Here is a 72089-nt window from a genome sequence, read left to right on the forward strand (position 1 = left end):
AACCATCACCATGTTGATATGACATTTAGCTTTCCCCGAATGTAGCACTGTGTATTGTGTCATCTGTACAATAACTTGAGAAGGGTGTCATGCTGTAAAAATTTCTCATGGTAATTCTTCCTAGCAAGCCATACTTGCTCAGTATTTTTCTGACTATTATGTTTGTAAAGGCCTGTAGAGTCTGAGATGTAGCTGTTGAGGTTTTTGAACTTTCTCTGAGCACTGCATGATTTGACCTTGCAGTTAATCTACTGGGATGTTCACTCATGCAAAAAAGGCAAGTCTTGAATGCTTTCCACGTGTGAATAATCTTTTGCACCGTGAACTTTCCAAATTGTTTGCAAATTTCCTTTCCTCCTCCTGATCGTAACGCATCACAATCTTCCACATGAGCAAACCCCCAACACTTGCTTATAACTCAAAGTGCATTTGATTATCAGCACCTGAGCCTCTTAATTCCTATACAAAATTAAAAAGTGGGTTACCTGTGTTCCTGGCTAAACCAACACAAAACACAAACACACAAAGTACAACGAATTTGCATTTCCATGTCGCACAACTTTAATAGAATATTTTAACTAACTGTACAAATTGAAAAGAAATATTACGCAAGTAACAAATTGTGAATAAGAACCAGTTAAGGCCATTGCTAGCACACGGTCCAATGCAGTAGATCTGAAGATGTCAACCGTGGCTCTGAGATCTGTCTAACAAGATCAACAATCTTTTTTTAAAAAGAGAGAGAGGGGTGGATAATATTTTGCTGTCAAGTCCTTTGATGATCAGTCATCAGGCACAAGCGCCCAAAACAAATGGCCAAAATCCCAGTGAAGTATATAAAATACATTGGCACCTTCTCCCATTTGTTTTCCCACTTTCTACCGATTCAATAAGTAGACAATAACAAATACTTATATATTCTGAAACAACTTTAAATGCTGAATTAGATTACACTGTGTTAACGACAATTGGCAAACAATTTAACGAACCAGAACAGCGTCTTTCATTTTGGCTTCTTGGCAACAGAATTTACATTTTATCCACACTTTGTGTCCCAACACTGACTCTAAATGACACTTGTTTAGCGTAAGATACATACCAGAAGTGCCATCTTATAAAACAGCGACAAAAAGCCTAGGGGTGGGCCACTGCTTAAATTTGTCATTTGTGAGGAGAATATTCAGACTGGATGTGAGGCCTGGGCTGGGGGAAATTCAAGATTCGTTCAAGTTTTGTCTTTCATGTCAAACATTGTAATTGTTAAAACAAGAGCAAGGAGCATTTCAGGGGTGACTGAAGAAAATGGAAATATATAACCACATGCTTGTCTCGTGATTGTAGTTACTGTGCTCAGTGTAAATGCTTGTTTACTCCACTACATCCGAACAGAAGAGAGCACTATCAATGCAGAACATGAATCTTCAGTCTGAACATGTTTTTAAAAAACAAAAAAAACAAAAAAAATAAACGACAACAAAACAAACAAAAAAAATTGGCAGTATTCACGTTTTGTTAACCTGCTATGCTCAAATAAGCTTTCAGCCTATAACTGCAGATGGGCCTTAAAGCGTTCCCCAAAATGCACCGTATCATATAGCTGCATGACACCAGAATAAATAGTCCAATGACATGACAATGAACATTTCAAAAAAGTAAATATGTCTCTTAAAAAACACTAAACAAATGATAACAACCCCAGTGAAAGATTAAGTCAAACTTGTTCAGCAGTTTCCTGGTAAACTCACATCGTGTTGGTGTTTAAAAAACCCTGAGTAACTGACCGATTTCCATGAAAACTAAAGTTTGGGATCCAATCCTTTTTTTTGCTTATTTTTAAACTCTTTCATCTAATAATGCTCTGAGTTTGGCAGTAGTAACCTACTCCACATTATTAAAGACAACTGTTCCTATATGATGCCATGGCAATTTACATAGAGTCAAGTCACTTCTTGCTTTGGGCTGAAATGAAGCCAAATAAACGGGGCGAGATGGGCGCAAGACAAAAGAAAAAGAAGTCATGCACATAGTAAAAAACGCAGTTTGGTTTGCGTTCTATTGCGTTCAGGTAAGAGTTTGTAAAAAGGCGGAGCCTGTACAAGTAGTAGGACTTGCTGATTGGTTAACAACTGATTTGATGGACAGCAGGTCTCCACCTCCCCTGATCACCAAGGTTACTGCTGTTTGCACTCAGCCGGCTGGGGCTGTTCTTTCTGCAAGGAACAAAGACGAAAAAGAAAACAAAATGAAACGAGACAGGCAATGAAACTGCTCAACATCAGCTAGCTAGAAAGCAACTGCTCAAGAAAGAAAGCACCTTGTTTGGTACAGCAAAGGGAGGATTGTTAGAAACCTGAAATGGGTCTAAAGCAAGAAATGTAAATAGATGGAAACCAACATGACTAAGAACAGAAGCAATCTACCCAATATGTAAACTGGGGGTCCTAAAGAGGTGGGAATGTTAACATAAATGAAAGAGGTAAAGAAGAAAAGGAAAGCAAGAATAAACCAAAGCCACTGGACGAGCGAGTGTGATGTATGTGGGACGCCATCCTAATTTCTCCCTTACCTAGAAATGCATGGGGTGAGAATGTTTGATTATGCCTGTAAGGGAGAGGGGGTAATCCAGGGGAGGGAGAGACAACAGTATGATGAAGTTAAAACATTACATTAAAAAATAAATGACAAAAAAGCACAGTGAAACATTGCTATTAATGAGCACCATGAAGCAAAAAACAATGGGTGATGAGGTGGTATCCGGGAATGGGAAAAAAGATAAAATAAAATTTAAAGACAAATTTATAAAAATAACACTACTAACAACCGACTTATTACATGTTTTCAGGACACATTGTTTATGTGTTTATGTGATAGTCCATCTTAACTACACCATCTGTTATCACGTGATTTTTAAATTTTTTTTTAAATCCGATAGCCTGAAAGAAATGAGATGTAACCTGTATGAACAGGTCACACAATCAGTAGTTTTCCAACACAGGACATTATACAACTGCACTGCAGTGAACAGATGACTCAAGAGAAAGTAATGGTCTCCTAAAACAGCTACTTGAAATATTGAGATCTTGAGGCTCTGGTGATAAAATATATAACCAGTGTCTCCTAGATAACCAGAGCTTCCCCAAAGCAGTCTAACAACATTGAGATTGTTAGGGCTTGAAATTGAAGCCAAATCCTGACAGTTAGGTTTGTGCAGCCTGTGCATTTACAAGAGAAAATTAGAAACCAAAGTCAAGGAACTGTCATATTGTTTTTAAGGCAACTGTTTACATAACAGGACATTGACACTCTGCTAAAGTAACTCTCAGCAGGACTGCAACACAGCTACAGATGGAAAAAGGATCCAAAGAACTCTGCTTTCTTCACTTAGTAAAAATGCTAAAAACATAATCAGAATAGCTTTGCTATTGTGTGCACTACAAATTGGAGGCACAAAATTAGAGGTTCCTTTAATCCTGCAGGAGTTTGCGGACCCTCATTAAGAACAGAGTAAACGACACTCCTCTACATGAACATAACAGTGATCAAACTGGTGCAAATCCCACACATAAGCTTGTTTCTACCACTGACAAAACATTTTACCATCCATATGCCAAACTTATGGGATATATCAAAACTTTGATTTACTAAATTAAACTTTTGAGGACCTAACGGTTCAAATTGTGATAATTTACAATGATAGGGAAGGAAGCGTAGGGTGTAAACAGACCTTGGGATCAAAGTCTCCCTCATCATCGTCGTCATCACCATCCTCATCTTGTTCCTTAGACACAAACAGAAAAATGACACTTAAACATGCAAGAAATACTTAAGAAAATTTCACATTTATAGTAACTAGTATAATTTAAATGTTTTGAGGTGGTACACTTTAATCCCTGTGTGAAAGTCAGGGGCATTTCTTAAGATTTCAAGTGTTTGTCAGTGAACAAATAATTACCTCCTCTTCTCCCTCCTCCAGCTCCTCCTCTTCAAACTACAAAAACAAAGAAGGGGAAAAAACCCAAAGCCATCAAAGTCAGTCTGCAAATATCCAACTTGTGGCTTCAGTTTTTTATATGGTCGTGTCTGAAAGTGCATGCGTCTGAGGCAAAAACTCACGCTCTCGTCATCTTCCAGGGCCTCTCCGGTGAAATACAGCACTGCTCTGGGAACTATTCTTTCACGGAAGAAATGACCAATCTCAAAGTCTGTGGCTAGGGTGAACTCAGAGTCTTCATCCTATAAAACAAGAATAGAATAGAGCGTTATCACACAAATCTGACAGATTGAACAGAATGTAATACCTAAGAAATGGTGCAATAATGCCTTTATGAAGAACATTTCAGCAACATTATACTCACCATTTCTCCATCTGGTGGAGCTGCAAAGAAAAAAAAATATATTAACACACTGAATCAAAGCGATGACAGAAAGGATTTAAACGGGACGAGAGGGTAAAAATAAGATTCATTAAAACAAAGGCCAATATCAGTGGAAAGATTTATGGGATTAGCTGAATTTCACATAAGGTATGAAAACCCAGTAGGTTATCAATGACATCACAAAGCGAGGTTATCATACACAGGAAGTGACAGCCCATGAACAAACACTTGTGCTCCACCACGCTGACTAAAAGTGACATCATCTGAGCCTTCCTGTTCTTTGAACAATTCTGTATTAGAGGAAACTGAGACGTTACACTTATGAGGCTGTGCCCACACTGGTCAGTGTTATGTACATCTGAGGGGTCAAGTTTTATGGTACATTATTATTTGCAAATTTTGTACATGTCAGGTCAATATTATCATGTTTACATGACAGAGGATTTTTACAAGTTTAACAGCAGAACGCCAACAGTCTTACACTTTAAAATTTACAACTAGCAGTGCTAGTCTTGGAAGGAAAATAGAAATTTATCCAGAGATTTTTAGTGAAGCATGCGATTTAAGCGCAACAGTATTTTTTATAAGACTATGCATGTAGGGCTGCAATGAATCATCAAGTAATTTGATTAAATTTGACACAAATTATTTCCTCCGATGTTTTGGTTAATGCACAGCTCTGTAGCGCGCCAATGTGTTAAACGTAAATGGGAGCTTTTTACCCATATGTACAACTAAAAACAAACCTGCAATACAAACTTATTAAGGAGCAGCGTGTGAATAAAAAGACTTTTACAACAATAAGTCAAACAACCTCCAGTTTTTAACAAAAATACCAATAACACAACATCAGCAGTGATGATGACATTGACCCAGTTTAACGGAATCTCTTTACACAATGCAAAGAGCAAAGAGGCAGAGCCGTTACAGAGACGGTGAGCTCAGGGTGAGCAAAAGAAAATGTGTTTCTAGCGTCCAAAACAGCAGCGGCGTTTCTGTGATCACCATTAAAAGCAGTACTAGGAAAAAAAGCTAGCAGGAGTCCTTCATCAAAGCACCTGATCAACAAACTCTGATGTGAAGAAAGGCAAACTTTGTAGCTGTTTCATCCACCACCATCTGTTTAACACAGCGAGAATCCACAGTAAGCCTCCAGGAGTTGTATTAAAATACGCAGATGAATTATTTTATATGACCTGGACTTAGGGACGTTCGATATAACAATATATATTGGAGGACGATATAAAAACGGCTATCGTTTGTTTCGTGGTGTCGTAAAATAAACTGTTTACGGCAAGATTTTTTCATCGTTTTGATGGTCAGTGTAGTGGCTATATTAATTTCTTAAAGTTCTCTCTTTCTCTTGTATTTAATATAACCACACTACGGACGGACAAGCGCCTGTTTTTATGCGTTGTCGTTAGCAACAATGATGGTAAAACCATCGCGTGGCTCCGCCGTCCGCTTGTTTGTTTTCCACAGAAACCTTTCACAATGAAGCTCAAGATCCTGTTGAGGCTTTTCAAAATAAACTGAATCACGTGAAAGAGTACGCAGAGAGTTTACGGAGAAGAAGCAAAAAAGAGCTAAAAAATAAACCTTAGACTCAAACTTTGAAAGAAAACGGCGGCCGTTACAACTTATGTCTAAAAATGCATAGTTTCATGCATCGGTTAAAACACTCAACTCCAGGTAAAGGACGCCCAGCTGGGAAAACTTCACACAAGTCGAGCTGCCCGAGATTCACAGGATTTACAGAAAATATTACATTTTTGTGATTTATATCGTTGTCAGGACGATAAATGTCTTATATCGGGATATGAGATTTTGGTCATATTTATATATTTTTTGTATTTATTTTTCTTTAAAAAATAAAATTTCTGTATAGCATGTATACAATCAAAGGGTTTAGTTGTTCTTATTGACCTGTGTTTTATATCTTTATTATAATATGTATTATTGCTCATTAATGAGACAAAAGTACTTCTTATCCAATTACTCAATAAATTACTTGATTACTAAAACAATTAATAGCTGCATCACTATATGCATGACACTTAGCATAGTTCAGGTCTGCTTATAAAGAAGTCCCACACGCACGCGCACTCGCGCACACACAAAAAAGACAGTGTAACTACTGAGAATAAGCTTCCTCCTAGGGCAGATGGAGATATCAAGCTTTATATTATGCTGAAAAACGAAATGTATAGTCAAAAGCCAACGTTTTCTCTGGCAACTATTTACCAATAAAAATTTTCAACAAATCAAAATCTTGATATGTCAATGGGGTGCACAGCAGGTAAGTCACATGCAGCATTTCTGCATGTTCACATGAGCTTTGAATGATAGCCTATCTACTAATGGCCATTCTGGCCAAAGAGCTGCACACCCAAGCACACTTGACAAGGAGGTATTTATATCCACTAGTCATACACCAAGACTATGACCGAACCAGTAGGGCAAACATTGGTGCAGCCAATGAGTAATCAGGTCACCTCCTCAAAGTCAGAATAAGTCCGGGCATGTCAGACAGGTAAGACGACACAGTCATTGCAGGTGTATCCTGCCCTAAATTAATGATCTTTTGAATAAGAATGATTAATTTCAAGATTTGCCTAACTGACACTTTATTATTCACCTGAAGTTTATTCAACTGAAACTGACCTGCCTCGTTTTTAGGCAACTGTTTCAATAAGGTTGCCTAATATTAGAATGGTTTGATTTGTTCATTTAAATTAAATTAACACCAAATTAATTTAAACTCAGCAAGCTAAATGCCTTAAAAAAGAACCTATGGTACTTGGAATACAGTTAATATTGTTTGAAGAACCCAGAGTGCCAGCTCTGTTAAAATTAGTTTAAATAATAACATACAATAAACTACATGATGTCATTAAAAGGTGGTGGTTACCTTAAACCTAAATTTTTTAACTACCTCTTTATCAGTCATTAAAGTCACTGTTTAGCATCACAGTAACAAGCCTTTCAAGCTGGAAAATAATGGTAAAACCAAAGTTGATAAAAGTCCCAAAGCTGACTAATGAACAAAGTTCAGCTTCAGCAGCAACAGCTACACTGACTGATACACCTACTCATGGCACTGTCTGAACAATTTAAAAAAGTGAGTCTGCTGCCACCTGCTGTTCACTTTAGTTAAATACATGATTAACAGCTCATATTATATGCTTACGTATTTTTAAACTACCTGCATGTAAACAGATGCTACCAGCCCATTAAGTGCAACATAAGCAATTTTCTGAGTGGAGGTTTGGCAGATCTGTACACAGTTCTCAACTTGTGTTTTTTTTTTGTTTTTTTTAAAGAGAGAAGTATCTTTGGGAGTTCCTGAGAAATCCCAAACATTATGCGTGTCTGTGTGCTCTCACCTTTAACAGGATTAAAGAAGTTGAAGAAGGAGTCATTGGGGACCTGTTTGGTAACAGTGCGGACAGTGCCACGCCCTTTATGCTTCTGCTTCTTCTTAATGGTTTTCACTGTCACGTCCTTCCCCTTGTGCCAATCTATCTGACAGCTAGAGAGAGGAAGTATAAAAAAGTGAGAGGCGGCAAAAAGCAAATATACAAGAAAAAGGCAGAAGTTGGAAGACCTGCAAAGAAGAGGTTGATATGTGGGCTGCAGAATCAACAGATTTATATAGAAAATACAAAAATAAATACTGCACAAACCACAGATCTATTTCTGAGTTAAAACTTAACATCACATGTTTACCACAGTTTGACAAGCATATGTATTAAGCTCTGGTTCTCACCCCTCACAGTCAATGATCTCTGGTCCTTCAAATGAGAAAGGATCTGAGGGATCAGGCTCTGACTTCATCTTGTAGACCTTAGTGAGAACTGCATTGTTGAAGTAACCATTGGGCTCAAAGTGGAACCCTAATGTAAAACTCTAAGAAGGAACAAAAGGATAATTTAACACACCGACTTAAATCTTGCCCAAGTAACTAATGATAATCGACCATAATTACAGTCACTGGCAGACACTGACCATTGGCTCTCCTGGCTCAGAAAACTTGACTTGAATATCTTTCAGGTGTTTTAGGATGGGCTCATCGTGCTCCTGTCACGAGATTAACAGACAAGTCAAGTACTATTCATAAAGTGAGTGAAAAGGGAGAAGAGGATCATCAGTCACTGAAATGTACCTGTAGCATGTCACTAAGCATGTCCACACTCTTGAATATAGTGAGCCAAAACTCAGGGATGCCTTTTGGGTCTTCTTCTGGTGTGGCTTCCTCTTTCTTTGCATCCTCAATAGCAGCTTTTTCCTTTACTTCCTCCTGTAAGGAGTGGACAGAGCGATAATCAACACTCACTGTTCACAAAAATCTATATTTAGTCGCACTAAGATCATGATTTATTACCAAATTATCAGACAATTCACACTGCAGCAAGATTACATTAAAATGTGGTATCAGGTTCTAAAGGAAAATCAAATTTGTACTTACAGCTAGCTCCTCCTCTTCGTCTCTGTCACTCTGCCACTCACACTCCTCGTCTGTGGGTTCCACTGTTCCTGTGACGATATCTCGTCTCTGTGATAGACATTATGGTGAAGTTAAACATTTTTAACAGAATTGTCAATATGTTGATGAAATATAACTATGCAGGCAAACGTTCATTTGGCAAGCGTGGATTATTTTCAGCTCGCAGACTGACACCAACACCATTTGAGAGAGAGACTGACACACACTCACACGACATGCACACAGGACAGGTGCAGCAGGATTACAGCTGCCAGTCTCCAGTGTGATTAAGAATGGCAGACTTCTTGTCCCTATCTCTGGAAATAGCCTTGACTGACAAAGGACAGTCGACTACTTGCTGCAGCAGTTTTCAATTTAGCACAATGGATGCAGCCTTGCTGACCTCTGATTAGGCCAGAGACATACTTAAACACCCATTCGTGTAGGAAACATCACAAGTGATCCTTACAGATTTGTTGAGCTTTATATTTAAAGCTAGCATGTACTCTGTTTGCATTAACACATAAAGAGTAAAGGAAAATATCTGCCTAGTGTTACGTAAAATAACTTTAAGGAAATGTGTTATTAAAAACAAAATCTGTTGTACCTTGTCAAACAGTGGCTGATAGAGAGCGGCATACTTCCTCTCAAGCTCATGAACCTCCTCATAGAATTTAGCCTCTATGTTAGCACATTGCACCTGTAGTCTTTTCAAGGCATGCACTCGCCTCTTCACTGCTTTGGGAAGCATGCTATCAGGGAAGAGAAACATAACAAAGGGTCATTAGAAAATGATGAAGGAAAATGTCTTACAAGAAAAAATGTAATCCTACACATTTGTTGAGAGTCTACAACAAACTAAATCATGTTTTTGTTTTTAGGAGATTAAACAGTGATTTTATTTATATGTACAGCATAAAAAAAAAAAAAACTATCAGCTGTAGGAAATCACTCAATAGTGTCAGTTATCAAATTCATCTGCTGACTGGAGCAAGCCAACAATCCAAACACTGGTTTTGTTGTACATGTGAAAGGTTTTGTTTTATGCCATGCATAACAGCAGACTAGTTCACTGTACTGAATAATTTCATGATTTTACATTAGTGATTCTGCATTTTTGAGCATGCTGTCCAAATGGAAATTTAAGTAATTTGCAAACTTTTGGCTCCTTAGTGTCAGAATCCCTGTAAAAATTATGATTATGATTGCTTCTCCATTTTCATACAGCTGTTATACCTACATAAGTTTTAAATCCTATCAAATGCCAAGAAAAATGTCAATGAGATATGTTCTGTGCCACACAAAGGTCAATGCAAGGGGGAAATAAATCTTCAAGAATTATTTAGTTACAATTAGCCTTAATATGTTTAAAAAGTTGCAATTCTCTTGAATTGACATCTACAACGCTCAATGATGTGAACAATAAATTGTAATCATGAGTGTTTTCATTTTTAGCATATCTAAAAATGTAATCGAATCACAGTTCAGCTGCACTGACCTTTCCAAGAAGTGGAAGCTGACAGGTCTGTCCACCTGCCCACTTGGATTTTGCATCCCTTGATCCCCTTTACCTGCCAAACCAGCATACAACATTAGTAGAGATGTTCATCTCAAACTGTGATAACAAAAATGTGTATTAAATGTAATTACATGTAATATTAATTTAATATTTAGCCAATTGCAACCTTGTTGTACACAATATAAGGTAAACCAATCAATAAAACAACAGCCAACAAATACTGTGAAATAATGGACTAGCTAACATCTCTAGCCCTTGTCTTGGAATAAAGCAGTTACTAGCAATATAAAACCATGTTTGATATGGTTTTATAGTAACAGCTTAAAAAAGTCCACAAACAGCTAGAGATATTAGCCAAAACCTTAAGCCTGTTAAGAGAAATGTTATAGTCAATGGTAATAAAGGCAGTGCAGAGGTCAAACAATGACAACAATGCCCTACATTAGATCCCATTAGAAGATCATTTTAGATCTTCAAAGGGGAAATCTCAGTGGAGTGCTGATTTGGAAAAAGCTCATGAAAAGGACATTTGTAATGTGCATAATGAGGATCTGAATTCATTATTTCACAACTTTTTCTAACAATTTGCCAACAAATTGCATATTTGAAATAATAATTGCTGGAAGAACTGGCATTAAGAGGTTTTTTTTTAATGTAATTGGTAATGGAAAAACTTACTAAGCATACATACCTTTAACAACCAACAGGTACAGAGTCAAATCAAGTAAACAAATCTCATCAGATGCATTACTTTAACGTGGCCAGTGGAAAAAAAAGAAAAATTATTTTTTACCTTTATTGGCTTCCATGACCAAGTGTCAGCTCCTCCCTCTGTTTAGAAGTATATGAGATTATCATTAGCAATTACAGTGAGTAAGTAACTTATGGAAGTAACACCAAAGTGAATGATTAATACTGTCAATTGTATCTCATCAGTGAGTCCTTGTAAATTAGAGAAGCTACTGAACTGCCAAAAATAACCTGCGCGGAAGGCTCATAATTAAAACCAATGCAGAAGAGTGACAGGCAGACCAGCTGAGCTAACTTTCACCGATCTACAGCAACAGCAGTGTTGAGCAAGCGCAGGCCGATGACGCATTGACATGCTAACAGCAGCTGGGCTAAGCTATGTCAACCAAAGTTAGCATCTCTCCATTTTCAACAAGTGTAAAATGACCAGCGCTGGTTATGGCCGTCAGGGAACCACTGGGAAACATCTAATGAAAGTGGACGCTAACATCACCTCACGTACAAACACATAGGTGTAATCACTTAGTATGGGCGTGCCAAAGATCTGACAGCAGCTAACCGGGTTAGCCAGCTAGGTAGCAAGAAACTACAAGCCAACGTGCTAAGAACAATGCTTGGGCGAGGACAAAGTGTAAGGGTTACTATTTTAGACTGTCGCCAGTTGGCTCAAGACAATCAGAATGGGGAGGCAGAGCAGCAGTGCTGTACAATTCCATTTATCTCGACGGATAACGGTACAACAGCTAGCCACTACCGACCGCATTGACAAGCTAATACCAGCTAGCTTCGGCTAGCTCGCGCGTGAATTAAAAACACCAGAGTCAGACAAAAGTACCGTGAAGACAGTTTACCGGCGGTCCGCCGGGCTCATTAGATAACTCCGGCTGCAAAAGTAATACTCCAACATGGAAACATATGCTAAAATTAATGACAAATCTTTGCTTACTGACTGTTTCAGCAGTCTTACCTCTATATGAGCGGAATCTCGCCAGGCGCGTCGCTCACGCGTATTCGCTTCAATCCGCACGTCCGAGCGACACACATGCTCCAGCTTCTTGGATTCTGATTGGACAGCCGGCGAGAGCGAGCTTGGTGCTACATTTAAGCACTGCGTTGCGAAAATGTCATTTTTGGTAACACCGATCACTTATCTACCTTCACTTGTGCTTCAGTCATCCAGGGTTTCTTAAACAAAGAAGTGTTTTCATGATTAATATGTAATCTAATTCTAGGAACCCCTATCAGGGTTTGATAAAAACACAAACAAACAAACAAACAAGCATTTCTTGAGAGTACATCTTGTGTACGTGCAACACAAACGCACACAAGATAATCATTTCATACCAAAAGACTTGTTTTCTTGTCAGAACAGTGTCATCATCTTCTGTGCACATTTGTATGTATGGGGAAGTTAAGCATGCTCACAGGATCATTACTTTTAAAAATGCAAATGTGCTTGCATGCACAAGTTCTTATCTTGCACCCAGAAGATAACAGCTTGTGGAACAATGAATATAAGATTTGCATGAAAACTCCTATACATAGTGTCCAGCCTGCAGATGTTTCATTAGACAAGATAAATGCTCTCTTGATAAATGCTTTCTGATATGATCATAATGTCTCACAAGAGCCAATTAAAAACCCCACATTGGTGTCTGTCCTGGCCTGAGTTTTATTTGATGGATATTTGGAACCATTTCAGCCTTTATTTACACATCACATGGCATAATGCAACCACAGTTTTGAAAATCTAAGGTGGCTTGTAGTTTTAGAAATCTATGTTTTAAATAGTCCAGCATGTTTATGATTGTATATTTCAAAGCTGCATTTAAAAATCATGTGATTTCAGAGGACAGGTATAACTCAGGTTACCAGTTTTGCTGAGTACTTTCGGATGTAATTAATAATAACTACATTTTAGGGCACTTTAAGTCTTACAGTATTAAATGTAGGACTTTGCAATAGGAGAAATGCAAATGTTTTGGCACAAGAGACAAGCAAATTCAATTAAATTCTAGTGAGTGTTCTGAGTGATTGGCCAGATCACGTGTAGACCACAAGAGGGCTTCATATACTCATTTTGTCAGAGACAGTGACTCTTTTGGTAATACCCACAGAAAGAGACTCTAATGTTGTATAAATATATTAATAAGCCACTAAAAGATTATTAATGATGAGTGTTTTCCATTCCAAATAACATTTGTGAAACACTCATTGTTTTCATTATAGTCAGGAAAACATCTGGAAGAATTAAAATGTTAGATTTTGTGGGGAAAAAAAAAAAGGACAAGTAAAACTAATAATAATGAAATAAACACATGTTATAGTGTTTTTTTGGGTTGATAAATAAACAATTTTCCACAAACTGCAGACAATTTTTTTGTTTCCTAGCCAGCTTTATTCAGGCATTGGAAAATCTCATTAAATACTTTTTTTTTTTAAATCTAGCAAGATACAATTTTTTTTATATACCCTTGATTTCTCCCTTCTAACAGAGGGAGTCCACAGATTGGACTGAGTGGTTTTTTTGGGGGGAATGTTATAGAGAGGTTGAAATGTGACAGCAATAAGCACACTTCTTCTTATGCAGAAGTAAAAACCCATTGTCACCAAAGCATCTCTAGTATTTGGCTGTGGCTGATCTCCTTGAATCCTCACCATTGTTCACGTTGACCTGTGGGATAGCAGATAGCCGCTTGCCTTCTGGTAGTGTCATCCTTTTAATCTCGATCATCTTCCCCATCTTTGCTGCCATGTGGCCATGCTTATGCACCCTAAATGACATGCCTGTTTTTGCTGCAGATCTTACTGAGTTGGGTCAATGCGCTGATGCCATGCTTGCCCTTGACATACAGTTTCATCGTATCCATTAGGACAAAGGGTAACATTTGCCTGTTTTGTCAGAAATCATCATTGTCTTTACTGGAACCAGGAAATGACATGAAAGGAAATTTTGAACATGTGTAGCTTGGATCGGCACACCTATCTCATCCTGATATCATCATTCTTAATAAATCACCTGTCTTAAAAAAGTTCAATTCAATCTTTTCTTTTACAAGTTCACAGAACAGGTCATGAGACTAAACTGGTAACAATCATAGAGACTATTTATATGCCACATCCCGCTGTTATAACATTAAGGGTTTTTTTTTTCTCTGTTTGAAATTTACGGAAATAGTGCAATAGACATAAAATCACTTAAATCTGGTCTTCTTTCTGTTCACTATCAACTGCAGTGTAGTCTACGCACTTGAGAGGAAGTGACAGCACTGGGGCCCCTAAGGGTAGGATTGTTGTGACCAGACTTTGTGCCTGTCACATTGTGACATTTACCAGCAGGGTCTGTACTTACAGAAGAAATCAAATGTGATTGTATAGCATTTGGAAAGAGCCAGGGGTCTAGAAACAACTGTATAATAACTGCCAATTTATTCTATAAATGTATAGACAAACACATTGCGCACTACCAACCAATGTAATGTAGATATTTGAGTTAGCCATTAAAAGGGGGAAAATCTATTTATCTGAAAGCTTGCAACATTATTGCAACCACTTTGAAATCTCAGACAAAGTCACATTTTTAGACAATAATAACACCTGCAGGGCAAGAAGTAGGGTGTCCTTCACAGCCAATTGTCAAGTAATAACTCCCAGATTTCATCTTATCTCAGTTTTCTCTCTCCTGTCCTCCCACTTGGGAAGCAGAGGCACACATCAGGTGTTACATGCAGTGGTCCCTCTTCATTGTTCAGCTGTGTGTTCACACGTTTCATTATGCGATACAAGATTTTACCATGTGCATGTGAAGAATGCAGGAAAAACTCTTGTAAGCAAGTCAGACCTGAAAGTATAGACAAAGAGTGTGTGGGCCTCTTTGGCACATACATAGATACCTGGCAATACTTAGCGATAAGTAAAACTGGAAACATCCCTCATTTCTTTAGATTTTTGTCTCCCAGTGAATCAGACTTTCTAATTTTTTTTAAATGGTCTTGAGGAATAGGCTTTCTTTCCTTTGGACAATGGCTGCTTTTCCACTTTTTTAGTCAAGGCCTTATACCTGAACATTTAAATTGCTCGACAGATTCTTAATCATCCAGATAAGGAATTCCCAAAAAGCTGATTCTGTTCATCTTAACGTACCAGAAAATGCCTGTTAGATTAGCAAATAAGACATTTTAAATTTCCCTGTTACAGAAACACACAATTTATACATACAAATAGTATAGGCTGCCTTCACCCATTCTTCTTGCAGTGTTTCTTTTTGTCAGAAGAACCTCCTAAAGGAGTGGCCAGTGAAGCCTGTCTTATTTAAGCCTCTGGCTTACATAGTCAAATGTTTTTGTTGATATTAAGGTGTGTTATGGGTGCTTTTAAGGCTGTTAAGTGATTATGAAAGCAAATAACGCACATAAAGCACATATGCTGAGCACAGTATAAGGCAGATTGTGTGCAATATGTAGTGTGTGCTTGGTTTGAGTGTATTTAGTTGTTTCCAGTCTCTGTACAGTCATAATTAGAGCTCGGTTTACATTAATAGCCATGAATCAGATTCATTCCTGATGGGTGGTGTCCTCCAAGGCTGTCCTTTGTCACCTATTCTATTCATAGTATTTATGGACAAGATTTCTAGGTGCAGCCAGTGGGTGGATTGTGAAGGGTTAGTTGATCCTTGTTCCTCTTGAGTCTGCTTTTCACAGATGTGGTTCTGTTGACTTACCATCAATCTACATTCCTACCTATGTCACAAGCTGTGGGTAGTGACTGAAAGAATAAATTAATGGATATAAGAGATGCACCTGAGCTTGGCTTGGTGAAGGGTGTGTTGGCTCAGGCTCAGAGATAGGTTGAGGAGCTCGATCATTAAGGAGTGGATCAGAGTAGAATCGCTACTCCTCCGCATCAAAAGGAGCCAGCTGAGATGTGCATCTGACTATAATGCCTCCTGGGTAGCTCCTAAGTTATGTGTTTTGGGCTTGTACTACTGGAAGGATGCATTGAGGCATACTGGAGAGATTCCATATCTGGGCTGGTTGTGTGTTTATTTTAATTTCTTTATACTGCGGTCAAAGTGACCCTGATATATTTTAATTTTATGATTTAAAAACAGGTAAATGATGGTCATTTAGAATTACTGAAAACTAAGTGATCAAAGGACAGTAAATAAGCATTGAAGCAATACAAAATTGTACTCGGGATGAAAGCTGCATGTTTCATTAAAGTATAGAAATATCAGCAAAATAATAATATAATCACTTTTTCTTTAGTTAATATTCATTTGTTAATCAATATTAGCTTGTGGCTCCATTATATAATAGTGAATGCATTTCCTTTGCAAGCAAAAGTCACAGGTGAGGTGTCACAGGCATCTGGCATAAACCTCTGACAAATTAATTCAAATCAATTCAATTATTCACATATCACAACAACAGTCGCCTCAAGGTGCTGTATATTGTAGGGTAGACCCTACAATAATGCATACAGAGAAACCCCCAATGATCATATGACCCCCCTATGAGCAAGCACTTTGGCGACAGTGGGAAGGAAAAACTCCCCTTTAACAGGACGAGACCTCCGGCAGAACCAGGCTCAGGGAGGGGCGGGGCCATCTGCTGCGACCAGTTGGAGTATGAGAGGGAAGACAGGATAAAAGACATGCCGTGGAAGACAGCCAGAGATTAATAACAAGCATGATTCAATGCAGAGAGGTCTATTAACACACAGTGAGTGAAAAAGGTGACTGAAGAAGAAATACTCTCCATCATGGGAAGGATTCAGGTTTCCTGGTCCAGCTCTAACTATATGCTTTGGCAAAAAGGAAAGTTTTAAGCCTAATCTTGAAAGTAGAGATAGTGTCTGTCTCCTGAATCCAAACTGGAAGCTGGTTCCACAGAAGAGGGGCCTGAAAACTGAAGGCTCTCCCTCCCATTCTACTTTTAAATACTCTAGGAACAACAAGTAGGCCTGCAGTGTGAGAGCAAAGTGCTCTAATAGGGTGATATGGTAGGGCGATCGTGGCTCAAGAGTTGGGAGTTCGCCTTGTAATCGGAAGGTTGCCGGTTCGAGCCCCGGCTTGAACAGTCTTGGTCGTTGTGACCTTGGGCAAGACCACCACCTGTTGCCTACTGGTGGTGGTCAGAGGGCCCGGTGGCGCCAGTGTCCGGCAGCCTCGCCTCTGTCAGTGCGCCCCAGGGTGGCTGTGGCTACAATGTAGCTTGCCATCACCAGTGTGTGAATGGGTGGATGACTGGATATGTAAAGCGGGTCCTTAGGGATTAGTAAAGCGCCATTTACCATTTACCATATGGTACTACAAGGTCATTAAGATAAGATGGGGCCTTATTATTCAAAACTTTGTATGTGAGGAGCAGGATTTTGAATTCAATTCTGGATTTAACAGGAAGCCAATGAAGGGAAGCCAAAACAGGAGAAATCTGCTCTCTCTTTCTAGTCCCTGTCAGTAGTCTTGCAAAAATGCTGAACTACTCACTGTGACCCCTCATGCCAACGGAGCAGCTGAAAGTAAGTTTTAGGCAATTAAAATCCTAAAACCAGTGGAGTAATTGTTTTTTTGTTTTGTTTTTTTTTCCACAGAAGTAATCTTATTTATTAAATGTTTGAAAAAGCTCTGATTTTGTTCAAGAATACCAAATTACATGTAGGCATTACATGCAAATAGTTTCCACCATGTGTAATTTTGTCATTTCGATGACTTGTCTCACTTTTGCTGGTGTCAGATTTTTTTAATCCAGTCATGATTTACTGATTTCTGTTTTTCTCAGTGACTGTTATATGCTGCATGTTCCTAAAAACAAAAATAGAAATCTTGCAGTCTGTAAACATTTCTAATCAATTCTGTCTTTGTAGCTCAATTTCTCTACTGTATATATTCACTTTTCTTGCCAGTTAAACATGTGCTGATAATCTTTGACAGATATGATTGTGAAGATGGCGTTTGGCGTTAAACGGTGACATGATGGCAAAGTTGTCTTGTTACCCTCTACTAGATTACACACTTAGAGAACCTCAATACTCTGTGACCTTGAATGAAATGAATCATTGAACCTTACATTTTCACAGATTGTCTTGTCAATTTCTCTGCCCTTATTGGTTAAATTTGAAAATTTATGCTACACATACATTTGCAATAATATCTTTGCATTATTTAAAAGCTCCATGATGAATATTGTGTTGCTTCTATTGATCTCAGTTTGCAATAAGATTGGTTTGGACCCAGCAAAGCTGGTCAAAGCCTCTGTTGTTCACGTTGCACTTAAACACACAAACCTATCCACATCCACACAAGAGAAGAAAAGAATCATCGGTGAAAGTGGATGCCATGATTGACTTTGTCTTTTTCTCTTGATTGAACACTGCATTCACTGGGCCACCTCATCCCAATGGGGTATTGGTTTTGTAAATGAAGTGGCCCAACTCCCAGATGACAGTATTGATATGGCCTGGAAGACAGGACAATATTTACAAGCTAGCCTGCCCTTGCATCCTGTGTTGTCCATTAAGCCCCTCTACTCGTAACGCGTGGGTAATGGCCTATCTGTACACCATAATCAGACAGACACACACATCCCCACTGACTGTAAAAAAGCCATCAATATAAGACACACAAACAAGCGCACACATGGCTAGCTGCTGCATTGACACAGCTGCAGTCATTATTCACAGGAGGGGGTCTTGAGTGAATGTGTGTGTGTTTGTGAGGATGGTAGGGAGGATGAAAAAAAAATGGCAAGCAGAAGTACTATATCTCCTGTGAGTCAGCTGCATCAGAAGGATGTGCATGTAAAACAAATTCAGCAGAGCCGTCAATCCAACTTAGGGCAGCTCACGCTTTCCACACTTTGAGTGCAATTTACTTTAATCTGCACCAATAAGCAATTTCAGTCATGACATCTTGTTTGTTTGTTTTGTTGTGCTCGTTGTCCTCCATCAGTCTAATTCTGCAGCGACAGCTAAACCTTTTAGTTAGCAGGAAAAAATGTCCATAACACCTGCTATCACATGAGCAGACATCCACAATGGCAGTTTTAGTGCTTTTGTTATACTTCGCTATAATTTTAACATCAAAACGTTGACGACAAAACTGCTTTCATTCAAATTTGGACAGCCAAGGATATTCTGTCAAGGGCACACTTACTTTAATGTTTGATCATTTTCATTTTTATTAACAGTATTAGTGTGCCGATATAGCAATATCTTTAAAAAATAAAGCTAATTATTAGGTTTTATGTCCTTAAGTACAGGTAACTCTTTCCTGTGAATGTCAGTAGGCCGATCTTTTATATAACCCCCGAAACCTTGAATGTTTTTTCTCTTTTGCCAACCAGATCTGTGTTGGCACACTGTTATTTTAGAGTAATTTTTTCCCTGTAACTTACCCAGATGTACACATTTTTATTGTTTTCAACAAGTTTCTGTTTTTACCTCTGAATGCCATGCTGTTGCATTCTTGCTTCTCTTAAACAGAAAGTTATATTCACTCTCAATAGAATAGGATACTTTAAACAAAAGAGGATGAATAGAAGGACATCAATATTTATAAAGTACCTAGAAATTCTCAACATGCTGTGAGCCTGGTTCTGCCATAGTGCTCTTCCCACTCAGGAGAAGACTGAAATTGAGATTCTTTTCCTTATATTTTAGGGTGAGATGACTGCAAATATAACTGAACTGAATTTAATTTTAAAAATGCCTGTTTTATCAGGTCAAGATGAAGAAATACAAGTGATCCCTGGAAAACACAATGTGTTGTTTGCAACTTATACATTTGACATCTGATACAAATGTGAAAAATAATGAGCACAGTATTTCAAATTGTTGGAAAAATGGTGCTTGTGTTTTCAATTCTAGTCTAATGTCAGGATCCATATGTACACTGTTAAAAAAAAAGAGTAATATTCCGGCAGCTGGGGCGCCAAAATACTACCGTAAAATAACAGAAAATAACTTCCTCATAAAAATACGGTTATTTCCAGTAATGACAATACAGTTTGTTGCGCTAATTTCACATGGGATTCTGCCTTTTCCAAGTGCTTTTAGACATCAAATTAGGAACATTTTAACGTGATCAAACAATGAAATTACCTATAAACAAGGTCAATGAATGTGGCAATATGAATCATAATACGTAAATGTACAGAAATATACAGTTAACAGTTGGTTTAAATAATAATGGATTGCATGCCCTGGCACAGACTGACAGAGGCGAGGCTGCCATATCGCACCATCAGCCCCTCTGGCCATCACCAGTAGGTGAAGAGTCTTGACCACGGACACAATACCAAGAGTGCCCGAGCCGGGGCTTGAACCAGCAACCTTCTGATCACAAGGCGAACTGCCAACTCTTGAGCCACGATCGCCCTAACTAGCAATGATAATAATACTTGTGTGATGTAACACAAGCTTATAGGAATAATTTTATATATTTTTCCATAGCATTACATTTGAATTCAACAGTTCGATCTTTCAATAACGGACAGATATTTGCGAAATCATGATACATTTGTGAATGTATTTTAACAATCTAAATATGCATATGTACAGACAGATAAATTTAATAATTATGAAAATTATGTTTTATTACATTACAGTGATTTAACGTTAATTTATATTTGAAATGTGAAATCAGTCTATTTACGTAACTTTAATGATATTCTAGAAGAACAGAACAAAACTGTAAAATGCAGTAAAATACTTTTATATTAGGATTTTTCCCTACAGTGCAGCCATACCCGTGACCTTGTGGTTGTTAGTTCACATTCATTGGCCGATGCTTAGCGTCATGTTATTATGTGTCCCAACATCCAATGGCATGTCACATTGTTTTCATGGCCACACCCTCACCCCAGGTGCAGAGGCCTATTTCTGTTCAGGAATGTTGTGAATACTTTGAGATTTATATTCATTGCAATTCCTACCTCTACATTTATTTTTTAAAATATATAATTAGCACAGCGTGGCCGTGCAATGTTTTATATGTTTTTTTTTTGTGAAATTATGATAAATTTCTGAATGTATTTTTACAATCTAAATATGCATATATACAAAAAAATATATTTAAAAAACAAGTAAATTGTGTTTTACTATATTTACAGTGATGTTATGTTATTTTACCTTTGACATGTAAAATCACAGTCTACTTATGTAAATTTAATGATATTCTAGAAAGACAGTACAAAACTGTAAAATATACAGTAAGATACTTTGACATTACTATTTTTAGGAACAGTATATTTAAATCTGTGCAGTTACAGTTTGCTGTCAATAGTAAATCTCAGTGAAGGATTACACAATCCATGTTCTCATATTATATAAAATATCTACTGATGCTTTTAACATATCAGGATAATTAATATGGTGAACTAAATCGTACTTTAGGTCCCCAACATCCTAAAGATAACAATGCAGATATTCTGTTTAATCCCGTTTCCCCATCATCTAGAAATAACTATGGTAATTGTTGTGTGACAACCAGGAATCATGACTGCAAAATGTTGAGAACTGTATGCAAAAACGTGTGAATTAGCACACTGATTAAGATAGGCCTGAAAGCTGAATCTGATTATTAATTTAAATGCTAATTCATTTTCATCATTTTATTAGTAAGAGGAAACTAAGCTAAACTGGCCAAAAGGCCAAGAGGTTAAAATATGATGATGTTTTGCTTTTGTTTCCTTTCATAGGTCTTAAAGTGTAATAGGAGCATGCTTATGGGGTCAGAGTACTGTATATTCTGTGTATTTATTCATCGGTTTACATTTCTGAACTGTAATTTAAAGAGCTATACCATTATTTTGCCTGCATCACTATATATAAACAGTTTATTTGACAGTGGTGTAATATAAAATAGCCGTAACACCCATGTTTGATTCAGACATTATGTCTGGTTTTCAGATGAAGGAAGGAAGAAAATATTATTATGAAATCTAGTAGAAATGTGTAGTTTTACATTTTTCAGCCCTGATTCATGGTCGTTATACTAAAAACTAAGTTTCCAGGTAATCATCAGATTTTTTGAAGTTTGCTTCATTAGGTTATTAACAGGGAATCAAATAGATTTGCTAATATTAAATAGAAACTACCACAAGTGTTTCCAGGAAATAGGCCGCAGCATTAAACATGTTACCTTCAAACAAAGAATAATGCCGTGGTATAAGTTATAACTTATGCTCCCTGCAATATTCTATTCTGAGAACTACTGTATCTCAGAGGAGATATAGTACTCCTGCTTGCCTTTATTATATGGTAAAGGTCTCCTAATATATTAAAATATCAACCCATATTACCTTTTCATGAGATTACTGCCACTTTAAAATCAGTGTATAAAAACTACCCCACTATTATCACATTAATATCTATATCTTAAGCATCCATTTTCATGCATGTACATAAATGGCTTAAACAACAAATGGCTGTATGGCAGAAAAGGCAAATGTAGCAGTAGTTTTAGCTGAGGCTCCAGCTTGCTGATTTTCATCATGGGCTGCAGAAGCTTGGCCCCTCCAGGCTACTAGAGGACTCGGGCCCATTTAGGAAAGGTAAATCTAATTAGGAGTCTCTCCAGCTACAAAGCTCTGTGTCACTGCTGGAGGGGAAATGGGTAAAGCTACAGCATCACCGAATTGCTTCTTTGTCACTGGCGCTGGCTAGTGAAAACGTACTTACAGACAGCGTCGTATTTGTATGCATTAGTCTGGGATTTAAAGTGAGCTTCTCCCTAACTTTAAATCAGATGCTTGAAATGCAATTCAGGTCAGTAGATTTAACAAATCAACATGTATTATGTATATCTAAGGAGAAAAAAAGGAAACTACAAATTATGTTATAGTGCTATAAATCCTGGAATCGAAATATTCATTTTTCCTTTATTCCAAGTGGACAGTAAACAAAACAATAAACTTATTTGTGCTATTTGTGACCAGTTCTCCAACCACTTATAGTGATTGATGAAAATCAATCACCACAAGTGGTCTCAGAACTCTTTGTGAAAATTTATCCTGCTGAGCATTTCTAATATGACAAACACAATAGATATTTGAATGCATCCAGACCACAGTCAGACTTATCAGATATGACATTTAGAAAAGCACAGGATGCTTTCAAAAAAAAAGAAAAGAAAGACCAATAAAGATGTAAAGCACGTGTACCCTTGAGCACTGATATGTATGGCAGAGAATAATCAACAAACACTTTAAAAGGTTAAAGCCCCTGTTTGCTTTGAAATAAGCTATTGAGAGTTTGAGTTTCTCTCAACATCTTTCCTTACCATCATAATCTGCTGTTCCTCTTCTAAATGGCCATTGAGATTCATTTGACACGTGTAATGTGTCTTTTTTCCAATGAAAACTATGATTAGTTTAGTCTTTGCGCCTGATTTAGAAACCTTCAATCACCTTGCTCAGTCATAAACATGAAATTACATTTGCACATTGTGTGGATGTTTGTGCCTCTGCAAGAACAAACAACGATCGAGGCCAACAGCCTAGATGACTTAAAAACTAGAATGAACTAAAGTGTGATTGGAAAGACTCCAATAATCATAATGGGGTTACAGCAGCCTGCTGGTAGTGTGGGTAATGTGCACGGTTATGTCGCTGCCACAGTTGTAATTATCGCCCACCATGGCACCAAGGTGATGACGTCAGTCAACATGAACCATTGAGCTCCGCTTTTTCAACCTCACCCCCACCACAAGAACATTCTGTGTCACTGCTGTCATTACACATGCAGAAAGAGGTAATAGAGAAGCACTCTGGATGATTACTCATTCCACTTGGCAGCTGTATTTTAATACATGGAAGGACAATAACAGTCATCACTAGTCATACATTCTCTTTAAAAAAACAAGGGGTAAAAAGTGTGTTTGAGTCATTAAATATAAACTATAAATTAGTTAGATCATGCTTCCTTTGCAAAATATTAACTTCTTAGAGTTTTAAGTTAATGTCATTGCTATAAATATCGAATTTTGTCTCCTTATCCATCCGTCCATCCATCGTCTAATTTTCTAACATTTAAATTCAAAATCTCTCATAAGAATTGATTTAGTTCTACCTGACTCTGAAGGCCACAATACAATAACATAATAATAATACTATATAGTAGAGGTGGGAATCACCATACATCCCACGATACGATGTTATCACAATACTTAACGCACGATACGATATTATTGCAATTTTTTAAAATATTTTGCGATATTCAGATTCTGTACATAAAGGTAAACTTTATCAATATTTATTTTATCTAATATCAAAGTCTCGCACTCAGTCTTTCTCTCATTTCAGTTTTATTGTTGACAAACTGAACAGTTTGTATTACAGTCTAGTCCAACTTAACTGAACGCAACCATCTGGTACAATTATAGCTATTCTGAACTATGCAATTTATGAAAACTATGCAGCCCCTTCAGCAACTGAAGAATTTGAAAGTAAATTAAAACAAAATATAATTTTACATTAAATAAAAAAGTTTTAAACTTAATTAAAATAAAACATGTCTTAAATTAAAATAAGTAAACTGTCATGTTTATTGCTGCCAAAAAAAAGTTAAACACATTTGGACAGTGAAGGAATGTCAGGATTCTTGCTCAGAAAAAGGATCAACATGCTCTGAAGTCAGAGCACAAAAACCTTTTTTGTAACAAAATATCGATTTCTGCTGTCCCTGTATCGATACATTATTAGCAAACAAAATATCACGATACTACACAGTATCGATTTTTCCCCCCACCCCTACTATATAGTAGGGGTGCAACGATACACAAAATTCACGGTTCGGTTCGATACTTTGGTGTCATGGTTCGATATTTTTTCGATACAAAAAAAATGTTCATGCCTTTTTAATTTGTCATTTATTAAAATTATAAATATATATTTTAACTCAAAAGTACAGTTTTTAAATTTAATGTTGCTGAAACAACAAAGTAATAAAAAAATAAATCTATCTGATTGAGAAATCACTCATCTTTGGAAAAGAGAGTTTATTACAGAGAAATGGCTCTTTCCAAAATAAAAGCTATACTATACGCTTCTTCTGGGCTATATTCTCAGCAGCATATTAAACATATCAGGTCCCCATAAGGAGAATCATGTGTTAACGGCTGTCTAAATGACTCGGGTAAAGTTTGTAGCATGCGTGCTTGTTGTTTTTGTCTGCTTCCACTTGTCTTTGCACTAGGATGATGTCGGAGTAAATGTGCAGTCATATTCGTTGTGTTCCCACTAGTGCTGTCAGCGTTAATCTGAAATGAGGTTAACGCCACAACACGGCAAATCTCCGTTAACGAGTTACCGCGGATCGCCCCGTGCGTGGGGCTGGACGGCCAACACGTTAACGAGCTAACTGCGCTAACGCACTAGTTCCCACCAATGTAATTGAGCATTGCGTAGCACATCCAACATACTGTTTTACTTTTGTCCATGACACGCTTACCTTCAGGGTCATACGTCACATGAAAACCAAAATAGTTCCAAAGGCCAGATCTGAATGAGGGTGGCGGAGGTTCAATTTGCCATGTTGCAACGAGAGCTTAACTTCTGTCTAGCTAGCTTGCCCTGCGCTCAGTGAATCTGCGTTGGACTACTTCGCCTAGGCTGCAATGTCGAGCGCAGATCCACTGAGCGCTCAACACAGACAGCATCGTCAGAAGAAAAGTTGATAAAATAAATTAAAAATTTTGTATTGTTCGATACGTATGCGTACCGAACCGAAAGCACTGTATCGAACGGTTCAATATCGATACGAGTATTGTTGCACCCCTACTATATAGGTATTTACATAGGTTTGTGGGTGAGATTGGGAATGGTGAGATGAGGTGGTGGGATACTGGCTTGCACTCACAGCAAGAATGTCCTGTGTTCAGATCCACTTGTTGGCATGTTCTCCCCGGGGCTGCGCAGTTCTTCTCCCACAGTCCAAAGACATCCAGGTTAGCTTAAGTAGTGATTTTTAAATTGGGTGTGAGTGTAACCTTGAGTGGATGTTTCTATATGTGTTAGCCCTGTGACAGACACCTTGCTCAAGGTGTATCCTGCCATTTGCCCTGTGATTTCTGGTATCAGATAAGCAAAATGCACTTTGAAAAATGCAGCAGTGTCAGCAAAGCAGGTTAAAAAAGGGGCTATATTATAAAATGATGATTGTCAACAGTATGGGTTCAAAATGGTTTATATATGTTTTATAAAAGCAGTCTAGCACATTGGTAGGCTTTAAATTTAGCAGCATTCAAGTGCTTTGGTAAGTAACAGTGAGTGAAACTTTGTGTCCACAAGAACTTCACAGGACAACTTCCTTATAAACAACTTTTTGAGGAACTGCAAGTCACAAAATGTATTTGTGATTTATTAATTTTTCATTATTTTAAGTTTCAGTTCCGTCACACTACTTTCAAACTGCAAAGACCACCTGCGATATTTGAAAGCAAGGAGGGCAAGAGGTTCTTTTTTTGAAGAAATGTGATTTTAGTGAAATATTGTATAAAACATGATAGACTTAGTGTTTCACTGCTATTGATTTATCTAATAAGTGAAAGATCTCTAGTTCTTGCCTGTGAGGAGATACAGATCCCTTGGAGGCCGCATAAGGAAGGGCATCATGTTTAAAAAATCTTCCAAATCAAATATGCAGAGCTACCTGCTGTGGTTGCCCCTTGGGCACAGCTGAAAGCAGCTTTTCTTAATACTAATTCTCAAACTGTGGGGCAGGCGCTACTGATGGTATCAGTCTTACTCTGCATACCGTACACGTAGAAGATGAGAAACAAATTTAAAAAGAAAAACAATGTAACCCTGAGAGGCACTTACTGTTGCTTCAGTCAGTTGCAAAGTTCTTGTTGCACTTTTGTAATTTTTAAGGTTTGGAAACATTAAAACACCCATTTGTTTTCTGGATGGACTCATATACCATATACCAGCCATATTGGATTTGAATACACATCATATAAATCAAATAAGTGCACATTTTTAAATGCAAGTTCATAAGGGTCTTGCTGGCTACAAAGGAGGCACTACAAGCTGATGGCCTCATTTTGAGGTTGTTTACCCAACAATATTACAATTAATAGGGCATTTATTTTGTTTCTCTTCTTCATCAACTAGATGAGTCCATTGACCCCCACACAGGTGACCAGCATTGTTCAGCAGAGAGAGAGAAAAGAAATGTGGAGGATGATGAATAATAGCCCAGCTGGTCGTGTTAGCTGCAATTAGCCCGTCTGAAGTCCCACAATTATACAGCTGACACTCACAAAGCCACAATGCTGCAGCTGAATCAATGCATAATTGTAACAATTATCATCCTGGTGTCATTTGTGGACACATCCAACACACATCCACAGAGGTAGTGGCTCTTCAAGTCCAGTGTTTCTAACAAAAGGTACCTCGATACCTGGTATTCAACTCAGCAGTGATAATGAGTCAGCCCAGCTAAATGCTGCCAAAAAGGACTTTCTTTGCTGTTGAGCTACTGTACACAGTGAACAGGTGTGAGCCAAAAAGAGGAAAGAATATCTCAATCAACAAAACCTCAAAGTCAGATCATTTACAAAGTTTTTCCAAACAGTTTCCAAAACACTCTGATACCCTGATATTTACTCATTTGTGCCCTGCTTGATAAGTACATACTGCACATGTAATCATTTAATGAATTTAAATGTATTATTTTGTCATTTAGAGTTTCCGTTTTCTTTGCTTTAGCGTTAAAATACCAAGACTACCAAACGTAATAATCAAGAGCCAATGTTTGATGACTGTGTCATATCAAACCTGAGGCTGCCCTTTAATTTTGGTATAGATGCAGATTTAATCAACTTTAATTAATTTGAATTGAAAATGGAAACAATGCCATTATTGTTTTAAAAAAGGCGGAAATGTTTACATTTCAATAAATTTTACCTTCATACTGGAACAACCCTAACTTTTCATTTGACTCATGGTCCCTCCAGTCAGGAACCCATAGGCTACTGATGACAATAAGACCCTGTCCTTGTGTTGGTCAGTGTCGAATCTATGTCTGAGACAACTGCAGTTCCTTTTGGCCTCCTTTTAATTCAGTTTTAAATTTGTGGTTGACCAGTGACTCTGCTGTTCCAGAATTGGTGTTTAACACTATTTGCGTTGTTCCTGAGTTCAAACTGACAAAAGTGAAGACTATTCCTGAGTCAGGCATTGGGTGCCATCCATTGTACCCTCCTTTAGTATAGGATACACTGGACCGTCCTTTAACAGAATAAGAGCTATGCCTGTTTCATAATTCCTGGCAACATATTATAAGACTGTCATAAAAAGCTGTTAACATACCATAACCACACCCTGCAAACAAGACCCTTCTTGTCAGGAACTGCTTCAGTGATCTTTCCCATAATCCACAAGTTTCTTGGTGCACAAGAAGAATGACATCTCCTTCTGCAACGTTTCTTGATGCTGTGGCCCACCACTGATGTTCCTGGAGTTGCGGTAGGTACTTTAGTCCATGCCTTCCAGAATAAGTTGGACATATTGCACCTGTTTTAATCCACATCACGAGTAGAGGTTATCTTGGTCAAACAATCCTGCACTGTAAAATCGAATTAGTTCCCAAAACTCAAAAAAATTGAGGAAACTCGTTGCCTCAAAAAAATTGAGTAAAGCTTAGCTAAAAATGACTAAATTAGGATAACTTATTTAATTTGAGTACTCTGTACAAGCTCATTTGCTCCCAGAACTCAAGAAAATTGGATCAAGTTTACGTAAGATGACCAAGTTAGGGCAACTTACTCATTTTGAGTACACTGTACAGCCTTGTTAGTTCCCAGAACGCAAAAAAATTGAGGAAACTCGTTGCCTCAAAAAAACTAAGTAAAGCTTACTTATGATGACTGTTAGGACAACAGCCATCATTGCAAGTCTGCAGTATTAAGAATAACTTGATATTTCTGACTGTACAATACTAATTGTTTACTTACTGACAAACATTTCAAGTTCAACTAAATGAAAAAACTATTTGTGGTAACCTGAATATGATTAAAAATAATTAACAACACTTTTTGTAATGATGTTAAAATCAGCCCAACTTTTATTTTCAAACACAACAAAGTATAACAGCCAACATACTGGACACTGTGATATTGCTATCACGGTTATAATCTTACAATGAAACAAAGTCTTAGATGTAATTATCCTGAAAATAAGTTTAGGCCTACCACAAGTTTGTTTTGTACTTACATTACTTATATAATCAAAATAAAATATTTGTTGTTCTGTCACAAGTGCAGTCTCTAATTTAAACAACACATTTGTTTTTCATTCCAACACAGGAGCTGGAATGTTGTATTATTTTAAGGATGGCTTGTTTCCAGTCCAGGCATCACTGCCTGAATGACTGTCATGGAACGAGGTGATCCAAATGTAGGTGCAGAAGAAAGTCTTTAACTTCCCTTAAGTACAGTGGCAGTGGATGTGGGTTGGAGATGCAATGAGCTTGAACCTGCAGGCGACCATCTTCACTGACCACACCATCTGTGACGGAGGACTCATCTCTCCTGCTGTCCTGCAAGCAAACAATCATATTTTTTGGAACATGAACTTAATTGCTTTCTTAAAACATTTTTTTATGCATTTGGTATAAAACAGACTCCAATTTAGACAATCTCAGGCCCCCTCCCCACCAGAGAGGTGACATTCAATGTCCCACTTGTCAGTCTGGATAGTCCTGACCACCACCCAACACACAATAATGTCATGAAAGCATCATTTTAAAAAGGGCTATGCAAACATGGCCAATAACCTTCATTCTAATGATGTGCAAAATGATTTGGGCACAAAACAAATTTTGTTGTTAGAAAACTTGCAGACTTCACTATTTACAGTGTAGACCCTCTAAACTAAGTTTGGGGGATGTGATCTTTCAAGAAATGCAGACCAAACTGTTGTTGTTTGTTTACTTACATCATGTCTTGTAGAATTAACTGGAGTCACCAACAACAGCATAGTGCAGTCATATCTCAAGTCTAATAACAGAAGATAGGAAATGATCAGTAAAGAAACAACTTCCCCAAACCAAAGCACAAATAAAACAATAAGTAAAACAGGCTGATCTAAAGTATGATTAAAGTTCAGCCTGATTAATATAAATGTCACTGACAGTCAGTGTTGGGAAGGTTACTTTTAAAATGTATTCCATTACAGATTACAGAATACATGCCCCAAAATGTATTCTGTAACGTATTCCGTTACGTTACTCAATGAGAGTAACGTATTCTGAATACTTTGGATTACTTAATATATTATTATGCTGTTTACAACTACGTGAATGTACTATTGCTGTGATGTATTACTGTTACTGAAGGTCCGCGGCTCCGAACCGTAGTAAAGGGACCTCTGGCTAATACGGTGGGTTCTGTGTCGGGCTCGTAGCCGAAAAATAGCTTTACTTTGTTGTCTGGGTCAACTTTGCTTGCGAGAGACAGAGAGAGGCGTTGAAAGGCTGCTCCAACAGAACTTATTGTTTTTGGAGGAGAACACGAACACGGTGTACTGTCGAGTCTTAATAGCTTACTTACAACTGGGCTCATCAGGCACTCTTCTTGGCTGCAGTGGTTATTATTATATTTACATGCTTCCAGCTCCCGTTTTTGCTCGATGACAGCTCGTACTTTTCCTTTTTCTCCCTCCCTCGCTCACAGACACATAACGGGTATGGCAGTCCATTCTCCCTGCAGCACGGACTACACTGCCTATGACGCTACATTCTTTAGAGCTATACCTGTAGCATTCTGCCTATTAGCTTAGCACAACAACAACAAAAAGGCCTCTCTCACCCAGGAAACACGCAGAGAGAGAGCGTCACTCTAACCATGGCAACGTAATGCTGCCACCTGGAACAACAGAACATAGCTGTCAAACAAAACCCAAACAGGCCTGTCCTGTGACAATATGAAACAGGGAAGTACCGCTGTGTAATCCATTTATTTCAACAAAGTAACTGTATTCTAAATACCACCTTTTTAAACGGTAACTGTAACGGAATACAGTTCATATTTTGTATTTTAAATATGTAACGGCGGTACATGTATTACTCCCCAACACTGCTGACAGTTGCTAATATATTGGAAAACCAAAATACTTACCACTGAGTTGATGTATTTCTGTCCAACAGCAGGAGTGCTGGTCCCGAGCCTCAAAGACAGTAAGAAGCAAGCAGAGGGAGAAAAAGCAGAACATTTTTCAGAAACTGATTTGATCCTTAATGGCTGTGCAATTATTGTAACATAGAGTTTGCTTATGTTGTTAAATAAAGTCTAGATTTGACATTAATAGATGCCACAGATGTTCAAAAGCTGCCACAAAGCATGAAAAAAATGGAAGTCTCTGAAAACGTTCGAGCATTTTTGCAAATATGTGATGTCTTGATAAATTGAGCAGATATTTGAACTTTACACAGCTACATTGTCGCCTAAAAATATCTTAAGAGTTTATTTTGTGACCCAGAAAAAGTAATAAGTTTTTTAGCCGCGCTCCTCCATTGCCGTGCTTACACAGGCTCCGACAACCGGCTGACAAATGCCATCCTCCTTTTCCCCAGACTACCCTTTCTGGGTCACAAAATAACCTTTTAAGATATTTTCAGGCGAGAATGTAGCTGTGTAATGCTCAAATATCTACTTAATTTATCAAAATATCACATATTTGCAAAAGTGCTTCCATGTTTTCGGAGAGCTCTGTTATCCACCAGCACTATAGCTGACCGGGAGGTCAAGGCTCGATAGAGTCCCGGAGCACAGCTAACTCCTGGCGTATTCTTTTCAATCCCCCTGCACTCTTTTGCTACTCAGGTTAAACATGATATATATATATATATATATATATATATATATATATATATATATATATATATATATATAATTAGTTAGTTAGTTAGTTATGGCTATGGATTGAAAATACCCCCCACACCCCACCCCTAACGGCTTTACCTCGTGAAGAATTTTGTCTGGGCTCTTATCTCACTTTTTATTTCAAACAATCAACAGAAAATTTCACAGACATAGTTTTATGTAAGGTTTTTAAGGTTGTGGTGTTAATTTTTAAGTAACATGAGCCCAGCGGCAGAAGCAATGCTAGACTAACACTAACTAGCTAGCAAGATGATAAACCTGGTGCTAAACTAAGAGAAGCCACAAAATCAGTTTGAATAAGAGTAAACATTTACTCACCAAGTCAGTGTATCAGGTAAAGATTCACAGCAATGAAAACAATAATATCCTGAGCTGACGCATTTCCAGGTTTGCTCAACATATTCCATAACAAACGCTGGCACCATGAACATGCGGACTGATCCAAGAGGGAGGAGGACGGTAGTGACGGGGCATTTTCAAAAAACATCTTTCATCCTTCCGCACTGAGAAGCAAAACTTCCAACTTACTTAGTATCTCTAAGTTAAGACAACTCAAATAAACTGAGTTTATCAGCATTTTTGCATAAAAAGTACTGGTAACTTATTTAAATCGAGTTCTACGGAGCCCCGCAGGTACGGAGCCCCGCAGGGGACATGGGAGAAAAAAAAATTAAGACGGACTTTTGCGAGATCTCGCAAAAGTTTTGCGAGATCTCGCAAAACAAACTCGGGATCTCGCAAAACTAACTCGGGATCTCGCAAAAGTTTTGCGAGATCTCGCAAAACAAACTCGGGATCTCGCAAAACTAACTCAGGATCTCGCAAAACTTTTGCGAGATCTCGCAAAACAAACTCGGGATCTCGCAAAACTTTTGCGAGATCTCGCAAAACAAACTCGGGATCTCGCAAAAGTTTTGCGAGATCTCGCAAACGTTTTAGCCGCATTCTTCGGACGCTGGCTCGAAGCCGACCGGGCGGTCGAGGCACGATGTGCCGGGAAAGCGGTGTTCCTCCCGGCTGTAGTAGGTCTCGACCTCCCATTAGCTCGAAGCTAACGGGAGGTCTCGACCAACTTTTGCGAGATCTCGCAAAAGTTTTGCGAGATCCCGAGTTTGTTTTGCGAGATCTCGCAAAACTTTTGCGAGATCCCGAGTTTGTTTTGCGAGATCTCGCAAAAGTTTTGCGAGATCTCGCAAAAGTCCGTCTTAATTTTTTTTTCTCCCATGTCCCCTGCGGGACTCCGTAGAGTTCTGATAACAAATTGATAAAAACTGAGTTCAGCCTATTTAATATTTTTAATTAAACACAATATTACATTTTACAGTGTGGAGGCAATGATGGTTTTGTTTTCAACAGCAGGAGATGTTGAGGTATTAGAGCTTCTAAATCACTGGACACCTCTCTGATTAGTCGGTTGTTGATGATCCACTCTGCCTCGTGTAAGACTGTATGAAGGCATTCTTCATCAACAATCTGCTCTCTTACAGTGGAGCTCCACCATGATGTGAAACAGTGGAAGGGTTCAATGTCCACATTATCCCATGTTGGTGGAACAGATCTTGAAAGTTCAGTCAACAATGGCTGCCTTCATGTCACTGAGCCATTTCTGTACAGCTCAGCAGAATGTTAGGCCAAAATTCTACTGGAGTGCAAAGAAAATCATGACCCAGGTCATGTTTCTCATAAATTCACCTACTCTTTCACCTACAGTCAGCCTGATTCTTTTCTGTACTAATTTGTCTCTACACATGCATGCCAGAGCTTTTCAGGATAGCTGAAACTCTGTTTGCCGCAAATGTACGGAAATGCGTGGCCTCATTCTGGAAATACTTGAGTACCACCATACTGTCCGTCCAAAATATTGATTGTGCAAGGTTAACTTGTAGCTCTCTCCTCGGGACACCAGCAGCAGTCAGTTCCTGACAGGGTATGGAAAGAGGCCTGGGAGGCGTCACTCTGGACTTGCCCATCATGAATGTACATTGTGTCTCGTTGCTTGAGTTACACAGGAGAAGGCAGCTGACTGATCCATATACATCCTCACTTGTGTCTGCAAAGTGATGCAATTTTGTAAAGAGACAATTTCCAAAACTTTCAGGCTTGAGACATCTTGCAACTACAGTAGACGTGTTCCAATGCAGAAAGACTAGTCAGACCACTGCTTCAAATTCTCAGCCAGGCCATCTTACCACCCAATCTTCAATCTGCACAATTTCTGATGGATACTTTTTGCTGGCAAAACCACGGGTGCCAAAATGCTTGATGGATCATAGACTGACCCAATGACAGAAAGAAGTCCTCTTCTTGGCTTTGACCAGGACAGGGACTATTGCAATTGTGCAGTCATCTTCTTTTTCTCATTCATCTTTTACATCCAGATAAATGACCCATTACATTCCAGCCTTTGTAATGAAATTGTATTTCTTTTCCTCATTCTCATTTATGTCTGCATGGAACTTTACAGTAAGAACACATGATGTGAAATAAGATGAAAATTTTGTAGTACACATTTGGGAAATATCAGATAGCCATGTTGGATTTTCTGTGTGCAGCAGTTTTCTTTTTCTTGTTCTTTAATAATTATCCTTCACACCTTTCCTTAAATTGACAGCTCTAGCTCCAGGCCCTCTGCCTCCCTTGTAGCTTGTCCTGAGTCCAAATCTGCTACCTCTGAGGGTTCTCCTTTCTCATTGCAGGCCACTTGCTTCACCTTGCTTTTTCCTCATCTTTTGTGTTTTTACTTTTATGTTTTTTGTTGTTTACCAGTCTACCACTTATTCCTGGTTCTTCCTTTAAGCCTGGTTTCCTTGTTTCCTTTCATGTGTTTTGGTTACGTAGATTTCATCATGGTATCATGAGAATTTCAATTTGAAAAATTAGCTCAATTAATCAATTGATTTTTCAATTAAAAATGAAATTATCATGGAACTATTTTGATGACTGAGCAAATTGCTTGATTTATGAAAGCATCAAATCTTGACAAATTGCTGCTTTTATCTAACTTTTGGACACATGATTTGATGAAAATCTGACCTGTTGTTTAGAATATGTTTAGACTGCATGAAAATAGTTTGAAAAGTTTGAATAGTTAGGCTTTTGTTGCTGACATGACCATAAATCACTAAAAGTGTTTGGGGACTAAAAAGCATGACAAAGTTTAAGTTTTATTGTAACTCATGAAAAAGAGCAGAAGTAGGATTTGTGGGACCTTGTATGATGTAGATGTACAGACACTTGAAATAACAAGCTAACTCCTTAAAAGACAAAAAAGACAGAGGCTACTCAGGTCAGAGCTATTCCCCTTAATGATCCCAAAGTATAATGAATTTTGTATTTGGCTTTGAAAAAATGTTAGAAGCCTCTGATTAAATGTCTTCTTACACAGAAATACAAGAGACAAGAGACAAAATCCAGAGTGATAGGTTCAAGATCAGGAACAAACGATGGTCTGGCTGGAGAAATGGGTGGTGGAAGAGGAGAAGGTGCAAGGGGATGGCAAGATGGAGGAAGAGAAGCTTCATTAAAGTTGTGGCTGGGAGGACGATGAGGGCAGGTTTAATGTGAGCTAAGCAGTGAACATGGCAGGTTGGCAAATAGCTACTAGTTAGTAAGGAATGGATCTAAGAACTGGACAGCTGGCAGGTGGACACAGAGTAGTTATGAGCTCGGTGAGGCTCGCAATTAGTGGGCAAAGCATGAATTAGATCAGAGATGTAGTGAAACAAGGATTACTCAGCTGGCTGAGTCAGCTTGACCTGGTTAGATTCGCCCTTAGCATTAGTGTCACTTATGCTAACTGAAAGATCTGGTAAATAGTGGAGAGTGAAGTTAGTGCATATGTGCACAGGGACTTGATTAGTGGCTGTATGTAAGTTGACTGGATGAGCAGTAACAATTGCAATGTCCTGTTAGAAAGAGAGACAAAAGAGGGGACTAAGAGTTATCGGGGAAGGGAAAACTGTAGAAAACAATAAGATCGAGGGGAAGCTACTGCGATCGGCACAGAAATGGCTAGACTACACCATATCACTTCAAAATTAATGGCTAGAAATAATGCATACTATATGTCAGAGCCAGGCTTTCTGTTACATAAATAGCAGGGGAAATCAAGAGCGCTTTCTCTCTATGTGATGTCCAGTGGGCTATGGTCTTGATAAATTGTGCTGACACAGGAAGCAGACATTTGGAGGGAGGAAAGGCATGGATATCAGTTTATCTTCATCCTGATTCAGCCTGTAGCTCTGCTGTCCTTCCCCAGACACGCTGAATTTGGTTGTACTTAAATAAACTCGGGTTTTATCTCTAGTATTTTGGAATACAATTCTTCTCCGGAACACTCTTCTCTATTTCGAGCACCACGATACTTCATTCTCTGAGCTACCAAATTCCTTTTTTTTACACTGACATGTACTCCAAATGTTTTTTGTTTGCTTGCAATTTTAACACATTTCTTTCTTCACTTTTTTTAATACAACTTTTAATCAATATCACATCAAGTAATCTTTTTTGCAGCTCTTATAATTTACAGTTACATCTGGAATTATGTAGAAGGTGATGCTCTTAATGAGTTTGGCTTTAAATGTCACCAGAACAGATTTCAAATTAAACAACTGAGATGTAGATGAAATGCAGAATTTCTGCATTAGTTAAACAGGCTGAACAAAAATATATTGAAGATTTAGGAATAACAATTCTTATACACATATGTCTATTAGCACTTCAAATATAATTGAACAAACCATCATATGTTAAAATGTGTTTTAAATACTTTGAATTTTTGCAGACAATGGATTTCTAAAGTCTGAATCCCACTCAGATAACCAAAGAAATGTGTTTCACGTCCTTTCTCTAAATTTGATCCTTCCTCTCATTCCAGTAAAGATTGAACTCAGTTTCTGCTATCCAATATATTCTCTTTCAGAGTTAGCCTGATTTTTTATTTATTTATTTTTTATTATTGAAAACGCTTAATTGATTTCTGTTCTCGAGAGGGATCACTGATCATTGGTTTGCCTCTTCTGCTGAGGCCTCTGTATTTACTTTAGTGAAGTCAGTACTTGAACACACCATCCTCTTGAAAGTATTCTTTACTTGAATTAATGTAAGGTAGTTTTCACTACCATGGGAGTGATCATGTGACCATACACCACTGCTTTTTTGTGCTAAATCCATATCATTTTGTGTAGCCTAGCTCACCAGTGTTTTCTGCTTTTCACAGGATGTACCAGACTGTTAATTTCAACACTTCTAATGTCCCAGCTATCGCTCTGTTGGATTTTTTTTCACATACAGTATAAATATTGCCTATTTCACTTGCTTTGATGGGTCTTTTGAGGATTCAAGGCAAAGGTTTCAGAATACAATCCTTGCAATCATTTCCTGAACTTTTACCTGCTTAATTTTTAAATTACTAATGAATAAATAATTTATATGTGTACATGAAACAGCTTTACAGTCATCTGTTCAACTACTTTTGGCCCCTTGTAAGTGTAATTTGCCTGAAGAAAGAATTAAACCACATGAAAGCCATGGATGGAAAAAATAGCATAAAATTATTCCTATCTCTGGATAAATGTCAACCTTATGTCTATTGCCAAGTCTTTTGTGTCATGCCTTTCTAAAAAGGTCGTGATACAGAGAAAAAAAATACATAACTAGCTTTAAAAAAAAAAAAAAGATGCACCAATTTACTGTTTCCATGCAGAATTGTAGGCTCACAAAAAGGGAATGGTAGTATCTATCGTACTGTCTGTTTCAGGTTTCTTTACTTCTTTAGACTAGCTCTCCTTCAATTAAGGAAGCAACCTGCATTTTCTGCGCCCAGGGCAACATCAGTGCTCTTTAGCATTTTGAGCCTGTGTGTTCGGGTTTAAGTAAGAGTCACACTGGGGCCCCACCTGCCTCCTCTGCAGCCTTGTATGGTTGCTGCTGTGAGAGCAAGTGGCAAAAGGTCCACAAATAATCATTTTACCTCTTCTTGCCTCTGGGCACTGTACATCACTCACAATCATGTTAACCCCTAAAGTCGTCAGGCAAAAGCGGTACAAATTCACTTGATGTGGCTTTTGCTGAGGTAAGAAACGGAGCAGGCAAAACAGGAAAACAATGCGTTGTTCTTTTTCTCTTCTGTCTGTGCATGTGTTTCTTTTTCCCTTTTTTTTCCAAATGAAATCTAATTTGTGAGGAGCTGTGGAGATTGGATTGAGCTGATAAAGTGACTTAATTTTCCACAGTTGACTTTTCTCTGGTCTAACCTTTACGTAAAGCCCTGAGGTCAAAGCTTAAATTATGGTCTAAAAATGACTACAGTGTATCCAACTGCTGCTGAAATACAACACAAAGCTTCACCTTACTTATTTAAATTTTAATGACACAAACAACTTAATTAAGAAAACGGTATATTAATTTATTCATACAATATACTAAAGCACATTATTGCATTTTGCAGTTCTCTTACTTCTAATTTTACCCTAATAACTTGAAACGTGTTTGCCTTTTTTACCTGCCAAATTTCGAAAATATAAGTGCATTTATAAAGGCCAATGAGAATGTGCCAAACATCTGCAAAAAAGAGCTCTGTCTCAAACTATACAGCGCGCTCCAAATTGGGATGAGACTGATAGATTCTGCGCATTGATTGATTAGATTGAGATTAGCGTGTTTGACGTCAGAAACGGCAAACAAATGATCCCATAAAAAGGGGAAACCTGCGTGGTGAAAAAAAGAAAAGAAAAACTGTGGGCACACAGCACCGACTGAGAGGTTTAGAGAGCGTCAAAACCATACTACCACTTCTGCCACAGAAGCTAAGTCAATACAGACTTCCGAGCCTGAAGATGCCGCTTTCAACCAGCTCCACATCCTCCACAAAGAGCGTCCGCAGAGCAGCGTCCGAGCTGGAGAGATCTGATTCCATCACGGTAAGAAATATTTTAGAAAACACAAGTTTGTTTTAAATTACAAACAGAAATCTGTGATTGTCTGTGGAGTCATCTGTTAAAAAATCACGGAAACTGTTGTATGGCACAAAGAAAACTTGGCAAGATGTTCATTACGCAGCGTCGCTGTCTGGCGCACATCTCAAACGAACAGCTTCCCAGGAAGGAAAAACAAATCCCGCACGTTTCAGTTTTACAGTTGAAATCTGCTAAAATGTGTGCTGTGGTCGCTATTTACTCTTAGATATGTCGTAAGGTTTACCTTGATTGCATTGCCAATCTAATGCGCATTTGGAGATGTAAAGCGCACCCATCAAATATCAAGGGAGATATCCAAAAAGTAAGCAAAGCCCATCAGTTACGTCCATGTGGTGTCGTGTCTGTCTTTTCTTACTGTCTTACAGTTAAATCGTAACAAGCAGAACTTTAATTTCTCTCTTTAAAACAGTCTCCAAGATTCGTCGGTAGACGGCAGAGCTTGATCGAGGACGCGCGCAAGGAGAGGGAAGCAGCCGCTGCAGCGGCAGGGGCTGCAGAAGCCAGTGAACAGATAGTGTTTGAGGAGGACGATGGAAAAGCACTCCTCAACATTTTCTTTACTTTAAAAAACTCCAAGCCACCTGCGCTGTCGCGGACACTCAAGGTTTTCGAGGTAATCCATCACAATTTATTCTAATAGAGTTTTAAGGGGTAACTAAATATTTAAAAGATTTATTTTGATTTATATGTGACGATTTATTTTGTTTGTTAATAATTAATTTATGAATGCTTCATAAATTCACACTAAGCTACTGGATTTGCTGTTTTGCAAAGACTCCCATTGGTCGGTATTTGTGTCTAGTTGGTAATAATACAGTTATAAACATTTGCACTCTAATATTGTAGCTATGACCCAGACAACAGGGTTGTAATAAGTGTGGGAAAATTAAAACCGGTTTTATAGTAGGTAAGTAGTCAAGATTCACAACAAGGTAATTGTAAAATGTTTTTTATGTTAGTGGAATATAGTGGATATGTAAAGGTTGAATAATATTTTATTGGCTATTCTTAAAGTTGGTTACACATTTTAGTCACACAGAAGTACCGAAAAAGGTCATGGAAGAAAACCATTTGGAAAAAAAATATCTATGTGTGGGTGGGGCGGGGGGTTATTCCATGTTTTGAACAGGAAAGTGTGCATCCAGAATCAGTTATTGTGCTTCACAAATACTTCTCACCTCTGGATCTCTGCTACCACAGTCACATCTCAGCTTGCTGACTGTATTTCAGACATTTGAAGCTAAGATTCACCATCTGGAGACGCGACCATGCCGGAAGGTCAAAGACACCCTTGAGGGCCTGGAGTACTTTGTCCGCTGTGAGGTGCACCTCTCAGATGTCAGTACCCTGATCAGCTCCATAAAGAGGAACGCAGAGGATGTCAAAACCACCAAAGAAGTCAAATGTAACTGATGAAATAATTGTGAAACATTTTAAATAGTCTGTAGAAGTGAGCAAAAAACAGAACAGTTTTTTTTTTTCTCCCTGTTTTCTCAACTAGTCCACTGGTTCCCAAAGAAAATTGCAGATTTGGATAGGTGTCATCATCTGGTCACCAAATTTGATCCAGACTTAGACCATGACCATCCAGTAAGTAATGACATTGCCAAGAAGAAGAAATAATTGAATAGAAATAGCTGTCATTACTGGGTTTGTTACAGAAAATGTGATCTGTGTTTGGTATATTTGATTTAAACAGGGCTACACAGATCCTGCCTACAGACAGAGGAGGAGAATGATTGGTGACATTGCCTTCAGATACAGATAGTGAGATGGGCGTTTTCCTAAACACTGCACACACAACCATAAAAAAATAGACATAAAATTGAAATGTAATAATTGTGTGCATATGTTTGTCCTCAGTGGGCACTCGATCCCCAGAGTGGAATACACAGAGGCGGAGATTGGCACATGGTAAGGGGCTCTTTCACGCTAGTTTTTAATATTGATAATATAAGATATGAAAAGTTAAGTCTGAAGTAGTGAGCACAAAATGTTTTTATCTACTAAAATACGTTTCATTGTTATGTTGTTTTACTGTCAACACATTGTGGTCTACCCACCAACCAATGAGTCATTTGCATATGATTTGTCTTTTATGGATGCTTCGGTAAATTAACTTCAGATGGAGGGTGTCACGAGAATAAACTTGAGGTGACAGCTCGAGCTTGTCTGAATAAAAAACATATCCATAGCCTGAGAACAAAGTGTTGTTTGCAAGTTAATAGATGTTTATATTTTACTTGAACAGTTTAGGACAAAAAAAAGACACTAATGAATGAATTTAGTCACCAGACCAAGTAGAAAATTATAGCAACGTGCTTTTTCATAAGATTTATACGATACAAGAAAAACAGCATAATAAAAAAGAGCTCTATAAATATGATGTAAGAAATAAATTGCTTGAAATAGTTAAACAGGCGCATAACACTAACCATAACTCTAAAACTACACTGCAGTTTTGCTTATTTCCAGTTTTTTTTCCAAGATTTTGATTTTAATAAATGAAATCTCAATTTTTATGTAATTAAATCTTGATTTAGGCGAGAAGTATATTCAACCCTGAGGGACTTGTACACCACCCATGCCTGCAGTGAATACCTTGAGGCTTTTTGTCTCCTAGAAAGGCATTGTGGGTACAGCCCAGACAACATTCCCCAGCTGGAAGATGTGTCACGCTTCCTCAAAGGTAAAAATGGGATAAGACAAAATGAAAAGAAAAGATACGTAAATACAGACGCTTGGCGAATGTCGACTCCACCTATCAGGGTTTGATTCTCGCTCTCTCTCTTGCTTACTGTCCCTTCACCACCATCCCCCTGAACACACATGCAGAGCGCACAGGATTTGCGCTGCGTCCAGTGGCGGGCCTGCTCTCAGCCAGAGATTTTCTGGCCAGTTTGGCATTCCGAGTGTTCCAGTGCACCCAGTACATCCGACACGCTTCCTCCCCCATGCATTCCCCAGAACCGTGAGTACTACTGTGACTCTTTTGGCTTTGTGCTTCAACTAATTATAAAGTATACAATCAGAAATAACTCCATAAAAACAAATGCAAGTGAAATTACACATAGCATCTGCTAATAGCAACAACAATTCATATTAAAAAGCTGCCATATGCAAAAGCTGTTTTTCTTCAGAGAACAAGCTTGCTTTCATTCTGTAGCTGTTATGTAATCAGATTGAATTTCCAGTTTGTGATCATAAAGTCTGCATCTAATCAAACTGAACTGTGTGGTGTTTTTCATTCGAGATCAAACATTGTCGTGAATTGAAATAACTTTTGCTTTCTCTTCAGTGACTGCGTCCATGAATTACTGGGCCACGTACCCATGCTGGCTGATCGCACTTTTGCCCAGTTTTCACAGGTTAGTGCTGAAGCGATTAGCAGCCTTACAGATCATTCAGTTCTTTTGTGCTATTTAGCAAGAACTGATCTATTATTTTCCACAGAACCTTGGTTTGGCTTCACTGGGGGCGTCGGATGAAGATATTGAGAAACTGTCCACAGTAAGACTTTTGTCTTCGAACACAAACAACACATACAGACTTTATCAATATTACTGCGGTGAACACACATGCTTCGAGCACGAACTAAGTTACATATCCCATATAGTAAACAATGGAATTAACTATTGCTAAAATATCTTTCAAAATGCATTACTTTGGACATCCTCTTGTCTAAAAATCTAACATGTAACTAATGCACTGATTGTACTTCTTCTCAGTCACCTCCTTTCTGTTTTTCCATCAGCTGTACTGGTTCACGGTCGAGTATGGCTTATGTAAACAAAATGGTGAGGTGAGGGCTTATGGAGCTGGGCTGCTTTCCTCTTATGGTGAACTTGTGGTACGTTCAAACGTTTTGTTTTCTTTTCCTTTAATGCAGCACACACAGACAGCTGTGAGCTAATTCTCCATTTTTTTTTTCAACTTCCAGCACTCTCTGTCTGATGAACCAGAGACAAGAGAGTTTGATCCAGAGGCTGCAGCAGTGCAGCCCTATCAAGACCAGACATACCAGCCTGTTTACTTTATTTCTGAGAGTTTTTCAGATGCCAAGGAGAAATTCAGGTACTGCTCTTTATCGTACCAGACGCACACATACATAAGAACATACAGAACTGATAAAAAAATGTAAAAAAACAACAACAACGAAAAACAACAAAGAGAGGGGTTATGTGAGGACGAGGTCAGAGAACAGCCAGCCAACCCCCGAGGCCACAAACTATTGTAGGTCAGCCATAGCAGCCAGAAGACAGCTGTTCCTAATGTAGTCTTCCTTACCGAGGCGAAACTCTGGAGTTTTATTTGGCAAACAGATCAAATGCTGCCCTGCAAAACAAGTAGCTTAAGTGAGTGTTTTCACAATATTCAGCCTCTAGTAGAATGCAGCACATGACATCCCCGACACACTGGATGAGAAAATACCCGCCCTGGAATGTTTGAAAGAGCACAGAGAACATTGTGAGCATCATTACATAGGAGTGTTTTCGTTATGTTGTGGAATCCACAGTCTCAATAATTTGCATGCATGTACAACATGGCACATTATAACACAAGGACAATTTGCAGGCTTGGTTGCTTTAGTCCATACTTTCAGTTGGAGCTAAAAGACAGATTTGAGATCTTTAAGTTTCTGACTTCTTTACATCTTTACAATTTTGACCAGGGCTTATGTAGCTGGCATCAAGCGTCCCTTCTCAGTCAGATTTGATCCATATACCTGCAGTGTTGAAGTACTGGACAACCCAGCGAAGATCCAAGGAGGCCTGGAAGGTGTGAAGGATGAGCTTAAAGTGCTGACAGACGCCCTAAGTGTGCTATCGTGATGATGATGCGCTGTCTTTCACCATCCGCCTGTTGTTTGCTTTTCTCTCAGCTGAGTCCACGCTGTTGAAGATTGCCAATGTGTTCATATTTCTGTGCCGTACCTGCTGTATGAATCTGAGTTTTGCTTGTTGTGGTTGGCTGGTTGGCCAGCAAGGTTGCAACCATTAAAACCTCAAAACTCAGCGCTGACAAAGTATCCAAAGATCTTAAATGCTTGCATTTGTGAAACGATGGGGTTTTACTGACTGGACCATTCATGCTTTTAAAGTTTGTTGTTTGAGAAATGTGTCAAATCTAGAGTCACATCAAGGGGAACTCTGATAATGAATGTATTAAAAGAAGACTATATAAGTATGGTATAGATATTTTGAAATTAAAGAATTATAATGGTGTATATTTGGATCGTTTATTTTATTTAGAAAAAAAAAAATCTGTAACTGCTCTGTCAAAAGCTTTATTTTCCAAATATGTGAATTTAGCATTTGAGTAATTAAATCCATGGCTTTCATATGCTGTTCTTGTCTTGCATTGTGTATTTTATGCTGGTTTCGTCTTGCAGTGTAAATGCATAATAAAAAAGGGGGAGGGGGAGAAAAGAAAACATAGTTTCTATGTAATAAACTATTGATTACAAACTGTCAGATAATAAAGAACTGCAAATTAACATTTCACTATCGTTTCTGTGATTTATCAAGTTTTTATTCCTACAGTTAAACTAAAAATATAAATAATAGCATTATATTTGATAGGTTTTTGCTCTTAATGGGAAAACCTAGAAATACTTTGGCATGAATTATTATTTAACGACACCTGGCTGCTTCTTGCTTTACATTTGTCTATCGCAAGAGGGAGCTGTCTAGCTGTTTTAGCCCGCCTCGTCATGAAATCACAGCATATTTATTGAATTTTTTTTGAGAGAATAAATCTTCTTAAGGTTCTCTTCCTGTCACCAATCTCTGTTTTGAGACGTTATTCGGTCTTAAAAACAAGCTAAAGCTCACAAACAACCTCAAGACATTTTTTATGACACTAAATGCACTACAGAAACTCTATTTAATGTGCTTTATTGAAAAAAAAAAAATCAGAAATCAGCCATTTTTGAAACTGTTACTCTGCGTAATCATCGCTTAACTGAGTAGAAAAGATAATATAGAAATTAAGTTTCTATATTATCTACTTTTAAAAGATCTACTTTTTGCAGCGTGTGCTGTTTTGAAATAACCCCGAGAAAAGCTGTGCATAAGAGAGAAATGTTAAGCTGTGAAAGAGAACACGAGTTTGCTGGGACACGCTTCCTTCTGTTCAGGTAAGAAGATGCGATCAAATCCAGGATTCAACATTCCAGCACAAAAGCTGGAAAGCCGAAAGCTGGAGGACAAACAAACGGAGGTACCGTAACCAGACCAGCAGGTGTCAGTATGAGTCTGAAGACACGTCCGGATCGTTACCTTCACCAGAACACACACTGAAATAAGGGGGCCCTCGAAGAGTTTTATAAAGCATAACGTGAATGTGCGTGTTTATATGTTAAAATCAGATTTTCAGAGTATGGATCACTCTTTGTCTCCTCTGACGGTACCTGTTCAATATCTGCATAAGTAGTGCTGCTGGACTGTATGATGCATATTTGTCATAATGTGCACATTAATGCATTAGTAAAGCTTTTAAAAAAGTCTCCACATTTGTCTCAATGCTGACTCTCCATTATTTGACCATCCATCATATGTGTGGCTTGAGACATGCCTGCATCTACTTTCCCACTCGGTGTCCCGCTGCATCCGCTTTCTACTGCATGATCCCCCAGTTTTATCTCCCCTTCACTGTCAGGCACCTTTGACCCCAGTGCCTGCATCTACGCAGTCTGAGGAAAGCCGCAAACCTTGGCCACAGTGATTCCACTGAATGTTAATCTTAATTACAGCAGGGCGGAGACATTGACATTTTTCTTGGAGTCGAAGGAATTACCCCTATTCTTGTTCAGTCTGCGTCCTGTGTGTAAACATTGTGATTGTAGGTTACAGTGCGTAAACGTGGAAAATGCCCATGGAAGTGTTCCATATTTTGTGACTCTCACCCTCTTATTCTCCCTTCAAGCACTTTCATAAAACGTCTCTGGGCCTTTTTTTTTTCATGGGCGAAGAGGAGGAGCAAGGGGTGGGGTGGGTGTAAGGGGCGTGCTTTAGTATATAATACCTCTCCCTGAGAAGTTTTGCCTGTCGCCTAGTCTTTGGGACAGCTTCTCACTCACCATCTCTATAGTTTAACCAACTGGGAAACTAACTCACCTGCAATTTCTCCAACCAAATAACTCCCAACATTTTGACTACTGCCATCTGACATGGAAACCCAGCAAAGATACGGACATCACTCACTTTGCCACACCTGCCGGAGAACGCAGAACAGCCGAATGAAGGTAACCAAAGAACAAGCAAATTGTTTTATACTCTCCGGCTCTGCCGTGTGCGTAATGAAAGACGTCTGACAGGGTTATAGCGGTGTTGTCTTGGTTTTATAAGTAGGAAAACCAGTTCGGGTTCTGTAGATGCAGTGCTCGCATCAGTTTTGTGCAGTATGAGAACCGGGACATCTTTTGATTTGTATGCAGCAGAGAAAGTTCAAGATGCATAAACGGCGAGGAGAAGCTTTGAGGCGTTTGGGGTAGAAAAAGAACAAGTAATTTTAGTCTTCTCGCGCCTGGATGGTGTCGTGGACACGGAGCAAACAGCTGATTTTTTAACCGGCAGATAGGGGGCGGCAGGTTTGAGGGTCAGTGAGCTCATTCCGGGGTGAGCAAAGGGAAAATATATGCTGAGTTTGGTGTTTTCGGCTAGTTAACTATCGAGCAGCCGGCCTTGCAACTTCAGGAGGGTTGTGTAAGAGTGGGAAGCTGGTGATACTGGCGACTTGTTTTTTTCCTCCAGAATAAGCACTTCTTCAGGTGCGACAGACATGACAGCAGCTGATAATAGCGGGCGGGGAAGGTGAAGAGCGGGTCTGCATATTGCGCCATGATTTGAGATGATTTTCTTTTTCTGAATTTCTACTTTGTCGAACATTTGAGCACGTACACCGTACACACGGGAGCCTGTGATGAAGACTGTGCCCTCTTCGTCTGAAAAACAAAAACAAACAAAAACCCAAAAAAAAAAAAAGAGTGGCTGATTTTGATTAAAAAATGGTATTTAAAATGTCATTAACTGTTATTTTGTTAATGATTTCTGTATGCCACAACTTTCTGCATGTCATGGCTACATTTGGTGACCCCCATGCTTCATTCCGCAGGTCAAGAGGATGTCTTCGACGAGTCGCGCGCTGCTCTTTGCACTGGCCCTGACGCTCTACGTAGTGGAAATGGCCTCGGCGGAGACGCTGTGTGGGGGAGAGCTGGTGGATGCGCTGCAGTTTGTCTGTGAAGACAGAGGCTTTTATTTCAGTAGGTTTCAAAGCATTACAAGTTTTCACGACGGGCTGCGTGAATGCTCATTTGCCTGTTGAATCTCTCTGTTGTTTGCTTGCACACATCTGTTTGGAGCAGAGGTGGGAAGTAACGAAGTACAAATACTCCGTTACTGTACTCGATTAGAGTTTTCAGGTAGAACTTTTGCTCCCTACATTTTTAAACACATATCTGTACTTTCTACTCCTTACATTTTCAAAACAAGCTAGCAACTTTTGCTTTAATCCATTTGAGGGTGGTTATTATTTCAGGTCATTGAGCCTTCAAACATCAAACCGCAATCACATTTGCGTATTAATCACCAGTGGATGTCGCCCAAAAAGAGATAAAAGAGGCAAAACCGAGTACCATAGTCAGTGGTTAAAGTTGGAAGGTTTTTTTTTATTTGTTTCTTCTTTTTTTTACTTGTTTAGGACAAACAGGTGAGTTTGCTGTACTGTGATGGATTTTAAGTAAAGAACAATGTGTGACTGGTACACAGTGGCTGTGTGCTCATGGTCAGAGGGAGGTTACATCAAGTGCAGCTGATGTTGGTGGGATTTATTCACTGAATTCTACCTTCATATCAACTGTATATTGTCTATTAATAAGGACAGCATAAACAGTGGATGGAAATCAGCGAGGACAATTTATGCAACATCTGCTGACATCTTGTTGAATTCAGCAAAGAGCAGCAGCAGCAGTGCAGATCAGCTAATCACAGCCTGTACACAAAGAAAATCTACTGGAGCTCTCAATAGAAATTCTCGTGAGTTGTGACTCTTTCCCCCACACTGAGCCATTACAGCTGATTTTAGGATCCCCCACCTGCTGAATCCCACTTTAACCTCTTCCCTACTTATTTTCCTGTTTAAAAGCCTCTACAATGTAGGCAACAGAAAATAGAGAGACTTTTTATTTTCCTAATTTTTCTCTAAAATTCAGACTAAAATTCTATCTACCAATATTATTTAATTATTACATTAGTATCACACAAGGTTCAGCGAGCTTTGCACAAAAATAACTGGTAGAAATATTCCTCAAAGAGCTACTTTTACTTTCTTACTTTGAGAACATTTCAGAGCCTGTACTTTTTCACTTTTACTTGAGTAAAGAAGTAGCTTCAGTACTTCAACTTTTACTGGAGTATTTTTTAACACTAGTGTCTGTACTTCTACTTAAGTACAGAATGTCTGTACTTTTGCCACCTCTGGTTTGGAGAGCTGAGACTGTGCTGCGGTTGTGTGGTATGCGTGTTTGCTATTTTTCTTTCTCACGCACTCACTCACACTAGCGCGTGCGCATACACACAGGGGGAGATTATAGCCAGCTGTGTGTCTCAAGACCTGGTCCAGGCTTCTCTCTCTGCTGAGTCTGCTTACAGCCCATACCTCTCATTGCATATGAAAGACTGGTGAACTGCAAAGGCACACACACGACTGGCGACACAATAGGCTGCTTGTTTACCAGTAAAGTAATAGCACCCCATGAGGCATACCAGTCACCTCAGCAATAGTGTTCCCAGGCCAGGAGACCACACTGATGAGTTGGTTGAGGTGGGGGGTTGTTGATGTCAGGCTAAGAGAAGACATCATCAATTCTAATCATTGCTTCCATGAAGATGGAGTAATTGTAAAGCAGTGTGTGAGGAAGCATTGTGGTAGCTGTTAATCCTAAACTGCGAACGCTTCTGTTCGCACACTCTGCACTGTGACATACATAACTTCACCTTCTTCTCAATAATCTGATTTCAAACACTTCAGCTGAAAAAAACAAACAATTTTAGCTGTTGCTTTGAAAATCAAGGTGTTTTCTTTGTGTGCTGCCACAGCAGCTTCTTTACCAATCAGGAAGATCGTTATCCAATTTGGGCCAACATAGATGTGCTCCCTTCTCTTTGTCCCCCTGCAGCACATTTTTGTTTTCTTTTGCTATCAAATCTGACCATCCCATGAGATTTCTCAAACATTGTGTGGGTCACAGGACAGCAAACAAGGCCTTTATTCATTGTGGATAATGTTCTCCTGTGCAACATGCTAACCATCCAACCCTTTTTCTTCTACACCTTTCTCTCTCTTGCTTTAGCCCTCTTTTGTTATGCATTCTTTATCTCTGTTTTGACCCTCACATTCCCTGTCTGCACCCATCCCCTTTCTCCTGGTATCTCTACTTCCCTACTGTTCCTCTCTCGCTCCTCAGCGTCTTTATCTCTGCTGACTTGGCAGACAACAAGGTCACAGAAGAGTTTTCCATTTTATATATTTTGCTATGCCTAATATACCTGCGAGCTTAGATGTCTTTGCTGCTCCCCTTTGGTCTCTACAGCACAGGGTGTTTACTTGTGTATTCACTCATTTAAGGACTTCCAGATAGCCCTAATCAGATTATCCTCTACAAACAAAAAGATTTGTTGCAGTTGGCCATCGAGTTCCTTTTATCCTCTTTGCTCCAAGGGCTGCTATGACTGTCGAAATAATCCTGCAAAAACAACCTCGATTCGTTACTGATGTTGTGTTTGCAGTCCCTAACCTCTACGTCTTCATTCCTTTTTGTATTATTCCTCAGGTAGGCCAACCAGCAGGGGTAACAACCGACGCCCCCAGACCCGTGGGATTGTAGAGGAGTGTTGTTTCCGTAGCTGTGACCTCAACCTACTGGAGCAGTACTGTGCCAAACCTGCCAAGTCCGAAAGGGACGTGTCAGCCACCTCTCTACAGGTCATACCGGTGATGCCCGCACTAAAACAGGTACGTCTAAGCAACAACAACAACAGGCCAGTATGGGAAATAGTGCTAATCCCAGCTCTATCTGTCCTCCCATCTCCTGTGCCCCCATTCACCTCTGAGCCTAGCCCCTATGTCACTGACTCTTGAGTACAGTGTACCCATGCTAACGCAGTTATATCTAGTTAATTGGCCAATGGAAAGCACTCGACTTACAAAGAAAGTGCTGACAGTCATGGAAAACATCACAAAAGTCACAACACGTTATATTCAGGAAAAGGGTGGGGGGTGTTAAGTGCATATATATCCTGTAAGATGGTGGACAAAATGTATTTGTGCCTGTCCCGAACCACCAGTTTCAGATCTTTTTAATGGATTCACAAGAGCAGTTGCTTGCCAGACCTCTTAAATCCAGTTAAACTTTTAAAACAAGCCTAAAAAAGATGTTTTTGCTTTGACTGCTCATAAAATCAGTACTGGTGGCATGACACTGCTAAAAATGTATAGATATAAATACCGTTACTGAGGAAAGTAATGGGCATTTGAAAGAAAGAAAGAACGAAAGAAAGAAAGAACGAAAATAAAAGGCTGTTAGGGACTTAGTTTGGACATGTCTCTAGTTTTTCTGTGTTGGGAGAGTTGATGGGTACAGCCTGCTCTGAGGGCCAGCTGTTCTTGGGCTATTGAGAAGGCCTGGAGTGAATGAAGGGGGATAAACACTCTTCAAGTGGCAGGACCAAAACAAGCCATTCAGATCTAGCACTGGCTACTCACGCATAAATTCTAGCTCCATTGCGACCCCTCCCGCTTTGTCCCTGGTGCTCAAGACAACACCTAGCATTGTTTAAAGAAGTCTTCTGCGTAAGAATTGAAGTTTGCGAATTGTGTTTATGTGCATTTCTGCGAAGGCTACAAAGTTCAATGAGTGTCTGAGTGAGTGCCGGCTCCTCATATGTATATGAGACAAGTGACCGCCCTTCCCTTTGACATTATGTTAAAGAGGCGCTTGTTGACAGCTTCTCCCAGTCAAGGAAACTAAAACAAGGACAAGGCGAATCTGTTATGACGTTCAGCGCTCTAAGAATGACATTTGATTTCCGTTTCACTGGCCCAAAAACGACTGAATGTTTTCACATAATAAACAAGGCTTTCCTCCATTGTAATAAGCACTTGAACAATATCTTATCACCCTAATGAACTGACTCCCTCTTTTCCCTTTTCTCCTCTATTTTCGCCCGCACGCCACAATAGGAAGTCCCGAAGAAGCAACATGTGACCGTGAAGTATTCCAAATACGAGGTGTGGCAGAGGAAGGCGGCCCAGCGGCTCCGGAGGGGTGTCCCCGCCATTCTGAGGGCCAGAAAGTTTAAGAGGCACGCGGAGAAGATTAAAGCCAAGGAGCAGGCTATCTTCCACAGGCCCCTGATCAGCCTTCCTAGCAAGCTGCCTCCCGTGTTGCTCACCACGGACAACTTTGTCAGCCACAAATGAGCCCGCTGCCAGCCCTTTGCACAGACAAGAGTTTTGAGGGTGAAAAAAAAGACTAGGGGATTATAGCTTTGTCTCTGACGTCATTTCTGTGGCAGTCCTCTTTGACCTCCCCTGCCCTGTCTGAGCTCACCAATCCCTCCCCCTGCACATATCCACTACGTCTTGAACCCCTGGCCCTTTTCTAATGCCCCCCCCCCCCCCCCCCCCCCCCGAACTCCCCCCCTCCCCACCAGCCCACCCTCCTCTGGCACACAGACATGCCTTCACATTCTTCCTGTCTGAACTCTTTCTCTCCCACTCTCTTTCAGTCACTGATACAAAAGGCACAAACACAAATGTCGAACAAAAAGTTAACAATTCGGCTGAATGCGGTTCAGGTGGATCCTTAAGCAAAAGACAAAAAGAGAAGGGAAAAAGAAGATGAAAGAGATCGGTCGTTTGCAAGTGTCAAGAGGACACCTAGCGGAATGTTTTTTGTCCTTGTGGAAGACAACTGAAAGTGAAGAGCTGCTTGCATGAAAGAATCCATTCCACATCATTTTTCCTGAGGCGAAAAGAAAATCCCTGTTAGTTCTTTAGTTTGTACCTCTACCTATAAAGGGACTTCCACACTGTAAGGAATTATTTTATAAAATTAGATTCCTGTTCCAGCACCTTTTGATCACAAACAAAAAGCAGAAAAGAGTCTGCAAAATTGCACATTGCCACGGATTACGTCAAAGTAAAGAAAAAAATGGCACTATTTTTTTATGAACAATGAACGTGTAGCTTAAAAAAATGTCATGGTGCTAGCTTTGGGAATGGACTCAAAGAAGAGGTGGAAAAGCACGTTTTTTTTCTTTGAATTAATAATTAAAGCTTTCCGTTTTAAGGAAAGTGTGACTTTTTTTAAATAAAATAAAGGATATGGGGGAGCTCCTGGCAGTGGCAATGTCAAGGGGGAAGAGTCACTGAGGAAAAATATGGGCTGTGTTGGCATCTAGGCTCATGGTGAGTGCTAGCGGCTGCTATTTACTAGTTTGCCAGCATAAGCAGCAAGGGATGACCCGAGACCTAGTCCCTGTTCCTCCTGTCCCTCTGAGGCTGCTGGACACGTGGAGCGCTATGGGGACACATACGGGACACCATGGACCACCTGGATTGGGACAGTACTATAGTTTGGGGACAGTACTTCCTGTTTGCCATGGCTTTGTGGACTGTTCTGGCAGGAAGTAACATGGCATGGACTAAGAACGAGTGGGATAATGATGATTATATTTTATTTTTTGTCTTTTTTCATATCAATGTTTCAATGAAAAAAAAAGGAAAACCCTGTCAGTTTCTGGTACCGTGACATTCCTGTTTTTCCAAGTTAGGCTTTTTTTTTATTGTTATGATGTTATTTTACAGTTATAAAGAAAGGGAAAAAACAGCAATAATGTCAACTAACATTTTATTTTTATTGTATATCAGTAGTATTCACATGCTTTTGCCTGAAAACAAATACTTGAAACTATATTTATATATATACACGTCTACATGTATATATATATATCTATAGATATATATATATGTATGTATATATATATATCTATATATATGTATATATATATACATATATATAGACATTCATATATAGATATATATATATATAGATATATAGATATACTATTAGTTTCCAGGGACGTTGTGTTATTTTCCTTTAGTCTGAGCTGTACCTTGCGTAATGAGCCGCCAAGCTTTTTTGTTCGTTTGTTGAAATACAAATAAGGGCACTGTATAAAGGCATTATTTATTTTGTTATAAAATATATTTGAAAAATTGGTCCAAATAATATACGTAGCACTGATGCTCAACTGCTAGATTTATTTTGTATGATCTCTGTTTTCCAATTGGAGTTGTAAGGCTTTTTTTTGTAGATGCTTTGTACCAAAAATGTTGTTTTTTTTTTTCCTGTTTCATTTGCCATAGTCCTTTAAATTAATATTTTAACAGCAGCATAGCCTGGATTGCTTAGGCATGTTATGTCACAAAAATAGGCACATACTCTTAATCTGTTGGTCTGCATGGATTTCCAGGAGCCTGTCAGGGTTGTCTGAGAAAATGAAAGCATCAATGAGTAACTTTTTCATTGCTGGAAAAAAAAAGAGAAATAACTGTTCAACATGGATATTACTCAAACCCACTATGTTTTTTAAGCCACTTTAGTATTGATGGTAGGGGAGGGGGAATGACGAGTCCTTCATTAAACTGTGTTTTTATAAGTGTGCATGGTGTCCTATGATCTTCTAAGGAACATCTAATGCAGTGCCAGTCCCACTGATACTCTTAGTTGGGTCATGAGGCCATAAGTGTCCACTCAGCTGTGGAGTTGTGGGTTTGCATAACACATGACCTAACCAAGTCATCCTATTCATGCTAACGTTGGTGTGATGCTAGCAAACATCAAAGGTCATTTGAAAGTCACTGTCTGCCAAAGAGAGACTATCTATCTATCTATCTATCTATCTATCTATCTATCTATCTATCTATCTATCTATCTATCTATCTATCTATCTATCTATCTATCTATCTATCTATCTATCTATCTCTCGAAGTCTCTTTTTGGTATAGCACAGTGACTCTGTGCATCATCAAGATATCTTGATCTTGTGCATCATCAATATGCATCTGTATTTGCATTGGTATGTGTGTTTGGGGTTCGAGATTCATCCCTCACAATCTTCCACTAATGCATCCATTATGCATTTACTGAAGGGCTATCATGCTGAAACATTTCTGAAGCACTCAGGAAAAAAAATGTGCTCTCTAAGGGAGAAGTGGAATCGTTGCTGAGTTTAAGAGATAATCTTGTTGTGGAAGGTGAGCTGAGGTTGTTACCCATACCTGGCCACAATAATATAGTTCTCTGTAACAAACCACTGAAGCCCATGTCAGAAGCAAGGTCATCCTGTGCCACATTATCACAGTTTCCTCCTCTGTTGTGTCATGCATCACCCCCATGAAACGGTGACTCAATGGATAGTTGCCATATTGTGGTGTAGAGTCGAGAGAACACTTGTGTCTTTTTTCTGTCAGAGAGATCTCAATTATCAAGGCTGCATCTTGTCTCTAATTATATTCTACTTCAGTTGTGCAACAAAGCAGGCAGTGCAATTATTATTATTATTATTGATATTATTATAATATTTTATATTTTATTTTATATTTTCCTGCTAGGACTGCATTCATTCACTATTGTAATGTTCAAACAGGCTACTCTAGTGTTCTTATGAATGGCGTGGAAGACAACCACTTCTTTTCGCTGAATATGAAGAAATATCTTGCTGAGCAAAGGCAACTTCTTCTGTGTCAGTAGATCACTCAGCCTGTGTGTATTTTATTGATTTAACCTCTGCACGCTAGGACGTCCGAAATGCACAATTCATGTACTTTCATTTTTAATATCAATAAAAAAACATTTTATCAAACATTCAATGCTGATTCGCTACTTTGTTCTGCACATTTGCCTGCCTTGGATGTGTGCTTACATTTTTCTTTATATGTGCATTTTTGAAATCCCTTTATATCGGTTAAACCTTATGTACCCTATAAATGATTTATTACATCTTCGGGCCTTGCAAAAAAATCTCCAGCTGCTTTTAGCACCCACTCTCTTCCTCTCACTCACACCCTTTTTCTTCTCTCTGTCTCTCTCTCTCTCAATCCGCCTGCTCTTCAGACCTTCTCCTTCTGCATGCCACACTAAACCTGACCTGTTCTCACTGCCTTTGGCACACCCATCTGAACATCTATCCATCCATCCTCCAGTGGCTTGCCAACTACCGGAGTAATCTCCCCTTCAGAGGCCTATTTTAGTAACCGACATGTCTCAAATTATCACATGCATATTCTGTAAATGGCCCAACCTTTCATTGTTGACATGCATACACACACCCACCCATGAGATGTCTGTTGCCAGGCAGATTTACAACATACTATCTTTGTTCCCAGAATGGAACCGTTTGGGGCACAAGGTTATCTTTGTTCAACGGTTTATTGAAGTTCTTTGCAGTGTTTTAGGCTGGAATCAAAGACTTTGAATTTTACAACCATAGGTAGAGGATCTAATTTTCTTTGGCTTTGGCGCAAACTTTTCTCTTACAATGATGGGATGCACATGTGGCTTCTCCACTTCTGGCAAAGTGGAGAAGCTGGTGGGATAATGTAGAGGAGCTCATGTTCTGTGTTTTATGGTCATAAATCGCTCTATTAAATCACCTTTGCCTGTCTCATGAAACCTTATTGCCCCACTAAGGAGTTTGTTCCCCCACAAAAAACAGGGGAAAACACTGGAAACATATACTATCAAAAATGTTTTGTTTCTGAAGCATGGCTCGTTGCGACGATGCGAGCATGAGTGCTCCATACTTGATCCCTGCAGCCAGGATGACTCCTTACAGTTTACATATTAAAGCAGGAACTGTGCTCCTCAGCATCCAAAGCAACACAAGACACCAGTCAAACCAAAAAATCTAAGGCTAAGGTGAAATTGCAGTAGAGCTGAAAGAAATTGCATTTTCATTAATGATTTCATTATTGAGTATTAATCCCTTTGTTGCATAGAACAGAACAAAGCTTTTCTTCCCATCTGTCCGAGGTATGCACGTAAATTCAGCAAGGGCATTTTTAACTTCTTAAATTTAAACGTACCATTGTGTCTAAATCTGGAGCTGGGACATATTGCCACTATAAAATTATCCTAAATAAGTAAACAATAGAGACAGCACAAAAATTGCCACCTCAACATAAAAGTGGTGGAGACAAATATGCCATAAACGCAAACCCACGTATCCATCCCCAACAGAGAGGCCTCCTGAACTGTGGAGTGGAGATGTGGGTGGCACAACTCTCCCAGGCCTGACATTGGAAACTGCCAAAGAGCACACTAGAGTTAGTTGTGGTTGGCCGGATGCACGGGATGCATGTAAGGCCAGGCCAACTATTGAGGCACAGGGTTTGGCAAGCCCAGACCATCACAGCCCAGCGTGGCTACACAGGCCAATTAAGATGGGCCTTCTCCTCTCCTTTCTTCTCCTCTCCTCCTCTATCTCTCATCTCTCCCGCTCTCTTTATCGCTCACTTTCTCCCTTGTACTCCCTCTCTCGGTCCTCACAAAGCGTGCTCACACATTCCTCTTTTCCCACTTTGTCTCTCTAATTGCTGTGGACTGAAAAGAGGATGGAGAGAAGGCAACGAGATTGAGAGGAAGAGACAGTGAGAGGGAGAATTAGAGGGAAAGGGGGTCATACCACAGAAGCTCTATGTCCAGGACAAACTGTATTGGCCATCTGGAATAGTCAAAACTCTTGCGTGTGGTGTTTATGGTTACAAGCATCTAACACTTCTTCTGTCAATAATGACACAGGAAGATAGTCATTTGGCTAATTTTCACCCAAAGAGCTTAAGTTGGTAATGCAAAACATAATTCAATCTGCATCTTTGCATTGGCTCTGAGGTGGTTACAGCAGAGGCTGAGTATAAAGAGGGGATTGTGTTTCGTCAGCGCCCCACAAAACTCCACAATTGTTGATTCCTAATCAACCAGGAGCTGTGACGAAGCTTTCCTAATTATGTAACCGTAGGTTCGGACATATTAACAATGAAGTGGAAGTTTTAGTGGAATTTCTCCAAAGTAAAACTATGCGAGGAGAAGAGAAGGAGGTCAGGTCTTCTTCATGTTTGTTTATATTGTTTACATTGTTTAGTTTGTTGTCATAAGTCTTGACTTTTTTTCTCGTTCTTTTCAGTTGATATAGACTACATCAGAGTTTGTAAGTGTAAAATAAAACTTTGGGGGGTGTGACGAGGTAAGAAGAAAGAAAAGAAAGAAAAGAGCTATATGGGGACAGAAAAACAACTCCACAATTTCAGTGTTTGTCTTCCGTCTTTGTCTAATGGTCACTTAAAAACCATGAGAATGATCCATACAGCCCACTCGCACACTAAACATAGACAGTTTTGAGTGCAACATTTGTAAAGTTTTGCAATTTTGAGGCTTTTGGTGTCTTGGTCAACAAACACTGAAAGGTCATAGATGGCAGAAACAGAAGAGCAACGTGGATGTGACAAAATGTGATGGACTGTAGACTGCAGGGCCTGAACATGGGAAATGAGGCGGTTAAGCCATATAAAATCAAAACAAAGGGGGAAGTGGTTTCCATTGTGGTCACTGGGTCATTGCATGACAATTTCCTCTTACTGGAAAACAAGGGGGTCACAGCTTTACACTTAAATATACTCTGTGTGTGGTGCAGACTCTGCCTGGGCTATACTTACTCACAGGGGTTAAATGTTACACTCTACGGGCTCTTTAAGGATGTAAAACTATCTGCACTTTCACACAAACAAAATTAGTGCGTGTTATCCATACTCCCCAACTAAGATTGCCTTCATCAATTTTATTCATTTTTGTATCGCTAAAGACTTTTATTTAATTGGAGGTGTTGCAGGAAAAGTGAAGTGGGTGGCAGTAAAGATTTAAAAGCGAAACGCTGCACTTAATTAAACAAGGTCAGCATCTTGGAACGTTTAAAGTTTCAGAGTTTTTAACTTTAACATTATCCAGGTGGGTCCTTACTTTGCTTTCTCAGCGCATTCATCATTGTTGCATGTCAATGTCAGTATGTGGAGGTCACCGGGGCACTACCCGCAACTATATGCACACACATGCGTGCGCGCAGGTAATGCATTCCTGTCAAGATTCATTAAAAACATTAGAGGCGGGATGGGTGAAAAAGTGTGGGAGAAAAAGGAATTCTTTTGCACTGTACTGTTACAGAAAAATTCAAAAGAAGCTAAAGGCAGACAATCACCGATGCTGGCACTTGTTGTGGCAGTAGAGGCACAATAAACCAGGCAGCACAATAACCAGGGACACTCCCCGCTATGTTTGAACAACATATAATTACAGATCAGGATAGGAGAGCCCATTCTGAGGGGAAAATAGCAATCTCTCTTAATTACAAGGCAGGCCATGATCCATACCTATCCCTCACTTCAAATAACTCTGCTGGAAGACTCTCTGCTGGAGTGGCTGGCAAAATTATTTCTGTTCAGGTAGCGCTAAGCAGCACAAGCTCTGAAAGGACTACAAGCTAAAAGGAACTCCACAGACCGATGAGGAAATTCACCGAGGAAATTCCAAGATTTTATTGCATGAAACAAAAAACAAAACAAAAGAAAAATTTGCTGATCCAAAAGAAAAGAAAAATAACAACATAGCAGAGAAACAATCTTCGCTAACTTCTGCTCAACATGTTTCTCCATTTTTATAAACCATGCGCAAATCCCTTTGGAACTTATTATGGGTTTTGAACAACAAGTGTTGAGTTGGACTTTTGTACATCTCTTGAGCAAGTTCCAGGTTGTGCGTCCAGCTGTCGGGCTCTCACACACAAAAACAGGCTTCAGTCTGAGTCCCCAGTGAACAGCGTCGGCTACGGTAGAGGTTCCTCTCAGGCCAGATGAGCATGCTAGTTATCTTCCCCATATAAACAAGATAAGCTCCATTTCTTTGGCCCTCACCAGGGTCCAGAGGTTAGAGAGTCCATTCTTTCTATTACGCTCTTATGGTTCCTCTCTTTGACCTTTTAATTCTTCTTTTTCTTTTTATTGTTTTGTTTTGTGTGTTGTAAGGATAGGTGCCGTGTCTGCTTATTGTCTGACATGTAACTCCGTCTAATTTCAGTTCACGTCAATTTTATTAGTTCGCACCAACAGTCAGCTCAGTTCCCTAGAGTTTACTGGAATTTTGTTTTTTAATAAGTGCAGCAGTTTATCCCGTAAACAAGCACCTTTCTTAAGAATGACAGACATTCCAGATATTGTCGGAGCCCACACACCAAACACAAGCAAACACAGACGCACAACAAGGAGAGTGAAAATATTTGTGAGGAAATTGCTCGAGAAGGACATTGCAACTGTGCCATTTGGCTGCACCAAACCATTGTCCGCTGAGACTTGCCATGGAAGCTGGCAGCAGTTGTTTGTGTCTGCTGTGCCATCGTTCAGCCCAAGACCGTCAATTTCATTCTCATGCTTCAGTGAGGTGGATGGGGAGGACGTCCAAAAACGTATATAGTCTCTACAGTGCATTGTGTCTGTGTGCGTGCATGCATGTAATGCAGTGGCAACATTATCCCCTCAAATTAATGAATACATGTACGCAAACACAAACTAATAACGCTGCACATGCAAACATGCAAAGCAGACATGTAAACATGAGCACGCACATTTACACACACCGCTCATATATGAACACATGCACACATCTATGCACATGCATTTATGTACACTGAACTCTGCTAATGATGGGTGGCAGTTCGATGCTTGTGTGTGTGTTCCAGAAGAATTGGCATTACCACTTGGGCCAAATCAGCCGCCAACAGCAGCAGGCTATTAACAAAACTGTTTCTTTGTTTGCTTTTTTTTTTTTCCCCAGCTTTTTTCCTTTTTTCTTTTTCCTCTTGAGAGGCGCCAAGCAATTAATGGTCTGCCTATGGGAGACCAGTAAACCGTGCCGCACATATGCACATTAATACAAGGCATGGAGACAGAGCAGGTTACACCATGACAAAAACATGCATTATGCATACATGTAAGTCTGAGCAGTATTAGAAGATAGATGAAAGAAAAGAACACCTTCTGGCATCCAAAATACCAAGATACAATTTGTGTTGGGAAATTCAAAGCTTCCAGGAACATACAGGGATGAAAAGCTGTGCGTATTTATGCGGTGGATGGTAGGTCAATAGTTTCCTTGAAGACATTATGGAACAGACACAGCTTTTGCTATTAATCTGTTAGTACAAGGAAAAGAAGAAAATATGGTTCGCTCACTGGCACGAGGTGGTAAAACTATGGCACTGAAGTGCAAACAACTTCTGTTAAACAGATGCTATCACTGTTATATTGTGCCACTTGAGCAAAGCTGATAAGAAGCACAGCAATATGAAGACAGAGCCAAAAAAAAAGGGAAGAATCAGATGACGTTTGCATAAAGCACCTATGACCTGCCCAGCCAGGTTTAAAGCGAAGCGTGAATTATTTTTATGTAATACGACTGTTCTCAAGCTGATAAAATCTTACTCATTAGCTTCTTGTAAATGTGTTCTCTGGAGAATTTACATGTGAGCAGCTACAACAGATCTAAGTCATTTTCATCATTTTCAATGCATCCTGTCGTTCTGACAACATTGCATTAGTGAGCATTAAGGGCTAATGGCCTGCTGCCAGCAGACTCACAGGACTCCGGTCCATGGTTCAATATCTACACCTCCCCTTTCCAATGGTACAAAAATCCCTCCTCATATGGAGTAAAGCAAAGAGAGAGAGAGATAAATGTGGTGAGAGTGCAGAGTGGATGATTCTGATTAATGTTCAGCCACATCATTCTAAACAGAGGATGTGGCTGAGCCATAAAAAAGCAGAATGTGAGATAATGTGGATTTATAGACCTTTGGTGGTAATGAGTACACAAGCTCATGTAATTATAAATAAGTTGCAAGCTGCTCTCATTTCAGGCTTCAAAAATATAAAGTCGGTGTCTTTAGCCATTTACAGAACAGCAAGTTCTCATCTTAGTCCATCTTATATCACCATTCTGTCTGATGCAATTTTGTGCTTTAGTAATAACAGAAGCAGACAGCTTATGTTCCTGGTTTTAAAGACTGATAGAGTCCACGTGGGTGATTCAACCAGCTGTTTTTGGAAAAGTTGGCAAACTTTATTTCAATATTGCGCTATTAACCCCACACACTTACAAATGGGATCCCAATGGCCTTTGAAAAGCATCCTTATGTGACCAGTTAAGAGTGAGACTTGTATTGTTGTATCATGGCATTGTGCATATGACAGCAGTATTTGAATGCCCTGGAAATGAGAACAGACTAATTCTGCTATACAGATGCAAATATACATGAACATCTCTTCAGATGGAGCATCAGCCTACACTGCAAAGCAACTCCCCCAACGATGTACTCACCCGCAAGTGAAGGTAACAATGAGGCACACACTGAGTCAGATGGCACCACAAAATGAGCTGTCTTGTTGTTGGTGGCCTTTTATTCAAGTTTGTGTTGTGTGTACATATGAAGTGCATGCATATGGCTTTGATTGCCTGGTATGAGGGGTGGGGGGGTTGCATTTTTTTTTGTTGCCCTTTCTAGATTGTTCACTTCTGCAGCTCTAATTAGTCCAACCAACCAAAACTATGATCACAATTTTACAAAAGAGTCAATCAAATCATTTTTGATATGTTTTACACGTTAACATTGCAAAGTGACAAGTCAGGGATATGCAGATTTTCACCATATGTCAAAAATCAGCTGCTTGGTGTCACTACCACAATACCAGAGAGTAGGTGATAGAAACACAAAGCTACTGTCATTAACTCAAAAGTTTTTTTGGTAATTTCCTGTTCTCACTGAACACTTACTCCCCTCTGGGTTATTGAAAGATCCTAAGAAATGACGTACCTTACAGCAGTGGTTTCACCTTAACTAGACGTTTTGGGCAGGAAAATTAGCTGCAAATCCACATTTGTCTCCCTCTACATGTTGGCTAATTTCATATTGTGATATGTGCATGATCCTAAATGCATGTCTGTGCATGTGCGTTCATGTTTAGTGTGTGTTTATAACCATGTATTTTTTGCTGGTATTTGTATGTTAAGTGTGTTTGTGAGAAGTGGCTGCGACAGGCAACCAAGAATTATCCAGTGGCTTGCACCCCAGACAGACTGTGCGTACACAGTGTGTCAGGCTAGTAATTGTGGGCTCAGAGGGAGAGAGGCTATACCAAGTTAGCCTTATTATTATCATTAAAGCGAGAGTTAGCTTGCTGTCTGAAGCTAGGTTGAACAGTGAGATGTTTCTCCAGACAAACTGCTGCTTACAAGCCTTCTGTTTGTCCCATGTGTGCTCGGTGAATCAACTGCTGCCTGGCAGTATTTACTGCCAGGTCATCACTTTATTTGACCTCCATTACAAAATTAATTTTTAAATATTTAAAAATGAAAGATTATACTGATTGTTTCAGGCAACTTTCTCCCCCAGCAGTGTGTTAGCCCTATAGGTTGACCACCTGCGTACTTCAATAACCAATGAAGGCTGCATAGTTTTCAGGTGCTGAGAGCTAACTCTAAATATCTGTGTATGACAAATTGTACCTGTAGTCCAACTCTGGACTTAATTAACACACATAACTGCTCAGATAGCTGCTCTATGATTGCATTGAAAGTCAGAGAGTGAGAGTGGAGCAGAGGGGTTGGAGGGAGAGTAGATTATTTATGAAAATTAGATTTCTTGATTCTGCTTTTTTACTTAATCTTTACTTAAGCTGAGAAAACGACACCATACTAAAATACACAGTAACACTTTTCAACTTTTCAGTAGTCTTGAGTTCCGGCAGAAATGTCTACTTCATCTAATTAAAAAGAGCAAAACAACAAAAACAAAAGCAAAAAAAAAAAAAACAGGAGCAAATGAATATCTTCAAAATGTGTCCCAAGTCATGATTACAGAACCAGCTCTGTAAACATCCTGTGGTATTTCATTCTTTTCTCTTTTTTCCTTTCTTTCTAGTAAATGTCTCTTTGAAAACAAGCATTATTTTCATGGAAAACAAAAATATCACTCTTACTATTATGTATCCCTTACAAGTCAGAAGGGAGACAGAGTTCTCCCCACAGACTGGCAAACCAAACAAGAAAGTGAGCAAAACAGCCCTGGACAACAGACAAAGTTTTATCAATAAAGATGTTCTTCCTATGAAAATAATCACAGCGGCCAAGCAAAACACAACCCAGGATACAGAGTTGTTGTCGGAGTTTTGCCAACAGACGTTTTTCAGGGAAGCTCTGCAGTGCAGGGGACAGGCTATGACTCCTTTTCCCGTTCAAAGTTCCTCTCCACCTGTGCTGAACCACATTCCAGCGGTATCACCTGCTCATCTGTGTACCCCAAGGGGACGGTCCAGGGGGCCCAGGGCTTTCCAGCAGTCTGTTAATAAGGGATGATATGTTTGAGGGCTTAACTTGGTTGCCATGTTGCATCAGTTTGCTTTTTTTTTTATGTGTGTGGCAAAGATAAAAGACAACAAGCGCAGAAAATATAAATAAGAAATAAAAGATACAGTAAAAGTTTTTTTTGGTAGTAAAAATTTCATGCCAAAGTACGGAAAAATATAACCCAAGAACTTGACAGAAATTACGAAGGATATGTTCAATATTTCTAGCGTTTGTCTTTGGACAGGAATGGGAAGAATTTAGATTTCTTCTATTTATTAATAGCGCACGACAGAGAAGAAGCGTATGGGACTCGTGTGAGTGGTCTGTGTGTGAGTGTGTGCGTGTCAAGCGCACAACAGGTGCCAGGCATAACAGGGGAGAAAAACATGGTGGGGTTAGATCACAGCCGGGCTCCCCGCTAACGCAGTGTCACAAACAAAAAAAAACGGGACTGAGCGAAACTTTGAGACTGTGTGCGACGTGTGTTTGATAGATAGTGTCTGAGAGGATGCGCACGTGCACGTGTGTCTGTGTGGGTGTGCTGTGTCTGCAGCTGTACGTGTGTAACAAGTGAAAACAGTACAAGGAAATGAATGAGGTACGCGTAATGCTTGCTATACCGCATTGTTCATTAGGCTACAGCATGTGTGTGTGTTTGTGTGTAGCCTATGTCTTTTTGTCAGAGTTTGTTTGCTTAAACACAAATTCTTGGGAAACAATAGGGGGTATGGAAAATATTCCCTGCTCAGCTTTTGAGGTTTGTCTGTCAACATTTCAGAACTTGCCAGGCCTGCGATGCTTTTTCGTTTCACTCGTGTATGGCACAGACATGCATGGTTAATTTATCCTCTTATTCTAAATATCTTCCTTAAATCTCTGTATATGCAGATCTGAGTGGTCAGAGTAGCAGGGCCTCACTCAGGGACGTGACCCAACGGTCACACTGACAGAGCTCCAGCATTGCTCTGTGGAGACAGGAAAACCTTCCAAAAGGATTTTTACCATTTCTGCAGCACTAAACCAGTCATGACTGTGTGATAGAGTGTCCAGACGGAAGCCATTCCTCTGCAAAACATACATGACAGCCTGCCTGGAGTTTGCCAAAACGTACTCTCAGACCATGAGAAACTAAATTCAGGCCAAATTGAACTCTTTGCCCTGAATTATAACCATCACGGAGGAAACCAGGCACAGTTCATAATCTTGTAGCATTGAAATCTTTTGTATTTTTAACAAATTTATAAGAATTTCAAGTAAACGGCAAGATGTTCCCGGGGCGACCTGCCTGTGTGTATGTGTGTGTTTCTCTCTCTCCTCCTCCTCCTCTACCCAGTGGCTGACACACCTGCACCTAATTTGCCACCCAGCTGTCACTGATCATCCTTCGTTGTGGGCTGAGGTATTTAACCGTGTGTCCAGATGGCAGTCGACGCTGGATTGTACTTGAAGCTCGGTAGTGAAGAGTGTTTTGTGACTTGTAGCTTAGCGTTAGCCGGCTAGCCTCCTCACCTGGTGTTTTTGCTCATTTGTAGGAGGAAGAGATACAGAGCTGGAGGTTGGAGAGAAGGAGCCCGCGGGGTTAAGCTATTGGAGGAGAACACACACTTGGATATCATTTTGGAAACTCACCTGCGCACCACTGGGAGTTTGGAGAAGACCACTGTTGGACTTTGCACTTCGCTTTGTGTTTTGAAACTGTTTTTGGGCACTGTAAATAAACGCACTGTGTACTTTGCATCCAGAGCTCCGCGACTGAGTCCGTATTTTCCCATTACCTGTGACAGATGTACTGCAAGATGAATCAAATGCTGATGGTCCTCTTCTGTGTTCATAATTCCAGTATTCTGACAAGATTCCCACCACTGGTTGAAATGCAGCCCCAAACATGACAGAGCCTCCCAGCTGTTACCAAACTACTCCAGAGTCCAGACATACCTTTTCTCCCTGTTTCCCTTCCTTATCAATGGCATCTTGACAGCCACCATACCACTGAGACCATTTCTGATAAGCCTTTGACAGTTTTTTAGGCCTGCAACCTCTTCTTTAGTCCTCCACTAACCAACCAAGCTATGATATGGCAGCTTTTGACTAATAGGTCTTTGTGAATCGCCTTGTTTGTGTACACATTGGTTACTTTTGTTAGGTTTAGATACAGCACTGGTTCAGTTCTTGAATTAGGTGTGTTTTTACACTTGAATGAGTCAGTGTTAAGTAGTTTAATAAAGAGACAAACAAATAAACAAAAGATTTTTCAAGAAATATAATACACAAAAACATCTTTTTCCATAATCTATGCCGAGACAAACTGTAGCGGAGTGGTATGTCTGCAACTAATACTGTTTTAACTGCTTCAAAGCCAGATTAGCCATTATGTTTGCATTAGTGGCCCCAATATACTTTGTGCTGTCCTCATATGGGCATGCTGAGCTGGATGACCCACAGCACAGATTACTGGGAGTTTCACTTCAACAGCAGTTCCCTAAAAGTCAGACTCAGACAGCAGTACATCTGACAGTGGCTGACATTTACAAGAGCGACTCATCTAACAGTGATTCATGGTGTTAACACTTAAGAAATATAGTGCACAATGTAGTGCAGCAGCAACCGAGTAATCAGTGATGAATTATGTCTCGCTGAGCAGGTGGAAAGGCCAGCCTTAAGCGCTGTGGAGAAATGTTTAAGTTTGGCGCTTTAGGTTTTGTGTTACAGTCGTACTGCCAATATAATCAAAACAAAATTGAATTTCGGGTTCTTTTCTGGACCAATGTTTAATATGACGATACAGATAAATACTTATTGCAGGCTGATGCTTGTCTTTAATGCCATTCATGCAGGAATGGCATTAAACATACAAACTTACATTTGCAAGAACAAAAATGCAAATAAAACTGTAACAAGGTGCCATTCAAATCTAATTCTTTAACATTTGTATATATTTAACAAATATGTCAGACTGCTTTTTTGCATTCGTGCAATAACTCTAAAATTAGAAACATTCTGACTCTGTGTGATGCTGAAAAACTAGTTTATGCATTTATTACTTCTTGGCTGGACTATTGCAATTTATTATTATAGGTCTGTCCAAAAAAACTCCCTCAAAAGTTGATCCAAGATGCTGCAGTGAGAGTACTGACAGAGACTAGAAAGATCGAGCATATTTCTCTGCCATGATCCATTGCTTCATCTCTACTTACCTTTTTTTCACTCTCTGAGTTTATACATCACTCTGCATTCAATCATTAGTTCTTATTAATCTCGGACTCTCTTCCACAGTGTGTTTTTTGTCCGGTCTCGACCACCAGCTGGTCGTGGTGGATGGCTGACCCTCCCTGAGCCTGGATCCCTGAGCCAGAGGTGTCTTCCTGTTAAAAGAGGGTTTTTCCATCCCAATGTTGCCAACGCTTGCTTAAAAGGAGTTGTCTGTTTTATCGGGTTTTCTGTCTTATTGTAGAGTCTTTATCTTTAATATAAAGCACCCTGAGGTGACTGTTGTTGGAATTGAATTGAATTGAAATTGAATTGAAATTGAATTGAAATTGAATTGAAATTGAATTGAAATGAACTGAAATGAACTGAATTACACTGAATTGAATTAAATTGAACTGAATTGAAATTGAATCGAACTGAAATGAATTGAATTGAATTGAATTGAATTGAACTGTGGGCAAATCTGTACCAAAGTTACCTAAGCATGTTCCTTTGCTTCTGATTTTAGAGTTAACAGAGAGCCTCAGTGTGAAGTCTTCCATCAATGGGTTACAAAACAAATCCACATTCTTAACATTCTTTCTCTCCAAAGTGACCTTTGCCACCGGGGTCTTATATGCAAATATTTGCATGAAAGAACATGCGGCGGTTTATCTGATAGTGCTGTATCAATGTGCATGATTGGTAGAGAATTTGTTGCTCGCAGCAAATTCTTTAAAAAGACCCTTAGCATATGAGTAAATACTTGGTTGCAAAAGCTATTTCCCTCCCCTGGCCAGCAGAATATCAAGGACATGTGTTTGTGTGTGTTTTGGGGAATTGTTTAAGGTGGAATTGCAAATAAAAGTCCCAACCTCGGGGTGTGGAATTCCAGGGTCGGCATTTGAGGAACATGCCCAGCCCTGAGAACAGGCGAGCCCAAACCCCCCCTCTGGGCAAATTCAGCTTTACACAAGACATCTCCAACACACAGTTGCCTCGCACACAACACACACATGCTACCCTACCCCCTTCCTTTTATTGTTGTTTTTTCCCCCTCTTCCAATGGAAAGGCATCTCCACTTTCTAAGAGGCCACAGTGAGAGATCGGCTCAGTAGTAGAACAATAAACAGAATCTAAACCGGCTACGCTCCTGCTATTAAACTCAGCAACTGATTCTTAAAGACGAGTAACAGATAAAAGACACACAAACGATGATAATTGTCGATAAAGCCACTTTTAGCTAAATTCAAACAGCATCAAGGGGACCGTCCGTTGCTGAGGCCCCAGTAGCACTGAAGCACTCTGTGAGCCTCTGTCAATACAAAGCTCCTTTGAGCTTGAGCATTGTCTCTTCATCGATTTGTTCTCTATGATTAGTCAGCAATCTGCTATCATACGGGGCCCTGGCCTACTTCTGCACTGGAATTTGACCCATGACATCAGTCTGCTGAAAAGAGGCCAAAGTCTCTCCAGCCATGGGCCTCGTAAAATCCAGGTGGAACAGTCTGAAAACGCGGCTATTTAAAACGAGTGACCTTCCCCTTTCTTCGTCTCTTTCATCAGGACACAAACCGCACATGAAAAATATCTCCAACCTATTCTGATGTGACCTTTCAGAGTAGAAACAGACAAAAGGTATGCAGTGAAACATTTAACGAATGGTCTCTTAACTCCTAAACAAACTTTTGACCCACCTTAAATTAATCTTAACTATGAGGTAACCATTAATGTCATAAACACAAGATTTCAAAACTGTGCTAACGTAACATGATCTGTAGTAGAGAAATATTTGGATTTCGGACTTTGTGCTCATTTCCCGAAATTTCACGAGGTCTTGATGGGCCACGTGTAGACACACATATTTGTGCATACACGCAGCAGCACACACATGGAAGGATGATGGAGGAGGGGTTGGAGAGAAGGAAAACAGAAAACGTGAGAACAGAAATGGGGGGGGGGACTGATTAATCCTCCCTTTGGCGGTGTTCTCAAGACATTTGATTCATCTGCAAACCCCCTCCCAACCAGCCTTCTTTTCTGCGAGGTGGTTTGATGTTTCTTTCTTTCTTATCAATAGCACCTTTGCATCAATTATCCAACAAAAACATCCTTCAGAGGGAATGGGGATGGGGGAGTGCAGAGGGAAAGGATGGGGTGGCTTTTCTGGGGGAGTGTGGGAGACAACCTCCTTGCAGCACATTCCAAGCTTTTGTCATCCCTGGGAATTTGTTTCCTGTCAACATCTTAAGCCTATAGATAATATGTTATCAGAGATGAGAGGAGCCCCACGATGACAGAACAAAATATATATAAAGAAAAAACCTTTTAAGTGAGATGACTTTGATATTGATAAATGTTTGAACAGAATGGGAAGACTCACTTGGTGGCGTTGTGATCCAAAACATGGGAGAGCAGAGTAAAGGAACGTTCCCCTGAGACTACCCCTGAAATAATTATTAGGAAAGCTGATAAAATCAAGAGGTTGCCAGGTTCTTTCTCAAAGTGACATAAAATAAGTTCACAGATTTCTCTCTAATATGAATGTTTTCATAGGTATTTATCCTAATTTATGAGGTGCTCCAAGAATGAGCTCTTTTGGTTTTTTAAAGCGTTTCCCCTTGTATGCACAGAGATCTGTGTGCCTGCTAGACAGCCAGCCTGGGGCCAGTAAACCTCTCTCTGTACAGGCAACCACAACCATTCTCTCTAAATCACGTCATCTTTCCAGATCCCGAGAGTGAAAACAACAGCTGATGCCTGTTTTGACCTCTCATTTTGTTTCTTTTTTCATTTTTCTTTTCTAGATTCATTTCATGTAGTAAATCAAAAGCTATTCTTAGTCTTAATTATGTCCTTGATATCACAAAAAGCTAATTTCTAAGCCATAGCAGTAGCCAACAAATTGGATATTTTTCCTTCTTTAATTTTCTTCAGTTTATCCAACCTCATCTCTTTCTACATCCCTGCTCTCCTTCATGCTTCTCCATCTCTGAGACCAACTTGGAAGGAAGTGACTGTAGGTCAGTGGTATGTCTGCAGAGTAAACAGTGGCTAGCAGAGGTCTGGACCAGGCTTATCAGGTCTGTCTGATTGACCCTCCACTCCCTCTTTGTTTAGACGTCCTGACAGGCGGGTCACTACTCCACATCCTTCTCCGCCTCCATCCCATTATTCCCACAATTTCATGTTGTAAAAGTGAAAGGCCATGTTTTACTTCTTTACTTCAAGGCCAAACAAGCAGATGGAGGTTGTTCTGGGGAAACCAAACACTTCAATAAAGGCAGTCAGGCTGCCACCTCAGCCACTGCAGGTCATGATGCTCAGGCAGGCATCTCTGTTATGTGGCTCATTCAGCAGAAACAGCAGGGAAAGGTAAAGGCATGTTGTGTGTCTGTTGACAAATATTTACAGCTCCTTTCAGACAACCGAAGGAATGCAGGGGAATGTCTCTATCTCAGGTCATTTACCCCCACCTTTATCTTTCCCCTCTGTGTGTGGTAGCGCTGTGTTTCTCAGCTGTTCCCTCGTTCTGTCTGAGGCCGCTGTGGGCTGTCAGCCTGTCAAATTAAAGCTCCGGTCCCCCAGTCTTCCTTAAATGCCACACGCTTTGTTTTCACTGAGGAGTGGTGCAGAATGCGTGTGATCTCTTGTCGGCCTCCTTCTCATCCATCTCTGCCAGAATGTGAGGGAGCAAAGGAGGTAAAAGGAGACTCAGGCAGGGGCAAGGGGCAGGGTCACACAGGGGGAAGAATTAGGGCAGAGGTTAAGCTAGGTTCCCCCGGCCTTTGCGCTATAGCAGTGTGGCCCTGAAGAAAGGCTGCCAGACACACACACACACTCGTGCAGTTCTCCGCCCACGAGTAATAAAGTCTTCCACTGACATTTCACTCATATCTGCAACACTGCTGTTATTCATGCAGAGTGTGGCTTGTTATTGAGTGCAGATGTGGAGCTGTAATGAGCAGGGGCTCTGGCACTGACTACCCATGAACAGAGAGCTGTGCTGTGGAAGAAAAGAGAATGGGATGGATGAAGAGAGTAAAATGGATGAGTTGAACGAGACAAGACTGTTATTCAAAGGCTCTGGAAGATGAAGCGTTTTAGGTTATTTTGCAGGTGTGGAATGTGTTGTCCACGGTCACATACGAGTCCTCAGTGGAGCTCTGCTGCAATACCTGTTTTCTTTAGCTGGGTTCCTTTAAAGGCCCGTGGGATGACAGGGAATAAAATGAAAGCTGAAACAACAGATTAGATAAATGAGAGCGATTAGAGTCAGACTTGGAAAAAGGGAGGAAAGAAAAACAGAGAGCAGAAGAAAAAAGGAAAGACTGTAATCCACATCACACTGTTTCAAGTGAAAACCGGTCTGGTCGGAGCCTCTCTAAATCTTACGCTGTCAGATAGTAAATTAACTAATAAATTGTAGGGCTAAAAGAAAACTCATTAGGTAACCTACATCAAACGTGTCAAGCAAATTTTCTCACAGCATAGTGGGATATACAATACAGTCGTGTTAAAAAGAGAGTTTTCACTGGGAACTATGCAGTCCTGTGAAACATTAAGTACATGCCACGATTCAGTACCGTGTACCTACAGCAGCGATAACTTGTAATAACTGTTTATGAACAGCTCTTAAGGGCCGACCACTATGTCTCAGCCAGGTGCAAAACTTTAAATCCTTTCCTTTTTTTCGGCCATCGTCTTGTAGGTTTCCAGCTGCACGTAGGATTATTGAATCGATTTGGTCCAAGCTTTAGCTCTCAGGCAGATTACATGTGTCTCTAGAGTATCTTGGTGTCCATGGTCAACTCAATGGCTTCAAGGTGCCCAAGTCCTGTGGCAGCACGATAGCTGTAAATCAACATCCTACCTTATTCCTTCCATAGGACCTAATTCCACAAGTCTTGTGATTTGTTCAGACATAACTTTGCAAACCTAAACCACACTGCCATGTTCATTTGGAGGACAGACTTTCTCTTTGTAATCCTTTCAAACAAGCTAACAAGCTGTTCAGTCTGTTTCTAATTGTACTGTCAAGAATTTAACATTTAACATATTAACTGAGGCCTTTAAAGTCTGAGATGTAGCTCCTAGATTTTTTGCTGTTACTCTGAGAATTGCTTGGTTTGGTTTGATTTTAGGTTGAATTAGCTTGAAGTCCACACCTGGGGAGACTCTGGCACTGCCTTAACAGATACCTGAACTCTTCAGACCGATAAACTGTCAAAACATCTGCTTTAACTGAGGTCTAACACTTACTAATGATCAGTTAATCAAATACATTTGATTATCACTAATTGGCTTTTATTTCCTTTTTTAATCCCCATGAGCAGGAATGGTATATGTAATTTTTTGTTAAGCTCTTGGACTCGAGTCCTGTGAAAACGTCTCTC

General features: G+C 39.5%; 3 protein-coding genes and 1 long non-coding RNA gene across 7 annotated transcripts; 2 read left to right on the forward strand and 2 right to left on the reverse strand.

Annotated features, from left to right (window-relative positions):
* Positions 1-537: 537 nt before the first annotated feature.
* On the reverse strand, positions 538-12181 carry nap1l4a (nucleosome assembly protein 1-like 4a). 4 transcript variants are annotated; one of them, XM_006789585.3, is made up of 15 exons: positions 12099-12181; positions 11175-11212; positions 10361-10433; positions 9470-9614; positions 8845-8931; positions 8542-8676; positions 8385-8456; positions 8146-8285; positions 7763-7908; positions 4356-4375; positions 4114-4233; positions 3953-3988; positions 3725-3778; positions 2567-2601; positions 538-2210 (listed from the first exon to the last, which is right to left on the reverse strand). In XM_006789585.3, the coding sequence occupies exons 2-14, from the start codon at positions 11188-11190 to the stop codon at positions 2596-2598; spliced, it is 1050 nt and encodes a 349-aa protein (XP_006789648.1). In that variant the 5' UTR covers positions 11191-11212; positions 12099-12181; the 3' UTR covers positions 538-2210; positions 2567-2595. The 4 variants fall into 4 exon arrangements, with proteins under 4 accessions (XP_006789648.1, XP_006789646.1, XP_006789647.1 ...); XM_006789583.3 differs by lacking the exon at positions 2567-2601; XM_006789584.3 differs by lacking the exon at positions 2567-2601 and having other exon boundaries at positions 11983-12103.
* A 16857-nt stretch (positions 12182-29038) lies between these two features.
* Positions 29039-32626, reverse strand: LOC148101905 (uncharacterized). Its single transcript, XR_015719338.1, has 4 exons — positions 32337-32626; positions 31254-31302; positions 30073-30134; positions 29039-29674 (listed from the first exon to the last, which is right to left on the reverse strand). It is a non-coding gene; the product is annotated as an uncharacterized LOC148101905 (long non-coding RNA).
* A 6133-nt stretch (positions 32627-38759) lies between these two features.
* th (tyrosine hydroxylase) lies at positions 38760-44458 on the forward strand. Its single transcript, XM_087844337.1, has 13 exons — positions 38760-38938; positions 39405-39608; positions 40226-40400; positions 40497-40585; positions 40695-40762; positions 40859-40909; positions 41539-41684; positions 41831-41966; positions 42294-42363; positions 42449-42505; positions 42750-42845; positions 42936-43069; positions 43668-44458. Exons 1-13 carry the CDS (start codon positions 38855-38857, stop codon positions 43825-43827), a joined length of 1470 nt encoding a protein of 489 aa, XP_087700463.1. The 5' UTR covers positions 38760-38854; the 3' UTR covers positions 43828-44458.
* Positions 44459-46056: 1598 nt separating this feature from the next.
* Positions 46057-51683, forward strand: igf2b (insulin-like growth factor 2b). Its single transcript, XM_006789582.3, has 4 exons — positions 46057-46241; positions 47111-47261; positions 49830-50011; positions 51239-51683. The coding sequence occupies exons 1-4, from the start codon at positions 46167-46169 to the stop codon at positions 51476-51478; spliced, it is 648 nt and encodes a 215-aa protein (XP_006789645.1). The 5' UTR covers positions 46057-46166; the 3' UTR covers positions 51479-51683.
* Positions 51684-72089: the final 20406 nt, after the last annotated feature.

This window comes from Neolamprologus brichardi, chromosome 7 (assembly GCF_056152115.1).
Source record: "Neolamprologus brichardi isolate AB-2024 chromosome 7, ASM5615211v1, whole genome shotgun sequence".
In the NCBI taxonomy this organism is placed as follows: domain Eukaryota; kingdom Metazoa; phylum Chordata; class Actinopteri; order Cichliformes; family Cichlidae; genus Neolamprologus; species Neolamprologus brichardi.

What these genes read in the sequence shown, in the direction of transcription:
- nap1l4a (XM_006789583.3), bottom strand. An exon ending in AGCTTCCACTTCTTGGAAAG is followed by an intron (nt 9,615 to 10,360) that starts GTCAGTGCAGCT and finishes CTTCCCTGATAG; the next exon opens with CATGCTTCCCAAAGCAGTGA. An exon ending in ATCAGCCACTGTTTGACAAG is followed by an intron (nt 8,932 to 9,469) that starts GTACAACAGATT and finishes TGTCTATCACAG; the next exon opens with AGACGAGATATCGTCACAGG.
- th (XM_087844337.1), top strand. Translation starts at nt 38,855, where the DNA reads ATGCCGCTTTCAACCAGCTCCACATCCTCCACAAAGAGCGTCCGCAGA. An exon ending in CCCATGCATTCCCCAGAACC is followed by an intron (nt 41,967 to 42,293) that starts GTGAGTACTACT and finishes CTTTCTCTTCAG; the next exon opens with TGACTGCGTCCATGAATTAC. An exon ending in CCTCTTATGGTGAACTTGTG is followed by an intron (nt 42,846 to 42,935) that starts GTACGTTCAAAC and finishes TTCAACTTCCAG; the next exon opens with CACTCTCTGTCTGATGAACC.
- igf2b (XM_006789582.3), top strand. Translation starts at nt 46,167, where the DNA reads ATGGAAACCCAGCAAAGATACGGACATCACTCACTTTGCCACACCTGC. An exon ending in CGCAGAACAGCCGAATGAAG is followed by an intron (nt 46,242 to 47,110) that starts GTAACCAAAGAA and finishes TTCATTCCGCAG; the next exon opens with GTCAAGAGGATGTCTTCGAC. An exon ending in AGACAGAGGCTTTTATTTCA is followed by an intron (nt 47,262 to 49,829) that starts GTAGGTTTCAAA and finishes ATTATTCCTCAG; the next exon opens with GTAGGCCAACCAGCAGGGGT.